This window comes from Elaeis guineensis, chromosome 9 (assembly GCF_000442705.2).
Source record: "Elaeis guineensis isolate ETL-2024a chromosome 9, EG11, whole genome shotgun sequence".
NCBI lineage: Eukaryota > Viridiplantae > Streptophyta > Magnoliopsida > Arecales > Arecaceae > Elaeis > Elaeis guineensis.
Window position 1 is genome coordinate 17,066,229 of NC_026001.2, and position 72,089 is coordinate 17,138,317.

The following is a 72,089-nucleotide window of genomic DNA, read 5'->3' on the forward strand; positions in this document are numbered from 1 at the left end:
TTTGGTCCATAGCCATTTGGATCCTTGCTGTGTATGTTGGCTTCAGTAGGTTCAGGTTCGCTGTTTGAAGTAAGATGCACTTAAAAGAAATCTATCGATCTTGGTAGAAAAAGAGAAGTCCAATGTAATTTATGAGACTAAGTTCAAAAAATCTTTGATCAAAGTAAGTATAAATACTGAAAAAGAGTTTCCACAGGATTCACAGATGAACTCGAGTCGAGCCAATCTTGCATATGACTGACAATAGGATTTGACGAGTTCTCCATGACCTCCGTCAAGTCGGGACTCACGTAGAAGGACTGAATCATATGATAACTGCACTTAGAAATTTATACTTTTATTCTACTGGGTTATCACTATATACTGCTAGGTGCTACTGATGGATTGTAAGACTCATCAGGTGTCGTCTTGATGATCGATGACCCTTGAAGAGTAGAATTGAAAATATTCTAATTCATGAAAAAGAGTTTTAATGATATTGTGATGGAGATCATAATATATCTCACTACCAGATAGAATGGAACCATGGGGTCACACATTAAGAGATTTAATCTTGAATTTGTCAATTGGGCTTATGAAGTTCTAATTGGATTAGGATTTATTGAAATCCTATTCGATTTAATATAACCATGCTAGCACATGGTTAAATCTAATTTTTTTCAAAACTTTGATTGGATCAAGTTCATAGCCTTGAACCTAACCAAAATTTATTTGAATTTAATTGAGATCCTAATTGTGAGCCTAAAAGGATTGGATTAAGTCAATTAGTTGGCTAAATTATCTCTTAATTATCTCTTAGTGATGTGTGGAATAGCTGGAAGGTTGGGTGGTGCCTTCCTCCCTTTTTGGCAGGACCATGAGGTGCCAACACTGGATAATGTTTGAGGGGCTCATCCCCTCCAATGGATGGACATGGAAGGAGAGAGAGAGAGGGGCCCCGTCCCCTCTCATATGCCAAGAAATCCTAAGGGGCGCCAAGTGTTGGTGCCCCATCTACGTGCCCTACATGACATGAAGCGCCTATTCATATTTCCACATTTGACTAGGGCGCCTTATGTTCTTGCCAAAGGAGGATACTTACATACTAATTAAGTCTGATTTTATTGAAAAAAATCAGATTAAAAAGGTAGAGTTTTTTATAAGATAAGGATATACCTTTTTAAGTTAATTGGATTTCTCTTTTGAATCAAGAAAGGGCCTATATAAAGAGAAGATCTCCTAGGATTTCATAAGTTTTGTTTTATTGATTAAAACCAGATCTCTCTCTCTCTCTCTCTCCTTCTCCACTCCACTTCTTCTCTCCATCTTCCCTTTCCACACTCAAAGTTGGGCATCCCACTTTTCTATATGCCAAGTTGAGGTGATCTTCTTTTAGAGTGAAGAACGAGGAGAAGAAGGCTACAGATCAAAGAGTTGATTTCATAGTCTTGATCAAAGGGTTGATCAAGGTTCTGAAAGACTGAGATCCTACTTGGAGAAGAAGGATTTACTATGAGAAGATCGATTTGAGGTTAATCTCGATGGATACCTGTAGAGACTGGATATGGGTGCGGCTCGAGGAACTTCGAACCAATGATCATCAGTAGCAGTGAATTTCTACCCGTGTTAAGGTATTGAGATTTGATCTCATCCTAATTTTAATTTCTAGATTATATGTATGTCTTTTCTTTTGGGCTTGGGTAGGATTGGATATGATCTAATGCATATGGGATTAAAGGATTTAACTTGATTATTTTTTCATTGTGATTGTAAAGATTTTTGAAATCTATACATGCACCCTACCCTAATTTCTAATAGTAGTGCCAGAGCCATAGATTTTTAAAGACACATATGATCTGATTTTTATCTTAGATATGAAGATTTTAGTATTTTAAAATTGATCTTGTGCTGATATAAGGTTGTTCTGATATAGGGTTTATCCCTTATATTGTAAAGGTCGTCCTAGCACAAGATTGATCGATTTTGAAAATTATTGTCAAAGCAATTAAATCAATCTTTTAGATCTAAAAATTTATATATGTGATATGTCTTATTATAAGTTTAGATCTAAAATTAAAATTATTAAAAGTTTACATCAAATTGGTATAAGGTTGTCCTGATATAGGATTTATCCCCTATATTGAAAAGGTTGTCATAGTTCGATGCGAATCAATTTTTGAAAAGATATTTTTAAAATATTTTAATCATCATTTTAGATCTAGTTTTACATATATTTGATATGTGTAATTTTAGTTTTAGATCTGAAATTTGATGTATATAAGAAACATGTTTTAGTTTAGATCTGAAACTACATATATATGATATATAATATTAGATTTAGATCTGAAACAGTTTCAAGATCATAAGCCACTAATGCATGTAATGAAACATAATCTAAAAATTATTTTTGGATCTAAAATTATTTTATTGCATGTGGGTATGGGTTAAACAAATTAGGTTTAATGATCAAACTACAATTAGGATCAAATTGATTAGATCAGATTAGAACCCGTTGTCGATTTTGAGCAGTTGATTGAACCTAATCAATGGCTGATTAGGATTAGGTCAAAAGGACTCAAAATTGAGTTTACTTATAGTTGGTCATATCGATTCATATTTTGATGTAAATTGATTGACTCAAGATTGAATTTGGCTCAGTGGTTCAGATCCGTTTCAATAGGTTAACTTGATTGATTCTAATCGACCAATTTAGTATCTAAGGTAAATATTTATATGATGATTATTTAATTAATTCTGTTGTCTGACCTAACTAATTTTGATTGGTGTCTAAAAAAAGCAATGGGGAGATCCTCTCACATCTTAATTTACCTGGCCATCTTGGGAGATTCAGTTTCATGTTAGGTTACTTGTTGACTCGAGTTCACCCATATCGACTAGACTGGTTAGACATGTTAATGTGCTGATCTAAATTTGATCAGTCAGATGTCAGATATGTTGATTTAGAAGAGATCTAAACTTAAATCTTCTCACTAAATATTAAGTCTAGAGGTCTTCCATCGTTGTAAAGATGTAGGTGCCTTCTTGGCGTTGATCATTCTCAACTGGTTACAGTGGTTCGGTTGCATCGAAAATGTACAATCACTCTATTGACATTTGATATCTCAGGATAGAGATAGGATTGGGCTCAATAACTGTTAGGTGAGGATTTTAATGATGGCTTTACATCCACTGGTGAACGATGGATCTGACTTAACTAAGAAATATGGTAATAACTGTTAGATGAGACCATAGGACTTAGAGACCAAGCCCACTGCATCTTGCTTAGTGAAGCAATGGATAAAGTGTTGTCCACTCATTAGTCTGTGCTTACTAATAACTGTTAGGTGAGGTATGTATAGGTTAATGGGATCGTAGTATCTACTTGAAATTGATTGCATATTGATTTTTGTTTCTCCATCTGAGGAGTATGGGAGATTCGAGAAAATAGTAGGAGCCTTTGTTTGTTTTTAAAGTCTCTAGAACAAATATTCTTATAAGTATAAATATCTAACTAGAAATTATTCTCTTTGCAGATAATCATGTTGAGTTTCAATCTTTTAGCCTGTATCTTCGATACCAATAGGTTGACCGGTACAAATTATAAAGACTGACTCTAAAATCTAAGAATCATTCTCAGCTTCGAGAAACTCACCCATGTCCTTGACTAGGATGCACCTGTGTTACCTACTCGTCCATCCCCTGATCAATGAGCCGCACTTGAAAAGTGGATGGATGAAGATAACAAGGCTAAGTATTATATTTTAGCATCCATGTTCAATGATCTTCAGCAGCAGTATGAAGACATGAAGACTGTTAGAGAGATACTGACTCACTTGCAAGAGTTGTATGATGAGCAGAGTCGCACAGCTTACTTTAAGGTCGCTCGAAGACTTTTCAGAGTGAAGATGCATGATGGGCAATCCGTCAATGATCATTGTTTGACAATGATCAAAGACATCAAGGAGCTTCAGAAGCTCGGTATGAACATGGATAAAACATTATCGGTGGATCTGATCCTCCAGTCTCTTCTTGATTCATATGACAATTCATCATGAACTATCATATGAACAAAATTGATAGCACTATCTGAGTTATTGAATATGCTGATAACAACAGAGGATACTTTGAAGAGTTCAAGGGATACAGTTTTGACTGTAGAGTGAGATTCCTTCAAAAAAAAATCTTCTTTCAAGAAGAAAAAGAAGAAGCCTATAAAGAACCAGAAGAACGAGGCCAAGCCCAAAAAGCAGGTTTCGAAGAAAGCCGACGACAAGGGAAAGTATTTTCATTGTAATATTGAAGGCCACTGGAGGAGGAACCATTCGACCTACCTGGCGACTATCAAGAGCAAGAAGAAGGATGGACCTTCTGAAGGCATGTCTGATATGCTCATTATTGAAACTAATCTAATGATTTCTTCTTCTTCTAATTGGGTTCTAGATTCTGGATCAAGTGCTCATTTGTGCACTTCTATGTAGGGTCTTGAAGAAGTGAGAGGGCTGAGGAAAGGTAAGATCACTCTCTGGATCGGCAATAGAGCAAGAGTTGCTGCTGTGGTCGTCGGGACCTATCCTCTGTGATTATCGTTAGGACTTAGTTTAATTCTTAAAGACTGCTATTATGTACCTGTAGCCAGAAAGAATTTGATTTTCATCTCTATGCTGGCACAGGATAATTATAATTTTTATTTCAATAAAGATATGTATTCAATTTATTTTAAAAATAAAATTATTGCACGTACTTTCTTGATTGACGGCCTTTACTATTTGCATATGGATATGAGTGTAAATATTAACGAGCAAATTGTGAATACCATAGGATCTAAGAGACTTAGAGATAGGATTGGCCAAAAGTATCTGTGGCACCTTAGGCTAGGTCATATTGAAGAAGACAGACTCAACAAACTGGAGAAAGATTGTCTTCTCGGATCATTGATTTTTGAGTTTTATCCAGTTTGTGAATCATATCTTCAAAAAAAATGGCCATGCTGTCCTTTATGGGACAAGAAAAAAGAGTCATTGAGATATTAGTCTTGGTATATACTGACGTGTGTGGTCCATTCGATGTACAAGTTAGGGTTGGCTATGTCTACTTCATAATTTTTATCGATGATTTTTCATGATATAGATTTATATATTTAATGCACCAAAAGTCTGAAGTCTTTGAAAAGTTCATAGAGTTTAGACATGAAGTAGAAAAATAGATCGAAAAATTCATAAAAATTCTTCGATCAGATCAAGGAGGAGAATACCTCAGTGGAGAATTTTGGATTTATCTCAAGGATAATGGCATAGTCTCATAGTGGATACCTTCAGGGACACCTCAACTTAACAAGGCATCCAAAAGGAGGAATCAGATCCTATTAGATATGGTCCGATCCATGATGAGCTTCATAGATCTTTTTATTTTTTTCTGGGGATATGCACTGCTTTTTACGATTTATCTTTTGAATTGGATTCTCTCTAAATCTATTTCTACCACACCATATTAGTTATGGCATGGTAAGAAGTCAACTCTTGGGTATCTCAAGATTTGGAGATGTTCGATCCATATCAAGCGACAGCAGACGGATAAGTTAGAGGCTAAGTTCTTTAGGGCTTGCTTTATAAGGTATCCTAAGAAAATCAAGGGATACTACTTCTATCTTTCTGAAAATCATAATGTGATTGCGAGCCATCATATTGTCTTCTTAGAAAAAGAGTTTATCTAAGATGGAAGCAGTGGGAGGAAGATTGAGCTCGAAGAGAAAGTCTCTGAAGAGCATTGAGTCCAAGAATCTGAACTAGTAATGAGCCAGTAGATATGATACCTCCTCCACTTCGTAGATCAAGTAAGGTCTCCCATCCTCCTGAAAGGTAATTAGGTATTCTTTCAGAGGATTTAGAGAAAGTATTTCTTGTGGGAGATAGGGACATTAGGAATGATCCTAAGACCTACGATGAGGTAATGTTAGATATAGACTTCGAAAAATGGATGAAAGTGATGAAGTCAAAAATTAACTCCATGCATTTCAACTAGGTTTGGTCCTTAGTAGATCTACCTGAAAGTATTGTACCTATTGGGTGTAAATAGATTTACAAAAAAAAAATTAGGTTGGATGGTAAGGTAGAGACCCATAAAGCAAGACTAATCGTGAAAGGTTTAGTCAATCTGAAGGCATTGACTATCATGAAATCTTTTTGCCTGTGGCCATACTGAAATGCATCCATACTCTACTTGTTATAGCAGCCTTTCACGATTATAAAATTTGATAGATGGATGTGAAAACTATCTTCCTAAATGGATATCTGGAAGAAGATATCTATATGGAGTAGTCTTTGGGTTTCACATCCAGTAATAGTGATCACAAGGTCTGCAAGCTGTAAAGGTCCATAATAGACTCCAGCAAGCATCTCAAAGTTAGAACACTCGCTTTAATGATGTAATAAAAATATTTGATTTCATCAAAAATGAGGAGCCATGTGTGTACAAAAAGATCAGTGAGAGCACTGTCATATTTTTCATATTGTACGTGGATGACATCCTCCTGATTGAAAATGATATTCCCATGCTGACATTGGTCAAAGTATAGTTATCAAAAGAGTTTACCATGAAAGACCTAGGAGAAGCCTCCTACATTTTTGGTATAAAGGTCTATAGAGATAGATCTAAGAGAATGATAGGATTCTCACAGTGAATGTACATAGAGGAGATGCTGAAGAAGATCAGCATGAAAAACTCCAAGAGAGATTTTTTGCCCCTTAGACATGGCATTCATCTTTCCAAAAAGATGTATCCTGACACACCTGGGGAGATCCACTGCATGAGAAAGATCCCTTATGCTTCGGCAATAGGGAGCCTCATGTATGTCATATTATGTACACGACCTGATATAGCCCTTTTCATGAGTGTCACGAGCAGATATCAAGCGAATCTAGATGAAGAATACTAGATTGCTGTTAAAAATATCTTTAGATACTTGAGAAGGACTAAAGATTTGTTGTTGATCTTTGATGGAGAATTGAAGCTGAAAGTTGAAAGATACACCAATTCAGACTTCATGATTGATGTCGATGATAGAAAGTCGACATCATGGTGTATTTTTTGTATAATGGTGGTGCGGTTAGCTGAAAAAATTTTAAACAGTCGATCATTGCAAATTCGATCATGGAAGCTAAGTACATCGTCACCTCTGAAGCTGCTAAGGAAGCCTTTTGGTTTAAAAAATTTATTGCGGAGCTGATGTGATGCCATCAAATACAATTGCATTGCACTATGACAATAACGGTGCCATAGCCCTTGCTAAGGAGCTCAAGTCTCACCAAAAGTCCAAGCATATAAAGCGGTGGTTTCACATCATACGCGAATACATCGAGAAGAAGTTCATCGAGGTACAGAGAGTCGACTCCGCACTAAATATGGTGGACTCACTGACCAAGCCTCTCAGCTAGTAGAAGATCGATTGGTTTTAGGTTAAGTGAGAGTTTGTTAGATTTGTTCCTTAGAAGCTAATTATTAACTAACATATTTTATAATTTCAGAGCTTAAACATGTACTTATACCTTTTTATTATCAATAAAGGACTTTTTCATTTCAATCATATTTATGTGTCCATAATTTATCTTAAAAATTAACAAAGATGATTTTTGTATATTCTTAAAGTATTAAAAATTTAAGATATATATTAATTAGTGATTAATTTTTAAATACTTTCAATCAAAAGATCGTCACAGAGGACAGTGATCAATCTATTCGAGATCGATGCACAATTCACCTCCTTTGTGGGTAGATGAATCTCGGATCTACAGTGTAGGGACACTGGGGTGAGGGTGCGGATGGTTATCAAAGAATAACTTGCATTGAGTGTGACCAACACAAAAAATCATATAGATGTCTACTCACTCATCAGTGGTCTTCTCGATGCTACAGTGGTGTGAGTGATCTTTTGATGTACAGTGTCATTGGCTATTCACAGTGAGGCTCCTGAGTTTGACTGCACATTCCCTTGATCCCTAGCTATTTAGGTCCTTGCTGTATATGTTGGCTTCAGTAGGTTCAGGTTCGCCATTTGGAGTAGGATGCACTTAGAAAGAATCTATCGATCTTGATAAAAAAAGAGAAGTCTTATATGATTTGCGAGACTCAGTTTAGAAAGTCTTTGGTCAAAGCAAGTGTGGATACTTGAAAAGAGTTTTCATAAAATTCATAAATGAACTCGAATCGAGCCAATCTTGCATATGATTGATAATGGAATCTGATGAGTTCTCCATGACCTCCATCAAGTTGGGACTTACGATAGAAGGATCAAATCATACGATAACTGCACCTAGAGATTCACACTTTCATTTTACTGGATTGCCACTATATACTGCTAGATGTCATTGGTAGATTGTGAGACTCATCGGGTGTTGTCTTGATGATCGATGACTCTTGAAGAATAGAATTAAAAATATTCTAATCCATTGAAAAGAGTTTAGATGATATTGTGATGGAGATTACAATATATCTCACTACTAGATAGAATGAAATCTATGAGGTCACATATTAAAAGATTTAATTTTGAATTTGTTAGTTGAGCTTATAAAGTTCTAATTGGATTAGGATTTATTGAAATCCTATTGGGTTTAATAGAACTATACTAGCACATGGTTAAACCTAATTCTTCTCAAGAATTTGATTGGATCAAGTCCATTGCCTTGAATCTAATCTAAATCCATTTGGATTTAATTAGGCTCCTAATTGTGAGCCCAAAAAGATTGGATTAAGTCAATTAGTTGGCTAAATTATCTCCTCATTATCTCTACATTATCTCTTAATTATCTCTTAGTGGTGTGTGGAATAGTTGAAAAGTTTGGTGGTGCCTTCCTCCCTTTTTGGTAGGACAATGGGGTGCCAACCCTGGATAATGTTTGAGGGGCCGCCCCCTCCAATAATGAATATGAAAGGAGAGAGAGAGAGGGGCCTCACCCCCTCTCATATGCCAGGAAACCCTAAGGGGCACCAAGTGTTGGCGCCCCATCTACCTGCCCTACATGACATGAGGCGCCCATTTAGATTTCTATATCTGACTAGGGCACCCTATGTTCTTGCCAAAGGAGGATAATTACATACCAATTAAGTCTGATTTTATTAAAAAAATCAGATTAAAAAGATAAAATTTCTTATGAAATAAGGATGTACCTTTTTAAGTTAATTAGATTTTTTTTTTTGAATCAGAGAAGGGCCTATATAAAGAGAAGGTCTCCTAAGGTTTCACAAGTTTTATTTTTTTGATTAAAACTAGATCTCTCTCTCTCTGTCCTTCTCCATACCACTTCCTCTCTCCTTCTTCTCTTTTCATGCCCAAAGATTGGGCATCCCACTTTTTTACATGCCGAGTTGAGGTGATCTTCTTTCAGAATGAAGAATGAGGAGAAGAAGGCTGCAGATTAAAGAGTTGATTTCGTAATCTTGATCAAAGGATTGATCAAAGTTCTGAAGGACTGAGATACCACTTGGAGAAGAAGGATCTACTATGAGAAGATCAATTCGAGGTTGATCCTGGTTGATATCTGTAGAAGTTGGATACGTATGTGACTCAAAAAACTTCGAACCAATGATCATCGATAGTGGTGAATTTCTACCCATGCTAAGGTATTGTGTTTTGATCTCATCCTAATTATAATTTTCAAATTATATGTATGTATTTTCTTCGGGACTTGGATAGGATTAGATATGATTTAATACATATATGGTTAAAGGGTTTAACCCAATTATTTTTCTGCTACGATTGTAATGATTTTTAAATCTACACATACACCCTACCCCAATTTCTAACAGAATCACAAACATCACCATCAACCCATAGTCAACCTAAATAGGCCCGTGCTGTAGGGTTTCTAGTCCATATTAACTATGGGCCAAGTTTGCTTTGATATCATTTGTAATAATTTGTATGGGTATTTAATTATCGATCCTCTGATTGACGTCATTTTAACAAAAACTCTCTGTTGACTAAAACTGTAACTCTCGATCCCTATTTAGTGTAACCCAATAGTTTTGGCATGAGATGGCTTTAAAAATACCAAAAATATCCTTTCACACCATGAAACATTCCTAATTCCATTCTTTTACAAAACATTCCTCTGTTTTTTGGAAGAAACGGCAAAAGCCCATTCTTTGAGGGATTTCCTGTCCGTCCTCACCCTTCCAAATTCATCAAAACTCAAGTCTGAATATTCTGATGTGGACATTCACTTTTTGAGAGATTTTTTATTTATTTTGGCCTTTCTAATTTTCATTGTATTCAGATCAGAATATTCTAATATGGACATTAGGTTTTAAGAAATTTTATTCAGTTTTTTCAGAGATTTTGTTCTTTATTATTGTCGAAGTGATTTAAAGCAGCTTATCTATTATTTTAAATGATCTCATCTAGTTTTCTAATAGTCATGGATTCTAAGAACATCAAAAATTCAATTTTTATGGTTGTGTGCTCTAATGGTATGGAGGGCCGTATTATTTTAATTTCACAAGACTCAACTATCGATTACATTGTCAATGAAATAGTGGAGAGATGGAAGCATCTATCCCCTGCAATGATAGAAATCAAATTCTATATTCTTAACAATTCAAGAATGCTTGTTAAGCTCATCATGGATAAGGATGTTAGGAATATGTATGAAATACATTTGAAGTTAAAAGCTGTGATATATAATTAAGATTGTTGTATCTCATTGTGAATCCTCAACAGAATCTCCTAAAGTGATAATCACTATGAGGTAATGCAGAATTTAATTACAAATTATACATCTTTTTTATTTTTAATTAGTTGTTTTGTGCATTCATATGTAATTACAGCATGAATATAGTACTTATGATATATGTAATAGTTCAAAATTGATTGGTAATATAATGAAAGAATAATCTTTTTATATTGTAGGGTTAGCAGTCCAATCCATGATGCTGAACATACAAGTTATTGCAAAAATGATCAAATGGTTGATTCATCTTGTTTTTCATCATTTGCTAGCTTGAGTAATTTCATTCAAGTTGTCAAAGAAACAAAAGCCGTAATTGAAGATGAACCAAGTCAAAGAAATACATTGGATGCTTGGAAGAGCTACATAGAGGGTGTAGGTCAAGAATTCAAGAATGTTGAAATCTTTCGTGCTACAATTCATAAGTTCTGCATTATAAATTACAGAGATTTTGTGTTTATCAAGAATGATTGTGTGCATGTGACTATGGAGTATGCATATAATGGATGTGGATAGCGCATTCATGCTTCTAGCCTTGGGAATCAAGATGCGTTTGCAATTAAAATCATGAACAACGAACATACATACAGAGTAGGGTTGCAAAATCGATATCATCCTAAGGCTTCGAAACACTAAGTTTCAAATATTGTCCAGGAGAAACTCCAAGATATATATAGGCCTGTTGATGTTGTAAAAGATATTCATCGTGAATATGGTGTGGAATTACCATATCATCGAGTATGGCATGGAAAAAAGGTTGCTATCAAGGAGATCTATGGTGAGAGGTATCTTATGAAAGGATACGATGGTATAATGATGCCATTCTTCAGACCAACCCTGGTAGCATAGCAACGTATGAAATCATTGAAGATCAATTTAGACATCTATTCATTTCATTTAAAGCCTTAATCAATAGTTTCATAAAAGGTTATAGACCTCCAATATTCATGGATGGAACATTTGTTAAGCATAAGGATGGAGGAGTTTTACTTGGTGCTATAGGTAAAGATATGAATGATGATATGTTCTCCATTGCATATGCTATTATTGATATAGAAAATAATGACAATTGAGATTGGTTTTGTCGAATATTGAAAGAAGCCTTAAAGTCTTGCATTGACTATCATGGGTATCATTTTACCATTATGACAGATAGACATTAGATACTTATAAAAGCAGTGCCGAAATACTTTATTGGTAGGTATCACTCATATTGCATCTGCCATATCAAAGATAATTACAAAAATTAGGTATGCATCATATTCTTTTGAATTTTTAAGTTAAATTTTAAAATATCTGGGTTTGTTAAGTCATTGTTATCCTTTCATTGTTGTATATACAGGTGCTGGTCCATTATCGTGCAACTGAAAGGAAGAGATTGCTTAATTTATTAAATGCTGCTGCATAAACTCCAAATCTGAATAATTTTTAAAAACTAATCAGCAAACTTATAGCAGCAACTCCGAGCACAAGTAACTTTATGATGCATGCAAAGCCAGAGCATTGGGTAAATACAGTCTTTTCAGATCCACATTGGGGTATCATGATATTTAATATGGTAAAGTGTTTCAACAGTTGAATTCTGGAGGCTCGGCATCTTCCCATTCCTTAGATGGTTGATCATATAAGACTCTAGATAATATAATTGATGCATGATCGATGGATTTGAGGTTACAATATGCAAACCCATCTTTGCCTCGATCTAGAAAAGATGTTATAGAACAATACAGAAGAAGGTCAAAGGTCATCCATCTTTACATCAAGCATCATGATTTACGATGTACAGGATATGAAGTACTTATGTAAAGTTGACCTACAGGAATGCACTTGCTCTTGTAGTGAATGGTGAATCTTTTGGATGCCATGTAAGCATGCATGTGCATGCATTGAGAAGGCTGGTAGATCTTTGTATCATTTCACTAATAACTATTTCGAAGTTGACATGTATAGAGCAGCATATGCAGAATGTAACAATTCAATTTCTGATATTAAGTTGAGTCAAGTACATCAGATGAGATACATATTTTACCTCCTATTACGAAGACTCATCCTGACAGGCCTAAAAAGAAAAGAAGAGCTTCACAGATGGATTTATCAAGAAATATAAAATGTGAGCGATGTGGGAAAGAAGGATACAATAGAAGAACTTGTAATGAGGCTATTGAATAACATATAAGATTGGATTTTTTTTTCTAAAGAGTAAAATGGTTGAATATTGCAAAAGTGTTATTTATTATGAACTTGTAAAACTAAACAATATGGTATGCAATTAAATGAACATCATATATAGTTAAATTAATATAGTACACAATTATATGAATATCGCACAGTTAAGTTAAGACTGTATATAGTTAAATTTATATGGTACATAGTTAAATGAATATGACACATAGTTAACTAAACATGATGCATAGTTAAACTAACATAGTATATAGTTAAATGAATATCATACATAGTTAAATTAACATCGTACATAATTATATGAATACTGTACAGTTAAATTAACATCATACACAATTAAGCTAATGTGATACATTGTTAATTGAATCCTGCACATAATTAATTGAATATTGCGCACAGTTAATTGAATACTGCACACAGTTAAATTAAAATTATATATAATTAATTAAACACTGCATACAGTTAAATTTATATCATACACAGTTAAATTGAACATTGGATCATCCCCTTTGTAAAAGGGATGTCAGCACCCTATTTTTGGCCCAACACGTCATAGGGGGCAAACCCGTGGAATGATGCCTATGCTAGGGCCAACCCATGGATCGACCCCTATGATGCCATAGGACCGACACGGAGGGCCAATTTTTGATGTATCCACAAGGGATATCATAGCTCCAAAAATATCAACATATACACTCTACAATCTATGGTATCATGATATGTAGTCAACTAAATATGGTACATAGTTAAACTAGCATGATATATATTTAAATTAACATTATATATAGTTAAGTTAATGTGGTATACAGTTAATTGAATTCTACATATATTTAATTGAATCCTATACACAGTTAATTGAACACTGCACACAATTAAATGAACTCTGTGCACAATTAAATAAATCCTCACACAGTTAATTGAATGCTACACAGTTAATTGAACCCTACACACATTAAATTAAAATTATATATAATTAATTGAATACTGTACGTAGTTAAATTTATATAGGGCACAGTTAAATTCAACACTGAATTATCTCTTTTGAAAAAGAAATGTTGGCACGCTATTTTTGGCTTGGCACACCATAGGGTGCAAACCCATGGATCGACCCCTATGCCAGGGGCGACCCATGGATCGACCCTAACGGTGCCATAGACCCGACATAGAGGGTAAATTTTTTATGTGTCTACAAGGGGTATATACATACACTCCATAATCTATGGTATCATGATATGTAGCTAACTAAATATGGTACATAATTAAACTAGCATGGTATATATTTAAATTAACATCATACATAGTTAAGTTAATGTGGTACACAGTTAATTGAATTCTACACATAGTTAATTGAATGTTGTACATAGTTAAATAAACTCTGTGCATAATTAAATAAATTTTATATATAGTTAATTAAATACTACACACAGTTAAATTAAAATCATATATAGTTAATTGAACACTGCACACAGTTAATTAAATACTGCACACAGTTAAATTAAAATCATACACAGTTAATTGAATACTATAAATAGTTAATTGAACACTGCACATAGTTAGTTAAAATCATACACAGTTAATTAAACACTACACATAGTTAATTAAATCCTGCATACAGTTAATTAAATACTGCACACCGTTAAATAAATCCTGCACACAGTTAATTGAATATTGTATATAGTTAATTGAATACTGTATACAGTTAATTTAATACTATACATAGTTAATTGAAGTATCATGGCATGCAGTTGATGCATTGCGGTATGTGGATGAAGCATCATGGCACACACTTGAAGAATTACAACACACATATACACATACACACATAATTGAATACATCTAAACCAGAACACATCCATTTGAAAATGATACACATCTGAAACTATATCTGAATCAGCTTATCCAACATCTTAAACTGATATACATCCATTTGGCAATGAGGAGCCCGAAATTGCTGAACCTGAATATGATATCAATATTGCCACACATATACATTGAAAACAAAATGAACCTGATGCATCTTTGAACACACCATATTGTAGTTAAATTTTTTGGATGATATTAAATAAAAAATATTCAACAAATTAGTGCAAGGATGGAATTTACAATTGACATAAATACAATAGAATGTTTATACAACCATCATGTCCTAATCTTTAGTCCTTGGCATCTTCTTCTCATACCATGACAAAAATTCTTTATATGTAATACAATACCCATGGAATAAGATATTTCCCGCAACCCAACTCCTATATAAAGATGCATCCTTAAAATCATCATGCAGTGGTCTTGAGCTATCTCTTATAAGGATCTCTGCAAATATCAGCATATGTACTCCGCAATTAATAGTATTATAGTTCTACTGCAGACAGACATGAACATATCGAACTTAAGCTTCCGAAATATTGAAGCCTAATCATTCTAACAACCAAAAATGCATGAATCTTGCCTACATACATATGGTAAGAAATACAATTAATTACTTATAGATGTTGTTAGAAATAAAAATAACAACTAAATATCGAATAATGTTACACACATATTTATTGGCATCATCTGATACATTATAGCTCCACATCGAGTTATAGCAGTCAAAGCGTCGCTCCTTCAAATCCAACACTAGGAGGTACCAATATCAAGATGTGTTCATCGGGATGAATAAATATCTATAGTGCTCGAGATCTGATAATCGGTATTAGCCAACCATTTCTGTATACTTGGCTATGCTGAATGAATGATCTGATTGGTGACTTTAGGGGTCACTAAGATGACTCCTGAAAAGCATTAAAGTATAACAGCCTACACCAAAAAAGAGAAGAAGAAGAAGAGTATGTTTACACATCCATTAGTTGAAAACAAAATACATACTTCTAATAAATTTTATACCTATATCTCGCAGCATAAAAATAAAGCTGCATTCTCCATGGGCTCCTTATACTCTATGTGGAATAGCTCTATTATACAGAAGTATACATTAACAAGCTGTACATAATGCAAATAAAATCGTTAAGATCAACAAAGAAAATATTGGAGCAAGAAACACATGTGAGTACTTAATTTTCATACATCACTCTGTAGTGGCCCATCATTAAGGAGCTGATCCAATGTATAACATGTGCAAGAAGGTTTAGAAGTATCTTGATCCTCCCAGATAATCTCATTACATAAAAAATACAGGTATTAACAAAAGAACTCATTATGAACAATGAGATAGAGAAAAAATATAATTCTATTAACTTACTCAGAATGATCACCATCAATATAGAAATCAATTGACGCTTCAAGCTTCAATAAATGATGAGAGTATACCTCTCCCCTTCCCATGATAGATGTGCCTGCATGCTAATTGTATTGGATTATCCTGCAACACCGATGACTCAACATCTATAACTATAGTAGAATCTCAGATATGCTAAAAGTGATGAAATATAAGAAAGATTTTTAGTAAGTGTTTTGAATGTTTAACATATATCATACAAGCACATGATACAAAGACAATAACCGACACAATGATTAATAATTAATACATCAAAAAATTTCTAAATCTCTCTAGGGGGAGGATCTCCTTGATCTTTAACTGCTTGACTTAGCTCCATCAGTACAGTAGTGATAGGCTCCAAAATTGAACACTGATGAGCATATGCATCACTCTCACTAGTGGATAAGGTTATGCTTCCTTCATCCATGTTCTCCTACTGGTGTTTCTTTCTTGCATGTTTGTAGGTCTTAAGAAGGTATGATATGGCCTTTCTCTTCTCCATGGGCTTTCTCTCGTAAGCTTCCATTTTAACCTACCTGCATAATGAGGACACATGTTTCGAGGCAGCATCTTCTTTCTCACACTCCACTTCAGCCATGAAACTGACCTAAAAAAAAATGTCAGTACAAAGTTAATAAACATTCATATTATAATAAAAGAACATATCTTTAACTGCAAATTAATAAAAATTATTTCCACCACTTCACTACTATAAGGTATAGCAAGATCCACTTCAGTCGGATGGGGTTCTTCACGTACAAAAGAATGCTCTGTCCTCACCTAATAATAAAGATCAATTAGGTTAGGAATAACATCATTTCTAAATTTTCATATTACAATTACAGCATCATACTCACCTCCGCAGGATCTGCATTGATGGCTGTAATGTCTTCTATCGGCATCAAGCTTTTATCATGGAGCATCTTCTCGATGCACGAAAGCCTTCTATCGAAGGCAAGAATCTGTGCATCCTTCACTGTGACATCCTCGATGGGTTAAGACTCCTCTAAGTGAAAGCCGTGAGTAATCAAGGATCTCTTAATTGTTGCGATACGTGTCTCTAAATCATTAATTGGATGTCGTCTGGGCTGGCTAAATGATAGAACTTGAAAAAAAAAATCTTAAAGATTATATGCAATAAGTAATGTGCAATGAGGAGCTATACATATTCTTACATAGTAAAATTTTATGTATGCCATTTAAATATAGTGTGCCAAACAATATGCCAGCACATAATAGCTATGTGTCAAACGGAAATAAGTGTATTCCAGATGAAAACAATGATATACTACAAAGAATTAAAAAGAATGTAGTAAAATCTTAATTGTCTACAAATGCATTATAAATGGTGTGCAAGGTGGACTTTACTGTATGCTGGCACATAGCATGTGTGTGCCAAATAGAAAATAATATATAAATCATGTAACTAATATGAAGTACAAAAAATAAAAAAAAAAATCAAATTTTATATATGCCTGCCCCTCTATCGAAATTGCCCTCTATGGCCTTTCTTGTGACAGGAGATGCACCTCATCCTCCATGGGCTATATCCTCTAGATCACCTATCATGAAACAAAAAAAAAATTCTCAGAAAAAATAGTTATGCTTCAATTGAAATGTGTATGATGTTAGATACAAAAGCTGATATTTCAAATCTTTTTAATTTCTTTATTACTTTGGTGATCGCCTCCACCTTGCGAGGGAACGGGACATTGCTCCAATGCAAGAGATAGGGATAAACGAATGGTGGTCTGTGCTTTCCAAGTAGACTATTGGCACACTCAACAGCCCATGCCTATCATACCAAAATAATATTAGATTAATTATGTACCATAATAAATTAATTGTATACTATATCAAAATAATATTAGATTAACTATATACTATAATAGATTAACTATACACTATGATAGATTAACTGTGTAAGAATATGATTAACTGCGTATCATAACAGATTAATTATGTACCAATATAGATTAACTGTGTATCATAATAGATTAATTATGTATCTATATATATAAACTATGTACTATAATAAATTAACTATGTCTCCATATAGATTAACTGTGTACTAATATAGATTAACTGTGTACCATAATAGATTAATTATATACCAATATAGATTAACTGTGTACCAATATATATTAACTATGTATCATAATAAATTAGCTATGTGCCATTCTATATTAATTATGTACCATGCTAGACTAATTATGTACCATATTAAAGTAATTGATTCGATATTAGATTGACTATCAAATAATTGAATTGAAAGTAAACACAGACAAGCTTAGTACCAGAGCCATCGTGCATCTATCCATATAGCTAGCAGAGCCTCTTCCAGTTGTATTTCTTATGCACACACTCTCTGCTACGCTAGGGATCTACTGTCAAAGGAAAAAAAAATTGTAAAATCCCAACTATATGATCCTAGATGATCCAAATCATCAAGATATGGGCATAATGCCTTTGGAATATGGCAGTGTATAGTTGGAAAAAGATTAGTTACAAAAGATAAAGAATTCAATACTTGGTAAAGTCCTTTACATCCTGCAACCCGGATGTAAAGGACTTCCCATCCTAAATTTCTAGTTGTTTTTTTATAGTCACCATCAAAAAATCGGATGATGAGGTCCGACTGAACACTCCCCTCCTTATATAATTCAACCTCATCAACTCTAGCCCTCAAACCAAGGACGAGAGTAATGTCAGTCCCCACAAAAGGAACCATAGTCTTATCCAGTCTAAAGCCCTCCTTCTTATCATTCCCAAAGGAAAGCAATGCATCCAATAATGATCTGATTTGCTTGATATATGGAGATCAGAGTAAATGGGCAAATGGAGTCGCAGCCACCTTTGTCTTCTGCTCTTCAGATATGGACTCCATAAGTATGTCCATGACCTCAATATAATAACTGAAATAGCATCTTCTATTCACCATATTCATTGGGCTAATACAAAACTCTTTGGCCCTCCTTGAACTAGCCATTGTAACATTGCATCACAAAGCAAATTCAAATAATATATATTAGATTACATTATCATAGAAGATAATTTTGACTAACAAAATTAGATTACATATGAATAAGGTTGAAATTCAAATTGTGTGTCATTGATGTATCATTAAAATAAGATTTATAAGATTTTAGAAGTTCCAATTTTTTAGGAAAGAGGGCAAATAATTGGTGGGACTTGATTTTTTTTTCCCTTTTTTTGGATAGATTTTCAGTAGCATTACTCTTTCCAACTGTATTTTCTTTTAAATGATCATTTGATAGTTTTCATATACAAGGAATTTGACTTTTAATGATGAAATTTTAGCGACGAAATTTATTTCATCGTAAATAATTAAACTTTTGCAATGAAATTTAAATTTCATCCCCAAAAATCAGGTATTTGCGATGAAAAAAATTTTGTTGCAAAAAGTTATATCTTTTACAATAAAAATTTTATTTTTGTTGCTAAAAGTTGATCTTTAGCGACGAAATTATTTTTCATTGCAAAAAATAATATTTTTTGTGATGAAATATTTTTTTCATAGCAAAAAATATTTTTTTTGTGATGAAAAAAAAATTTATCACAAAAAAATTACATTATTTGCGATGAAATTGATATTTCATTGCAAAAAATAAGGACTTTTCTGATCAATTTTATTTATATTTAACGACAAAACTATTTCATCGCTAAAATTTATTTTATTAAAAAAAATTAAATATTTTATGATAAAATTTTAATTTTCATTGCTAGAAATTGATCTTTAGCGACGAAAATTTTTTTCATCGCAAAAAATCATTTTTTTTGGCGACGAAAAAATTTTTCGTTGCTCAATTTTTTTTTTTATGAAAATAATTGCATCGTAAAAAATTTAATTTTTTGCGATGAAATATTTTTTTCATTATAGAAAACTTGATTTTTATGATAATTTTTTTATATTTGCGATGAAATTAAATTTTCGTTGTAAAAAATTAATCATTTGCGACAAAATAATATTTGTTACAAAAAAATATATTTTTTTGCGACAAAATGTTTACTTTTCGTAACGAATTTATTTCGTTGCTAAATATTTTTTAATTAAAAAAAAAGCACTTTGAAATAGGGAAAAAATTTATCCTAATCAAAAATTTGCCAACACTGCCGCGGTCGCCAAAGCTCTTTCTCCCTCTTCGATCTCCGACGACAGTCCTCCCTCCCCGATCGTCGGTCATCCTTCCCGGTAAGTGCTCTCCCTCCCTGCCACCATCCTCTCTCTCTCTCCCTCTCGGCCACCATCCTCTCTCTCTCTCCCTCCCCGCCGTCGTTAAGCCCTCCCTCCTCGCCACCGTCGTCGCTTGAGCCCGCCCCCCGTCGTCGATCGAGCCCACCCCCCAGTGCGCCGTCTCCCTCCCGCCTCACCACCCTCTCCTCCATGCACCGTCCTGTTTCTTTCTCTCCCTTTTGGTCTCCACTGTGTACTACCGGTCGAGTCCGCCCTCCCCGCCACCATCATCGGTCGAGGCCTCTCCTCCGCCACCTCCACCTCTAGGAAGAAGAGTAGGCCCTCTCTTAGTCCCCCTTCACTGCAGAGGACCTCCCGCCTGTCCTCTCCCTCCTCACCTCTGCCATCTCCCTCTCCCTCTGCTTCCTCTCTGACTCCGACCTCCTCCTCCTCCCCTCCCAAACCCTGTCCCTCGAATCCTCCCTCTTCTCTGCCTCCTTCTCCCTCTCTCACCTACTCTCCCTCTCTCGACCTCCTCCTAGAACCCTCGACCCCTCCCTCTCCTGTCTCCCTCCCTCATTTTCTTTCTCAGTCTCCCTCCCTTACTTTCTCTATCATTCTCCCTGTCTCCCTCTCTTACACCTGGCTTGTCTAGTTTCGTAGGGCCGCAGCCGCCACCGCCGCCGGGCCGCCACCACCATCGTCGGTTGCCGTCACCATCATTGCATAGCTGTCGGATTCACGGAAGAGTTGAAGGTGAGAATAATTTTTTTAATTTATATATTTTTTATTTTTTATTTTTTTTCTCAATTAATTTTAGCCATTAGAGGTAATTATTTGTTATTTTAGTAATTAGATATAATGTTAGATATAATTATTTGTTTGATATAATTAATTTTAGTCATGATTTAAAAATATTTTAAAAATAATAATAATAATAATAATAATAATAATAATAATAATAATAATAATAATATATTGATTGTAGCATAACAAATTTATAAGCCTTAGAATTTTCGTTCGAAGATAGCGTACATAAACTAATATTTTTTTTATGAAAAAAATATTGATGCTTTACACACTATTCTCAAATTATCCTCGTGGACAGTTTGGGCACGTGAATGAATTTAATATTACAACATATGTGCTTCTACATCACAGAGTTTTGTCAGTATTTTTGATCATGTTCTTGGGATACATAGCACAACTTTAATGCTTGTATATCTGGAGAACTGCATCGAAATGCTGTCGAAATTTTTTTGGTATAGAAGATATGTATTGCAATATTAAATTCTTACGTTCTTGAATGGGATAGGACCATCACCCTATAGGTAGGAGATATAAGGCGTTAGTCAACTATTATTACATAAAATTGATTATATAGTTTGCATCATAAATATGTAGGTATGGATCATGGTTGGATGTCATTGCATGATAAGTTCTGTCCCGAGTATATTACGGGTGTGGCGTCTTTTATGAATGTGGCATCCAATCATACTAGAGAAGATGGAAAAGCTCATTATCCATGTCGTCGATGTAAGAATTTATTGGATGTCTTGCATATCATTACATGATCCATATTATTTTTGATTATATAAATAAATTTTTTATTATATGAATAATTTCATGTATTTGCTTTTTGGTATGATGACTGTGTAGGATAATATTGACTTCGAAAATTGCACCGACGAAGAAGTGACGGCATGTATTCTCAAAATGACTGCAAATAGATACAGAGATCGACGATGTAGGCTTCATAAATACTGCAATGAGCTGTAGGCGAAGGAGATTGATCCTATGACCCAGCCATACAGAAATTGGGCTGGGTCTAGTGATGATTGGCGGTGGTTATGTGAGCATTTTGGAAGTGAGGCATTTCAGGTATGTCTAGTGTTTCAAATTATTTTAATTTTGTTATGTTCTTTATTGATTATAATTGTATTTATTTTGTAGCGACGATCGGAGGTGAATAAGGTGAATAGGAGTAAGATTGATTCTATTCACACGCAAAGAAGTGCCTCTTTTGCACAAAGAATGAAGAGGATGGTACGTAACTACATTTACAATCATACTTTGTAACTTCTTATTAAATATTTATATTATTTTGATATCTTTTTTTCTTTTTTTTTGTTTGAATAGGAACTATCCAAAGTCGACGCCTATGCTAAATTCTATCAAAACAAGAGTGGCGAGTTCGTGACCGAGGAGGTGAGGCAGCGTCATGTAAGTATCATTACTCTACATTTTGAACTTTTAAAGAGTTTGAAAAAAAATTATGATTTTATTTGGTTTATTGTGAAGGAAAAAATATTACAATTGAGAGAGTAGGCAACGAGGGAGGTTGGATCTGACGGTGATACTGGATTGTAGCAGGTTTGTTTGATGACAGATGATACGATTTTGGATACCATCCTCGGGCAGCAGCTAGGATCTGATCATAGCATGCGGTCCAAAAAATCACGCAGTTCGTCATCCGATCGGTCTGATGATGCATCGGTGCCAGAGACAGTTAGGACATCCATGAGCATGATGCAAGATTAGATTAATTACTGGATGAATCATAGTCAGACGCTCGAGAGGATAGTGGCTGCGATGGCAGGATGGCTCGGTATTGATGCTTCTGAGTTAGCACCTCTACAGTCACATGACGCCACCTCTGCACCACCATCGTGACATATATCGGGTCAGAGATCGACGCCTGAAGAAGGGAACGAGGCCAACGAGTCAGATCATACCTAGTTTGTAATTTTTTTAAATTTAAAATGGTGTATGGACTTATATTTTTATATATGACAATGATGGTTATAAAACTTTTTATTACTTAGAATTGATATTTTGAATTAAAATATTTCTATTATGTTAATATATTGTTATGTAAAATATATTTTATCTGAGAATTTATATTTGAGTAGATTTTTTTGATAAAAAAAATAAAAATTAAATTTTTTATCCAAAATTTAATTTAGCGAAGAAATATTAATTTCGTCGAAAAAAACTTTGTGAACCCAAAAAAATAAAATTTTTATTATACATTACAATGAAATTTTTTATTTCGTTGCTAATTTTGCGACGAAAAAATAATTTCATCGCTAAAAGTATCAATTTTTTGCGATGAAATTTTTATTTCGTCACCATTATCGCGATGAAATTTTTATTTCATCACCATTATCATGATAAAAATTTTATTTCATCACCATTATCGCGATGAAATTTTTATTTCATCGTAATTATAGCGATAAAATTTTTATTTCGTCACAATTATCACGATGAAATTTTTGCGATGAATTTTTTTGCGACGAATTTCATCACCATCTTTTATGATGAATTTTTCTTTCGTCGCAAAATATTACGATGAAAGAAAAGTTTCATCGCAAAAAATAAGAGAATATTTTTTTAATCACTATATTTAAAAAATAAAAAAAATTATTTTTTACGATGAAATTATTTTTCGTTGCAATTTTAGCGACGAAAATTTAAGCTCTTGCGATAAAATTTTTTCGTCGCTAATACAGCGAATACTTCGTCATCTAGGTTGACTATTTTTTGTGACGAAATAAAATCTTTTCGTCGCTAAAATCTTTTGCTACGAGGCTTTCTCTACAAACTTTTAGGGATGATATATTTCGTCACAAATACTTTTAGCGACGAAAATATGATTTTTAGCGATGAAAAAATTTCATCGCAAAAAATTAATTTTCTTGTAATGATATTACCAACTGTATTTTCATTTGGTTACTTAAAATAAACAATTAGCATTTATGTGATTAAACCAATTGGTTATATTTACAAAACCAATTCATAAGTAATAAAACCCCTACTCTAAGTAAGAGAACCATTCATAAGTAAGAGCATTCATGCAGTCCTAATCATAAAGAAGAGAACCTCTGCTCCAATAATGCGTCGACTGAAATTACTAAAATCCATGGAGAGAGAAGATAGGGGGAAAGAGAGAAGATAGAACCTCTGCTCCAATAATGCATCAACTGAAATTGATAAGATCCATGGAGAGAGAAGAGAGAGGGAAAAGAGAGAAAATAGAAGAGAGGGAGAGAGAGAACATCATCGACAGGTTTTGCCTCCACATGTGTCCACTCTCTCAGTCGTCGTTCCTATCGAAGAGAAGTCACGAAATAGCGTTGTAGCCCTCACCACCGGTAGCGTGAGTAAAATCATACAGTAACAGGTCACCAGAGGTATTTGTCGGGAATAAAGAAACTAAAGAGATGAAAATTTGGAGAGATAGGAGGATTCAATTTGAGGGTATTTTGGTCTTATTGAGGGACTTAAAGTTAAAACGTCATTTGTAATAGATCGAAAGTTATAAGTTGGGTCGAAAAAGACCAATCACAAGATATTATTTGAATTCCTTGACTAGTTGACTTTATGCAAGTATTCAAGATCTATTCAATACATAGTTGATGTGAGACTGTACACACCTGCATGGATCCTCATAATTAATATTCTGTATCTAAAATTCTTATGGATAAGAGAACATCAATCATCCAATTAGTGAATTCATCGCTTGTTTTTAACCTAACCATATCTGACTACAATACGCCAAAGCATTAGATTCCAACCGAACGGTGCACCATGGCCCAAATATATCAGCTTACAGATTATGATTCTTTTCTAGAATTAAACTGTTCATAGATCCACGAGTATTGGACTTGATCATCTTTTATACCTCATGGCAATTGAATCTGACCCTATTGTTAAAGAATTAAAAGAGCATTTCCTCTGCCCACATTCTCCCGTTATTCTTGCTTCCAAGGCGAGATGTGATTCATGTGATGGGAAGTCTGATGTTACCTTTATATGGTTCTTAAGAATCTCATTCCCAGGTGGCAGCCGGCCATAATGCAATTTACTTTAGCCATTTCCTTTATGCTTAATGGCATCTATTCGAAATGGAAGATGGTCCTCATAAACCTTAATCATGGTGATCAAATATATATATATATATATATATATATATATATATATATATATATATATATATATATATTGCTCAAATCTACTTTTATTTTTATTTTTCTGATGTTAACATAAATGTAGAAATGAACTACAGCAAACTAAATACTAGCAAAACAAGATGTTTTGGGGGAAAAGAAAACTCTTTTGACCTATTTTCCTAAATGTACAGTTTATATGAGGTAGAGCATGGCATGAAAAGCAAGGGAAAGAGATAAAAGATAAAGATTTTGTTTGTTTTTTTAATCTCACATATTGCGATTCCTTCCTCTGTTTGATCTCCTTGGATAGTTGACAAAGACTAAGACAATATAATGGACAGGCTAGAGAAAACATTTGGTTCCACTAGGTACTATAGGGTGATAAATTATCTATTCTTGCTTCATTCATATCCAAGATTATAGTTGGTGAATGTTATTGGGATCAATTTGGTTTGATGGAGAGCATCCGAACAACTTCATGGAAAGTCTCCTTCCCACTAACCACCAAAAAGGCAAGTTAGGCGAGGAATCTTTCTTATGTTCTTGTGTCACCCAACCAAATATGAAACCGCCGGTTCTCAGTAAAGATTCCATCCAATCTAACAGAAATCCAGTAAGAGCTTTTTGCATGCCAAACTTGCATCATTTTGAGCGTAATAAAAAAATAAAGAGAAAGTTTTATGATCTAACAAATATTTTGCGATACCATATAGTGAAGAAAGCACCCATGTGTCAGCACTTTATTTTGATATTTTGTGGTCAAGGGCTTGTGGCTTGGATGGATCAATCTTCACTCCTGCATACGCAGAGTATTGTCTGTAGAATGTATGGTGTGGTGAAGTGGTATCAAAGAATAGAAAAAGAAAAGAGAGGGTTCGTGAGAAAAAGTTGTACTGCTCCATTGTTTTATATAGTTTCTCATACTATTGTTGTATGTTTCACCACCATTACATATTCTATCAAAATGGTATCAGAGCTCCAAGGCATGCAAACTTTATGATCCAAAGGCGAAGAAGATCCTCATAAGCTGTGATGTGAAGTTCAATGAAGAAAGAATCTGGAATTGGAGCACCAACATGATAGAGGTGCAAGAAGAAGAAGAACAAGTGAAGGGTCAAGTTGAAGATCCCACACCACCTTCGTCACCTAGCACGAGATCTCCATCTTCAAATGAAGAATCCAGAAAGACAAGAAGCATTCAAGATCTCTATGAGGTGACGAGTCTCCTTAATCTCATTTGTTTATATGATAATGAGGATGTAATCTCTTTTGAAGAAGCAGTGAAGAATGAAAACTGGAGGATGACCATGAATGAAGAGATGAAGGCAATCCAGAAGAATAACATATGGAAGCTTATTACTCTTTCAGAAGGTCATGAACCCATCGGAGTGAAATGGGTATATAAGGTAAAGAAGAATACAGAAAGAAATGTGGAGAAATATAAGGCTCGATTAGTAGCTAAAGGCTACAAGTAGCAAGCTGAAATTGACTATGAGGAGGTATTTGCTCCTGTAGCACACATGGAGACAATTCGCCTGATGATTTCTTTGGCTGCACAGAATAATTGGAACATCTACCAGTTAGATGTGAAGTCGGTATTTCTAAATGGCTTTCTAGAAGAAGAACTATATGTTGAACAACCCAAAGGGTACGTGAAGAAGGGATATGAAGACAAGGTTTTAAAGCTAAGGAAGGCACTTTATGGTTTAAAACAAACTCCAAGAGCATGGAACTCAAGAATTAATGGCTACTTCAAAGAAAATAGCTTCAAGCAATGTCTCTATGAGCATGCTGTGTATGTAAAGGAGAAAAATTTTAACATTCTACTTGTGTGTTTGTATGTGGATGATCTTATTTTTACAGGTAATAATCTATAAATATTTGAGGAGTTCAAGCATACCATGATGAAGGAGTTTGAGATGACAGACATGGGGTTAATGACATTTTTCTGAGTTTGGAGGTCAAACAATATCAAAAAAAAAATTTCTTATCTTAAGAAGGTTATGCCAAAGAAATCTTGAAGAAATTCAAGATGAAAGATTGTAACCCTATAAGCACCCCCGTTAATTGTGGAACAAAGCTGTCAAAAGAAGATGAAGGAGAGATTGTGGACCCTACTCTCTATAGAAGCTTGGTAGGATGTCTGAGGTATATGACATGTACTAGGTCGGATATTCTATATACAGTCGGCCTAGTCAGCAGATTCATGGAGAAGCCCAAATTAATGCACTGGAAGGCAGCGAAGAGAATTCTTCGTTACATCCGAGGTACTATTACTGATGGACTATTTTATTCTCATCATAGTAACTTTGAACTTGTGGGCTATTCGGATAGTGATTGGACTGGAGACATGGATGATCGGAAGAGTACTTCCGGATTTGTATTTTCTATGGGAGATGCAGCTTTTTCATGGATGTCAAAGAAGCAACCTATTGTTACTCTTTCTACATGTGAAGCCGAATATGTTGCTGCATCCACATGTGTATCACATGCTATATGGCTAAGAAGTTTGCTGAAGGAAGTTCATTTGAGCAAAAGAAACCTACCAAGATAAGCATTGATAGCAAGTCGGCTATTGCACTAGGAAAGAATCCGGTGTATTATCAAAGAAGCAAGCATATTGATGTGCGTTTTCATTCAATCCGAGAACATGTAAAGAACAAAGAAGTAGAGCTACTGTATGTGAAGACACAAGATCAAGTTGCCGACATATTCACTAAACCATTAGGAGCAAAGCTCTTCACCAAGTTTAAAAGTTCTCTCGGCATGATGAAGAAACAACAATTAAGTTTAAGAGGGGGGTGTTGGAAAAAGCAAATATTAAAGGTATTGAAGAAGTCGAAAGGTCATTTTGTAAACTTAATTGAAGTGGCAAAAAACCAAGAGTCACATAGAAAATCCAAGAGTTACATGAGAAGTCTAAATGATAAATTTATTAGGAGAGTCAAAAGGTCATTTCTTATACCTATAAATAGGTGGTTGTTGTAGAATGTATGATGTGGTAAAGTGGTATCAAAGAATAGAAAAAGAAAAGAGAGGGTTCGTGAGAAAAAATTATACTGCTCCATTATTTTATATAGTTTCTCATACTATTGTTGTATGTTCCACCACCATTACATATTCTATCATTGTCCATTTCGGCCTTTAGCCACTATAGCATGGAGTCTCACTATTTTTTTGCTCTTTAAAAAATATCTTACGGGATAGAAAAGATTTCATCCCATATAAGCTAAAATTTTTATTAACTCATAATTAATATGAAACTAATGATACCCTCCTTCACATACCATATATTAGCCAACCTCCAATATAACGATAAGCCAAAATCAAACAGAACCTTGCCTGGCTTTCCATTAATTCCTCGTTGGCTCCACAACCCCAAAACGCACTCATCCAATTTCCCGGCCAAGTTGCCAAAAACACACGACTACCCTAGACTTTTTATGCATCTCCCAAGTGCCTCCAATGGGATCCTCAGCACCTTAATTTTGTCCCCACCTCCACACTATAAATACCCCATAAATTCCTCATTTCCCTGCCAGGTCTGCAAGGTATCAGAAGATGTCTAACGTGGAGGCAAGAAGGGCAAAGAGATGGTGTTCATGCCGTGAGTTCGACGAGCCAACCCACGGGAATCAAGTAGCCAGCGAGACGGTGCATGGTGCCCATCTTGCAATGACTGAATTGTCGAATTGTGCCACTTGCGTGGAGGAGAACAATGTGTGCAAGTGTAGGGAGGAAAGTGAAGTTTTGAGTTTTAGGAGTGAATTGCATACCAAGGCTGATAGTTCCTTTGCTCATTCAGTGATCAACATGGTGGGAATGCTAATAGGTACATATACAAGTGTTTTGAGCTCTTAACATCATTGCATGTTACCAACTAGCTCCTACATACAGTGGCTTTTCTGTGGCCTTTACATGTTTCTTTTTACCTACTGTTCTCTCTCTCTCTCTTCAGGTCTTGGGCAACTTTCAACTCCCTATGCTTTGGAGAATGGAGGATGGACCTCAGCATTTCTACTAGTGGGACTTGGAATCTTGTGCGCATACACCTCACATATTATAGGCAAGTGCCTTGAGGAGGATGCTAGCACAAAAAGTTACCAAGACATTGGAGAGCAAGCATTTGGGACCAAAGGAAGGATCATAACCTCCACCTTCATATACTTGGAAATATTCCTAGCCCTTGTGTCATACACAATCTCTCTCAGCGACAACTTACCGTTGGCACTTCGCGGTGTTCATCTTTCATGGCTTCACTTATCCACAGCTCAGCTGCTAACAATTATAGCAGTGTTGGTGGCACTTCCTAGTCTTTGGCTAAGGGATCTTTCCTCCATATCCTTCCTCTCCTTTGCAGGGATCCTTATGTCGCTTCTCATCTTCACGACCGTAGGGTGGACAGCAGCCTTTGGAGGAGTCGAGGGTAACCAAAGGATACCTATACTACAGCTTCGCAAGATCCCAGGGATATCTGGCCTATATGTATTTAGTTATTCTGGCCATATTGTCTTTCCCAACATACACACCGCCATGAAGGATCCCTCCAAGTTCACCAAGGTATATCTCTGACACTAAATTGACCAAAGTCTTGAGTTATATGCTTGTGGTAAAATTAAGTACAAGCATGGATCCTTGACAATCCCTGGAGTCAAAAGTCCATGCATACAGGTGGGTGCATGACGGATTTTTTAAAGGAAACTCGACCCCATGCCTTCATCCAACAAATGAGGGTGTTTTTAAATGGAACCCGAATCTCAGCCACCTTTTTGCTTTCCCCTCCACAAGTTGCTAAATATTCCTGCAATAAGCCTGTAGTGGATCTAGTGTGTTCCATTCTCTTTCTTCACATAAAAACAAAAGAGTACAAAATGAAGCATCCAAAGTTGCTTTCAAATAATTAAAAGAAATTCATTTGATCTATCAAGTTAGTTATACATACAGCATCTAGTGAGGTCTGGTGTCTTTCTTCACATATACAAAAATAAGACTCCAAAGTTGCTTTCAAGTAATTAATAAAAATTCATTTGATCTATCAAGTTAGTTATATACATATATACATGCATGTATGTATGATAAGCTGAAGCATAAATCTAGGCCCATAAGCACTTGGTTGGGTCAACTAACGGAGGCAGGCGTGGATGATGACGGTAAATCTCTTCCAAAACTCACCTTATAGTTCAAATCCAAAGAAGCTAGATTTCATGTCTTATTTGATGGGGTTTGGAACCAAGAAGGATCCAGTTTCTTTTAGAGGATCAATTATCCAAACTCACTTGTATAATATAAGATAGCTTTAAAAAAATCTAAGCTTTTTTACAATTTATTTTGAAAAAAGAAGTAGGATAATACTGAATCCAAGCTCAAAGCTGATTCTGAATTAAATTACAAAGCTCAGGAATGCATGTAATTACACAAGGATCCACTAGCACCTAGTTTCAACAAAATCATACATATACCTTGTATTGTCAAGTAATTTATATTCTCCAATTGTATGTATTCCTCATGCTGCCTATTCCATATTCTTCAAGTACAGGTCACTGTCACAAGTTTTACAGTGGTCACTGGCATCTACACAGCTCTAGCTTTCATGGGGGCGAAGTTATTCGGACCGACCGTTAACTCGCAGATCACCCTTAGCATGCCTCATCATCTCGTCGTCACCAAGATCGCTCTATGGGCGACTGTGCTCACACCGATGACAAAATATGCCCTTGAATTCGCTCCTTTTGCTATCCAACTTGAGCACCATCTACCTTCTTCTGTGAGCTCCAGGGTTCGAATGCTCATCAGAGGCAGCATAGGGTCCATACTGCTATTGGTGATCCTGGCACTAGCCCTCTCCGTCCCATACTTTGAGCACGTCCTCAGCCTAACTGGTTCCCTTGTAAGCACAACCATCTCAGTGGTCTTTCCCTGTGCCTTCTATCTCAAGATATGCTGGCCTAAAGTCTCCAAGCCGACTCTCCTTCTTAATGGTGTGCTTATAGTCATTGGGACTCTATTTGGGGTAGTAGGAACCATCTCATCTTTTATGTCACTTCTACAAAGTATTCAGAAAGACCATTGATCACCTTCATCTATGGAACAAAAAGTAGTTTTTAAGGCTCTTTTTATTACCCAATAATAAGCAGAAGGGCTGAACAACATGAAGGAGAATGAAGTTTGCAGTCCATGATGAAGTATAGAGAGAGATGGCGAGAGGTTGAGAGGGTGTGAGGAATCTTATCAATGATGTTGGTTGTGAATCAAAGTCTCTTAAATATATATGGAATGGTGCATTTGATTATACTCCTCGTCATTTATCTGACGTTGCCTCTCAACATCATGTGCCACTAGCCATTCTTGCATTGAGTTGCTTCATGAAAACAGGCCACGAAAGCCCATTGAACACCTGACTGTACCCTATCTTGTTTGGGCTTGTAATAAAAAGACCATGAAACTAAATGGATCATAACCTAATAACCTCTAATAACCTAAACATCAATTCAAACCCAAATTTTAACGGATGTTTATTCCAAAGTTTTGAACTAGCATGTTGGAATGTTTCCGTTCGTACCCAAACATCAGAAATTCGCAAGCAAAAATACTGATAGTGGCCAACTGCACAGTATTTTGTGGTACAAACCGCGCGCTATAGATGGTTCGTGCGTGCTATGTTCCTCTTAGTAGTAATTTTTGGAAATAGGTGAATCAAATAATCGGAGATTCTCTTCTGGCACTGTAATGAGTGGGCCATTAAATATAATCTTTACTAATAATATATCCTTGTTGCCATCTTAGTGAGACCCAATAGTGTGGTTCGAGTCACCAAGAAGATTCACTCCACCTTTGTGCTTGTCCTATGGAGACGTATATTCTCTCTAGCGATTTTCTTAGATGGCTTTCTTAGCGTTGTGGAATAACTAGTGGCGCCTAACTAGAATATAAGATGCTAGATTGAGAGCAAGACTTCAGGCGGCTGAGCACGATCTGATAGATATATTGACCAATTCTTATTTAGACATAACTAGTCTAAATTTGGGACAAAAGGGCGACATGCTTTGTTGGCAGTTTCTTCTAAGGATAGGATTCTACAAACGACAAAATGATGTTTCAAAATATTTGCCATTTTTTTGGTTTGTATCCAAGATTTTAATAATGATATTATTCTATTATATTTTAATTAAGACAAATCTCAATCCAAACCTTACATTAATGACCATTGTATATATGCTTTAAAATCATTTAATATTAAAATAATGATTGTTGTAATGCTTACTAACCTCATCATGTCATATGGTGTGCATACAGCACCACAAAGTATGGTGCAGTTGTGGATGGCCGCCATCATCCATCCATTAAACAACGCACGCCATGTATGGCAGGGGTCATGCTCATAGGCTCCTCATCTGAGTCCATCTACTGCTGGCGGCCATTCATGGCTGCACCGTACTTTTTGGTATTGATCCGTAACCCAGAAAATAATGTTCAAATTATTGTGCACTCAATAAATTTTTTTTTTTTTTAATGTACAAACTAGTTTGTAGAGAATTGATAGATGATTTGAAGCTTAAAATTGCTATTTTATTCATTAAAGCAATAAAATGTCAAATAGTAAGTCTTTATCATATATAATGATCAACAAATAGCCATTACCTAAGATCCATTATTCATAGTTCTTAATAGATTGTAGCACCAAATATATCATTTTAGTGCCTATGATTTTAAATCATGCTTGCAACATATGACTACCATGAGAGGTGAATCTATTAAACTTTATGGGATAATAGAATTTACTTGAAGAAGAAGCCCCCCAAGCTGGATGTGCTCCTCACTATCTACGAGCAGTATGTACCTTAATTTTTCAATTCCAACTTCAAGTATTCTCAATGAGAAAGACCTCACGAGCTCTCACACAAGTTAAAGATCAAATCCGTAGGATGCATCCTTTTATAACATACCTCTCATTCATCAAAGACAGTATCTAAATCAGTCACAAAGACTGAAAGATAAATATTATCCATAATAATTGTGTACAGTTCAACTTTATCAAATCATCAAATATATCTCTATCATTTTATCGGAGATTTATCTTTAGTTAGAGTCTATATCAATCTAAAATATATTAAATAAATTTTAATACATATTAGTATGAGCCGTATCTAGATAGGGTGAGTCGGATAAATTTCAACGTTCTCTCACTTGGCCTAACCCAACACAAACATTTTTATTTTAATTATTTAAAGTATTTCAAACATCTTTAATGAAATTTTATCTGGATCTGATAATTGAAAACTAATATTGCCACATTTAAAACTTAATTATTCTATAAGGTATATATTATATATTTGATTATAAATAATCATTAGTACAAATCATGACGGTAAATATGTTATTAATTAATACACGATCTTCTATGCATCATAATACTAATGACATCTCATAACTAACTTATTTATGTGGAAGTTTACTTTGTTAATAGACAAAATTTTTGGCCTATTCCTTGATCATCTTTATATCATATGATAAATAGCTAATCAGCATAAAATAAACTGAACTTTATTATAAAATCTAATAAGATGACTTTATATATAGTATCCAATATATATCAATCATAAAATGAGCTAATAAATCCCATATGATCCACATAATCTTTGAAAATCCTAGAAGTGATCCTTTCATCAATGGATCTATAATTATTAGCTTCATACTAGTATATTCCAAAGACACTATGTTCTCTTTTATTCTTTCATGAAAAGCAAAATATTTAATGCTAATATACTTGCAAGCACTTGTACTCTTTATATTATGGGAGAATTATACTGCAGAATTATCATAATATATATTTATCAATTAACTAATATAGTCAATAACTATAAGTCCTATGATAAAATTCTATAATCATATAGCTTATGAGGAAGTTTCATAACAGACTACGTACCTTACTTACATAATGGATGTAGTAAACAAGACCTTATTTTATATTCATTCATGATATAGCACCTCTTATAAGTAGAAAGATATATCCGATCGATAATAGTTTTCCTACAATCGATGTATTCAACAAAGCCCAAAAATTTGAATACCTAATAACTTCAAGATGATCAGATTGTCCGTATGTTAGCATATATCTTTTGTATCCTGTAGGTAATGCATGACTTTCTTTGCAACTTTCTGATACTCCATTCCTAGATCATATTGATAACGCCCTAGCATCGATACAACAAAAGCAATGTTGGGACACATACAAACTTAGGTATCATTCAAACTCCTAACAATAAATGCATAGATTATGAACATTATTACCTCTCTCTCAATCTATTTTTTGGATATTGAAGTTTATTAATTTTATCATCTTTTATAATAGAGGCACATCCGAGGTAATATTTATTCATCAAAATTTCTCTAATACTCTAGAGATGTGAGTTCTTGGAGATAATCCAAGCAACTCTAAGGATTTATGATAAGTAGTATATTTTTATATTTATTGAAGGTATCTTTAATAATTTATGGTGCTAAGATCTTCTTAAAAATCTAATTTCATGAATAAATTAGATTTTCTTACAAAAATAAATAATTTTAAAAAATATGAAATTAGAGCATATTTATGAAAAATAAATATTGATTTAATTGAGAATCTAAGTACCAAAATATTAAAAAATTAATAAAAAAAATCAATATATATATATTTTTTTATTTTTTAGATAAAAATTAGAGCAAAAATCGAGCCATAATATCCTAAAAAATAATTTTTATTACCTTCGGTGCACGGTGGACCGATCGATTGGTCCACAGAAACTAAGGCACGGTCCACAAAAATAGTTCGCGGTCCACAAACGCGGTTCACAGGTGGGCGAAAGCTATTTTACATGATCAGATGGCTGAGATTCAATCCGATAGTTCACATTCGTTGTCGGTTGAAAGAAAGACTCCTGGGCATGATCCGACGGTCAAAACTCAATCCATCAAGAGATCCAACGGCTGAGGATGCTCCCGACTTTGAATAGGAGATCAGAAGCACTGATCGACAGTCTAGATCTCATCTGAAGTATGATCAGATGGTCAGAATCAAATCTGACGTTGATAAGAAGAAAAGAACTGATTTTGGGGCTGATCTGGGCGATCCAAAGATGATCCGACGGTCAGAAATATTCTTATAGGTTTAATATGTTTTTTAAGAGTTTTAAGATTCTTTTCCTATCAAAAAATTATGAAAAATTTATTTAATAAATAGAAAGTCCGGGAATAAGAGTAGGAAGGAGAAAAAATCAAAGAAAAAATAAGAAAAAAATAAAGAAAAAAATCAAAAAATTTTAGGGATCAAATATTAGGAGATTATGGAGCAAGAGAGCTTGATGTGTGGCTAAATCTCTTCAAATCCAGGAATACGATGAAGTCTAAAAATAGATTTTTATCTTTTTTTGTATTTAATTTTTATGTAATAAAATTATACTTCTATTTCATATAATTTTATTTTTTTTGAGATATTGATCTAGTCTACACGACCTATACCCTCTATTGACGTGCCGTGATCTCTGGATACGGTATGTGCTTTGGAGAGATAGATCGTAGTATGTGAGATTAAATCTTAGATCTTATAATTAAATTTAGAGAGTTTATACTCCAACAGGACGAGCTGTGATCTACTGATACAGTCCGTATCCCTTAGAGATAAGCTATGCTAATATCTTATCACAAGAATTAATATTACAACATAAAAAAAAAAATCTAATTTGCATGGTGGATTCAAAATTCTTGGGTTATTTCTCTAAATTATTTTTTTCATAAATTAATTTATACTTTTAATTTAATTCTTGCTATTCTATTGCTTTTTAATCCTTCTACAATCAATTCTTTTTTATTTCTTCTTAAAAAAAAATTAATTATCCTAAATCTTCGTGGAAACGATCCTTACTTATCCTAGCTATATAGTTTGAGTTGATTTTTATTCTTGACCGCCTATGACAGCGATCAAATTTTGACACCATTGTCGAAAATCTAGGCACGATTATTTTTTTAAATTTTTTTTTTAGTTTCTTTCTAACTTGCTTAGTTTCTTAATCAAACTTACTTTCTTAAAAAAAAAAATCTCTACATTGATACCTCATAATCTACTTAGAGAATTAGATACTTAATCACAAAATCTAAAAAATAAAATAAATCAATTTACTCTTAACGAACTATCAAATCTGGTCACCTTTTTTTTTTGCATTGCATAATTCCATAAAACATCTTAAGGGCACAAATCCTAAACAAGATAAGATGAGAATTTTATCATCTTTTCTTGGCCCACAAACCATCATCCTGCATATTGCATTGATCTAAACCTTAACTTAAAATCAATTAGACGTTGGTCCCTAAGGACTTTCGAGCTCAATAGGACAAGGGATCCTAAGAGTAAGATCATGTTAGGGTTAGTCAATTTGACTGGTATCTAAAAAAGTGGTTCAGAGACTACGTCCTGAAGAAAGGTGGTTATTTAATTGGTTCTGTTCGCTTACTTGACCAACTCAATTGGTGTCTAAGAAAAGCAACAGGGGGACCTCCACCAACCTTACACTTACCTGGTCAGTTGAGTGGCTAGTCTTTTACCTGAAGTGCTCAAAGATAACCTTGACAGTTAGGAGCTGTCTAGATCTAGGATTATCCTTAGCTAGGATTGACTGTATAACTTGATTACTAACCTACAACCATTAACCCTAATTAAAATACTCTTCTCTAACGTCCTAGATTTAGGACTCCTTAGGACTCTCATCTCTAGAACTCTTCTTCTTCTCTTCTTTTTCTCTCATATATTAAAATTAAAAAATTTAAAAATTTTAAAAAAAAATTCTACTGGGACAAAACAAAAATTGTCAAATACAATCTAAAACCTACAAGCCTATAAGGTTACTGAAGAAGAAATGGATTCCAATAGACAACCTAGAACTCTGCTGGACCTGTGTTATTCGATTAGCTCTGTCCAACCGTCTAGAATTAGATCATCGACTAACAAATTTACAATTGGTTCTCAAATGATTAACATGCATCCTACATTCACTGAAATTGAAAATGCATACATTTATTCAAGGGAGTTTGAAGATACTAGAGTTGCAATTTTAATCAATAGAATTGAAGCCTTAGAATTCAAAAGACATATCCAATTTAATCAAGTGCTAGCACCCATATGCATTGGATGTGATGTACCAGATCATGTTATGGAGGAGTGTCCTTATTTGATGAACCCAATCCAAACTAAGCTCATACAGAAGAGTGCATTCAATGAAAGCTACATAAATGAACCTTATGCACCATTTTATAACCCAGGGTCCAAAAGTCATCCCAATTTTATATGGTCACAAGATACAACATTAGGCTATCTATGGCCCAACCAAACACTAAATGATCAACCAGGTTTAGATCCTGAGGAAGGAGTCAACACATTAGAAAAGAGTCTAGATATCTTAGCGCAATCAACCTCAAACATTAAAAATACCCTCAATAATTTCATGCAAACTACTGACCAATTAATTAAACAATTGGGCCAATCAACTATAGTGGTTAGTAAACTAGAAGAGGGTAAATTATCAAGCCAACTAGAGGACGACCTTAGAGCTCAGAATGGTCTAAAACTTAAAGACCAGTTCAATCAGTTGAGAACATTCAGGTCTGAAGAACTGGAGGAGATACCCAAAGTTGATAATAATGAGATATCCATACCTAGTGACATTACACTCAGCTAAATTCAAAATTAATTATTGAACCCCTCATAACACTGATAGAACCTCTGCTTAAAAAGAAAGAGGCAACAATAGGAGATCCAGAAACACTTCCTCAGCACATCGAGTATATAGATCTAGATTTCCTAAAATCCTGACTAGTACTTAAGTTATACCTAGATCTAATTATAAAGGAAGAATTGTTAGTTATCAAGAGAATGAGTCATATAATGGTCCCAAATAGAAAATACCTTGAGGAAGAGCTTGAATCACATAGAGAACTACATACTCATATTAAGATTTGGACAGGAATAGGATAGATACTTTTTTAGTGTCTGGCTGAAAACGTTAAACTTAGCACTTTTTGGAAGGCAACCCTTTTTTTTTTCCTAAATGATCTTCATTTTTTTTAAAGAATAAAGGACCGCTCTGTATGGAAGAGCCTATCAATAATCTGGTTTGGCTGAAGACTTAAAATTTAGTGCTTTATGGGAGGTAATCCAGTTCCAATTTTTGCTTTTACTTTCTTTTGTATTATGTTTAGGTTAATCAAGGCTTGCTTCGTATCTTTTGTAGGGATTTAAAGGCAATATTGGTTAAGATGGGAGAAGCACCAATTTTAAAAAAAACTTCTAGATCTGGTGACATCTCTCCTTTTTCTTTCTCCTTTTATGCATCCTTCATTTTTCCTACTCCATTGAGGACAATGTCGATTAAGTTGGGGGGAGAATAATAAAATTTTTTGAATTTTTTAAGTCCTTAAGTAAGTTAATATTTAGTATTTAAGCACCTAATTACACTTAAGAATCTAGTTAAATCAAGTATTTTTAAAAGAAAATTGATGCACAAATTAGAGAGTTTGTATGATATTGAGAAATCAAGTATTAAAAAAACTTAATAAGGAGTTAAGTTTAGAACTAAAACAGTTTTCTTTGAGTATTTCTAAATTTTTCTACCAGCCTCAAAGAAGAGTTTACTTCTTATAGACTTGTATAGGGTAACTATATATTTCTTCATATATTTAATATTAAAAAAAAAATTTAAGTACTTCATGCTGAGTAATCGAGTCTCTTTGCCTAAGCAAGCATTGAGTTTCACGTCAAAAGGTATGAAGGGCAAAGAAGTTTTGTTGTAAAGCTAGTTTTAACTCGTAACCTGTTTGATTCGAGCAAATAGGTTCGAGGAGTATTCTATATCTAGTACCCTAAAGCCATCTGGTTTGGAAGTCATTGGCTGAAAACTCGCTACATGGGTCAAACAGAAAGCTTAAGAGGTTAAGACACTCAATAGCAGTACAATGTTAAAAAAAAATTAATAAATGAAGGGCGGAAGTAATAATATACTTGTCTATATGAGGTTAATGATTTGGAGATAAAGGTAAGAATAATTTAAAAAAAAATCAAAAAATATTTAGTATTCTTAGCTTAACTCCCACATTGATTAGTATTAATACTCCAATGACATATCTCATTCATGCTCTACTGAACATCAGTGGCTCTTTTAAAAATTATTTGGTAAAATTTAAAATTTTAAGTTAAAAGGCACTTAATTCTAAATTCTTTCTTTACTCGAAGATGAGCAAAGTTTAAGTTGGGGGATGTGATAAGTGGTATATTTTTATATTTATTGAAGGTATTTTTGGTAATTTATGATGCTAACATCTTCTTAAAAATCTAATTTTATAAATAAATTAAATTTTCTTATAAAAATAAATAATTTAAAAAAATATAAAATTAGAGCATATTTATGAAAAATAGATGTTGATTTAATTGAGAATCTAAGTATCAAAATATTGAGAAATTAAAAAAAATTAATACATATATTTTTTTTTCAGGCAAAAATCAAAGCAAAAATTGAGCCAAAATACCTTAAAAAATAATTTTGATTACTTTCGGTGCACGATGAACCGGTTGGTCGATCTATAGAAATCAGGGTGCGGTCTATAAAAATAGTTCGCAATCCACAAGCGTGGTTCACAGGCGGGCGGAAGCTATTTTACATGATCGGATGGCTGAGATTCAATCTGATCCAGATCTGATGGTCCACATTCATTGCCAATTGAAAGGACTCCTGGGCCAGATCCGATAGTCAAAACTCAATCCATCAAGAGATCCAATGGCTAAGGACGCTCCCAATTTTGAATAGGAGATTAGAAACACTGATCGACGGTCCAGATCTCATCTGAAGTGCGATCGGATGGTCAAAATCGAATTCGATGTTGATAAGGAGAAAAGAGTTGATTTTTGGGCTAATTTGGGCGATCCAAAGGTGATCTGACGGCTAGAAATATTCTTATGAGTTTAATATGTTTTCTAAAGATTTTAGGACTCCTTTTCCTATCAAAAAATATGAAAAATTCACCTATAAATAGGAAGTCTAGGAATAAGAGTAGGAAGGAGAAAAAATCAGAGAAAAAGCAAAAAAAAAATCAAGAAAAAAATCAAGAAGCTTTAGGGATCAAATATTGGGAGATTATTGAGCAAGAGAGCTTGATGCATGGCTAAATCCCTTTAAATCCAGGAATACGATGAAGTCTGTAAATAAATTTTTATTTTTTTTCTTATATTTAATTTTTATGTAATAAAATTATATTTTTATTTCATATTTTTTTATTTTTTTGAGGTATTGATCCAGTCTACACGACCTATACCCTTTATTGACGTGTCGCGATCTCTGGATATGGTACGTACTTTGGAGAGATAGATCGTAGTATGTGAGATTAAATCTTAGATCTTATAATTAAATTTAGATAATTTATACTCCAATAAGATGAGCTGTAATTTACTGATATAGTCCGTATCCCTTAGAGATAAGCTATGCTAATATCTTAATCACAAGAATTAATATTGAAACATAAGAAAAAAAAATAAATCTAATTTGCATGGTGAATTCAAAATTTTTGAATTATTTTTTCTGAATTATTTTTTTTCATAAATTAATTCATACTTTTAATTTGATTCTTGCTATTCTATTTCTTTTTAATCCTTCTACAATCAATTTTCTTTTATTTCTTCTTTAAAAAAAAGATAATCATCTTAATTTTTTATGGAAATGATCTCTACTCACCCTATCTATATACTTTGAGTTGATTTTTATCCTTGACCGTCTACGACAGTGATCAATTTATATCTATGAATCGCAATGCCAATAATAAAAGTAATTTCATCCATATTTTTTAGCTCAAAATTTTAGGATAGAAATTATTTTATTTTCTTAAGTAAATCCAGATGACTACTGGTAAGCAAAATATTATCCACATATAATACGAAAATTATAAACTTACTCCCACTGATCTTCAAGTATATACATCGATCGACAGTACTTTCTTCAAATCCAAAGAAAGTGATTATCACATTAAATTTGAGATATCACTATCTAGAAGTCTATTTATTTTCATAAATAGATTTGTTTAATCTGCAAACTATATTCTCTTATGCACTAACAATAAAACTCACAGACTATTCTATAAAGACCTCTTTCTCTAGATAACCATTGATGAAGACCATTCTCATATCCATTTGATGTAGCTCTAAGTCAAAATGAATGGATATAGCTCTAAGTCAAAATGTGCTACTAAAGCCATGACAATCCTAAAAAAGTTTTTTTTAAAAAAATAGAAGAATATGTCCCTTTAAAATCAATGCTCTCCTTTTATATAAACAGATCTCTTTAAAGTCAATGCCCTCCTTTTGTTAAACCCAATGCCCTCCTTTTGTTAAATCCAATTATCGTAAGTTTAGCTTTATATCATTCGATCTTACCATTAAGATTTCTTTGGTCTTATGGACTCACTTGCAATCTATTGGTTGCACCCCTTCAGATAGGTCAACTAATTTTTAAACATCATTTTTATCTATAGAGCTCGCTCTTCTTACATGGCATCCAATACTTATAAAGAGTTCTCACCATTCATGGCTCATAAGAATATCTCAAGATCATTATCCATTTTACTGGTCATATCAGTCAAACATACCACATAATTAGAGATATAGCATATTTTTTTTATTCTAATAGATTTCAAGAGAGCCGTTTCTTGATCTGCTTATAGCGGTAGTTGGGTAGTTGCTTTTTCGGCACTAGGAACCTTATAGGATGAAACTTGATGAAGTAGTCCCTCATGAATATTATCTTAAGGAATAATTATAGAAATTATCACTTTAGTTCACTTTTCAGATATAGAATTTATTTTCTATATTTTTTAAAAGATAATGTCTCCAGATTTTCTAATTTCACTAAATATACTATTCTCTAGAAATCTAGCTTTATTAGTTTCTACTATCTATGATGTACGAGATGGATAATAGAAACTATATCTTTTTGACCTCTGTAGGTAACTAATGAAAAAATTACTGATCTTTCTGAAATCAAATGCATTTTTTATGGATTATAAATTTTGGCTTCAACTGGACAACCCCATATATACATATATCTCAAACTAGGTTTTCTATCAATTTATAACTTATGAGAAGCCCTTTGAATTGTCTTAGTGGAGATACTTATTTAAGATATATGTAGCTATCTTTATAGCCTCATCTTATAAGCAAATAAATAGGTAGAGTAGAATAACTTATCATAGCTCGAATCATTTCTATAAGCATTTAATTTCTTCTTTCAGCTACACCATTTTAATCTGATATATTAGATATTTTATATTGAGGTACAATCCATTATTCTTTTAGAAATTTCATTAATGGTTCTGGCCTTTGTCCCATCTTAGTATATTTATCGTAGTACTTACCATCTTTATCAAATATGAATATTTTAATTATTTTTTCTAATTACTTCTCTATCTTTATTTTAAATTTTTTAAAGGTCTCAAAAACATTAGTCTTATTAAATAGAAGATATATATATATATATATATATATATATATATATATCATGAATAGTCATTAATGAAGGTGATGAAATAATTTTTATCTGTTAGACATGGAGAAAAAGATCACATACATCAGTGTGAATGATTTTTAAAGTTCATTCACTCCTTCTAGTACTCCTTTTAGATGTATATGTTTGTTTTTTCTTGATGCAGACAATATATATCTTAAAATCAGTAAACTTCAATGATTCTAAGATCTCATCATTCACTAGCTTTTTGACCCTCTCTTCAGAGACATACCCTAATCTCCAATGCCATAACATAGAGGAGTTTTCATTAATTCTACTTCTTTTGTTATAAGAAAAATTTATAAAGAATGATTGCTCAAATGAATAATACAAAAATAATTTATAAAAGCCATCACAAAATAAATCTGAACCAACAACTATAGAGTGTTTTATTAGATCAAATTTAGAGTTTCTAAATGAAACATAAAAACCAACTTTATTCAAGTGGGAACAAAAAGAAACTCAATTTCTCAAAAATAAGAAATATAAAATGTTCTATCCAAAGCTAAAATGAATGCAGAATTCAAAACTATTTTGTAGCATCTAACTACCTTGACAAGTGAACATGCTTAATTTTTAATGATAATTGATTGTTCCTTTTCTATTAGAGACCTTCCAGATAGGAAGCCCTAATAATGTATATAATGCACCAGAGTCAATCCATCAGGTAGAATTAGAAATATTTACTAAATTAGATTCAAAACATACAAGGAGTAAAGGGTATCTTTCTTTTGCAACTATTTTTCATACTTTATGCAATTTTCCTTTAGATGTCCCTTTTTTTGCAGAAGAAGCATTTAACAACTTTATTAATGACTTTATCTAATCCTACGACTAATGTTTGCTTCTCTTTTGCGTTGGGTGCACATTTTTCTTTACCTCTTTTTTTACTAACCTAATATGAAGTAAAGTTCGTGCTCTCAATCTTCTTCTCTCTCAATCTCTTCTCCTCTCAAAAATATTTGGTCAGTAATTCATTAACTATCCAATCCTCATAATGTATATTATAGGAGACTTAAAGAGATCATACTCTAACAAAAGAAAAGTGAGAATAAAGTGGACTAAAAAAGTATATGATATAGAAATATTCATATGATTTTAACTGCATTGCAATATCCCTTATCTCCATAATGTGCTCATGTATATCAAATTTGCTTGTATATTTTATAGAGACTAATCTTATCATCAGGGTATTAGCTTTTGTTTTATTAGAGCTTACAAGTTGCTGCCCCATAGTACTTAAAAAATCATGTATCTTATCACATGAAAGGATAGATCTCCTAATGTGTCTGGCCATGTTGGATTATATTAGGAGTAAACTGAGACGATTGGAATGCTCTCATTTTTCAAAAAAACTCTTCTATTCTAATCTACTTTCATCTATAAGTGGTGAGGGCTTGGATTGCCAAATCTAGATCAGCGCATTCTAATGTGAGTATTATTTTTCTTTCTATTCCAAGATATTTGATCCATTAAGAAAAAAAATCAATAATTGTAGGAATTAATACTGTAAATAATACGCGCTCACGTTATCATCAAATAATGAGACTAATTAAACTTTATCCAAAATAAATAAATTTCTTGATATTTAACTTTAGCTACCAACCAAGTATATTATTATATCTCTCCTTTGGATGAGTGCCATAACGTGCTAGTGGCTATACCTATTTAGTGATATATCGTATGGCTAATGAACCTAATAAAATATGCACATTGAGCACAAGCAAACACTATACCTTTGGAGATGAAAATATTACTCAATCTAACATACAATCTTACCAATCTTTCCTTTGAGAGCGAATCAATACTTCAGTAGCTTAGATGCAATTATGATACTATTAAAATTTTATTGGATCAATTATATTTATCCAAAATTATATTTTATAAAAAAAAATTGATTTTAAGAGTTTGTGGTTAATTTGATAATCACACTAAAACAATCAAACCAAAATTTTTTAATTTTCTATAAATAGTATCAATAAACTTTACATATAAAATATGATAAAATACATCATCAAAAATGTGATAATAGGCATACAATACTTTATTTGCATATAAACAAAATAAATAGCATATAAAAATTATGTAATGTGCAAATTTATGCATTTTTATGCAATAAAAATATATAACAAGGAACCTTATTATAATTATTATAGGATCTTTATGTAATAAACTTTATTATGAGGGCTAAATAATAATCCAAGGATCATTATATGATAAACTCTATTATAGGGATTAAAATATAATTTTATGAGAATCTTTATATAATAAGTCCTTTTCAAGGGTTAATTATAAAATTTTTTTTTTAACTAATCAGGTCCAATCGAGTTTTGAATTTTAGATCGAAACCCAAAATCGGAATCGTTATCCTTTTCTTCATCTTCCTTCATTTTTTTTTTGATCACAATTGAGTGGGGGTGAAATGCCATAGTTGGTGACCCCCTCCTCGGCAAGTCTCTACTGATGGCCCACCATCCACTCCAGAATCGATGGCCATCCACTTGGAATCTTCCCCCGTTAACCATTCGTCGGTAATTGATCAATTTTGATGGGAGATCGATGGAGGGGCCAAAAGCATGGCTCCTCAGCGAATCTTGATCAGTGGCTGTCAAAGGACTTCAATTAGCAGATCGCTAGCTTCCTTTCCATAGCCCAATGGTCACCTTCCAAGTGATTGTGAGGACAACCACTAGAGAACTTCCTCCCGATCGGCATCCATGGAAGGTTAAGATCCGATTTCTCGACGAAGCCTCAACCACTGCCACTAGAGAGTGAGAGTCTTGAGGAATAGAACTAGAAGGAGGCCAACCAGAGTCCTGATTGGTGGCCCTCCCTCTCCTCCTTCGGTGGATCACGATCGATTATCACGAAATCACCATGAATCCGATGGCGTGGTCGGGCCCGACAGAGATGCACGCATGCAGGCACACAAGGCCTAGCGTGCAGGCACATGCGCGGGCGCTCAGACCCAGTGCCCTGCACGGTCCATCGTGGATCGTAGGGTGCTGGGTGGTCCATGGAGGCCGTGTGGATTGATCACGTGGTCCATGCATGGTCTATGCTTGTTTTTGCACAATCCAATGGCTCTAGAGTGAGCCATTCATGATCGAATGGTTTAGGATGATTCTGGGCATGATCAGACATGATCAGAGGCTGTATTGCACGATCAAACAATTTTGATGCGAGCCGATCATGATCGGACAGCCACGGATTGCTTTAGGATTGATTGAGACTCTGTATTCCTAGTATAACAGTATTTTTGAGATTTTAGAGCCTATATAGCTCTGATTGATGAGCTGTTTATTATGTTGGATAATTGGTGACATCCTGAAGGTACAAAAAGGCTTCAAAAAAAATTTCAGAGAGCTTTTGTAAGAGTTTTAGGGATTCTTATTGAGAGACTCTTGTACAAGAGTTGAGTGGTGAGTTTCTCTTATATTGGTTGTATTTTTTTCTCTCATAGTGAAGCTTGTACACCCCATATAGGGCGGTTTGAGGCCAATCCACATATTTGTATTATATTTCTTATTTTATTTCTTTTTTTTTCTGCTGTATCGTGTGGTATCGGATCCTGCACAACAATTGATATCAGAGCAAGATGGTACCAAAGTATAGATTACGATGGTGGTGATCGAGATAGAAGATGAAAAAGACAAGCACAATCAAGATAGAGATCAACAGGTTTGATGGAAAGAATAATTTCTCCTTGTGGTAGGTGAGGGTGAAAGACGTGCTCATCCAGTAAGGATTGATCGATGCTCTTTTATGCGAGGAGAAGCCGACTATAATGGAGGTACAGAATTGGAGACAGCTCCAGATGCAGACGGTGAGTATGATCTCCTTGTACCTAGTAGATGAGGTGATGATCCATGTGCTTGACAAGACTTCTCTGACGGTGCTGTGGTCGAAGCTCGAGGAGTTGTACATAGCGAGGTCTCTCACCAACACCCTCTTCCTCTGGAGGTAGTTCTATCAGCTGCAGATGACTGAGGGACAAAGCGTACAGGAGCTTCTCAGTCACTTTCAGAAGATCCTCAACAACCTCCTCAGCATTAGCAAAAAAGTTGAGAAAAAAATCAGAGTGCTGGTCTTGCTAGCATCGCTTCCTCGTTCGTATGAGTCCTTGATGACTGCTCTTTTAGTGGGAAAGAGGACCATCAGGATGGATGAGGTTACCATGGTGATTCTTCAGAATAAAATTTTTAGGAGGGAGAACCTAGCTTCGAGCTCAGGCAACAGCTTAGCTTTGGTGGTTTCTGAAGGAGCAAGAGGCGGCAGACAGAGCGACAGGAGATCGTGACGAGGATGGTCCAAGTCCAGGATGAAGGACTTGAGCAAGACCAGATGTTATCGATATAATGAATTAGGACATCTAGCCAGAGATTTCCCTCAACTCAGAGATCGGATAAGGGCTACTGCAGCGACGGTCAGTAGCGAGTCAGAGGATGATGCACTAGAGATATCTGACAATATATCTACTTCTTTCCAACTGTAGATTTTAGATTCTACATGTACCTATCATGTATGTTGTAGAGAGGAGCAGTTTGACTCCCTAGAGAGCAGTGAGGGCACTATTTATCTGTCAGATGGATCGAGCTGTGTGATTAGAGATATCGAGATGGTCAGCTGGAGGATACATGATGGTACAGTGAGGAGATTGAGAGAAGTTCGATACATACCTGATTTCAAGCGAAATCTTATCTCACTGAGCAGACTAGATTCGAGAGACTATATGATGGTAACTGATGGAGAAATTCTGAAGGTGTTGCATGGCGATAGAGTTATTCTGGAGGAGAAAAGAGGACAAGAGGATATTACTACCTGATGGAGAGCCCAGTGCGAGGTGGAGCTCCAGGTGAAAGTGGATTGGACGCTAAATGGGAGACTTGAAAGGACGAGAGGCGACATCACAGCGTGAGATTTCTATTACTGTAGGATGATATATAGCCTAAGCAAGTCTTTGGTCAGAGTGGACACAGCCCATGACAAAGGTGGGATCGAGCGGTCTGCCTCGACTCTCACATTTGCCCATCTATTAGATAGCAGGCATGCCCCAAAGCGTGGGGGTGAGACGGATCATAGACTCTCAAAGATAGATGGAGGTTGAATATCGAGTCAAGATAGAGATTGTTGAGATTTGATGCCTCAAGATTGATCCATATTGAGCTCACAGTGAGGTCCAGGATGACGAATGAAGTTCAATGAGCCCAAGAACAACCAAAACGGAGTCCAGACAGTAAAGATACGTGTGAAAGAAGATCGGAGCAGATAGCACGATGCGCAAGGCGGCGGGCTGGCGGTGGCGCAGCCGAGCTCGACGGAGACGTGCGCACGCGTAGGCGCACGCGGCCCAGCACGATGGCAAGCCCAGTGCGAGTGCGCGCGGGATGGTCCAGCATGCATGAGTGCCCAAGCCCAGTGCCCTGCACGATCCACCATGGACCGCAGGGTGCTGGGCAATCCATGGAGGCCGCGTGGACCAATCACGTGGTCCATGTTTTTATGCGATCCGATGGCTCTGGAGTGAGCTGTTCATGATCGAATAGTTGAGGATGATTTCGGACGTGATCAGACATGATCAGAGGCTGTATTGCACGATCAAACGGCTCTGGTATGAGCCGATCATGATCGGACGGCCACGGATTGTTCTAGGGTTGATTGAGACTCTGTATTCCTAGTATAATAGTATTTTTGAGATTTTGGAGCCTATATAGCTCCGATTAACGAGCCGTTTATTGCGTTGGGTAGCTGGTGATGTTTTGGAGGTACAGAAAGGCTTCAAGAAAGATTTTAGAGAATTTTTGTAAGAATTTTGAGACTTCTTATTAAGAGATTTTTGTACAAGGGTTGAGTAGTGAGTTTCTCTTGTATTGATTATATTTTATTCTCTCATAGTGAAGCTTGTACATCCGTGGAGGTAGGCTTGAGACCGATCTATATATTATATTGTATTTCTTATTTTATTTCTTCTTTCTTCCACTGCATCGTGTGGTACCGGATCTTGCACAACACTCCTTGCTGTCCATGAGCAGCATCTTGATTTTTCGATCCCAACTTCAAGTAATCCCAATGGGTAAGACCTCACAAGCTCTCGACTAAGTTGGAAAATAATTCTGTAGGGGTATCCTTTTATAACATGTCTTATCCATTAGAGGTAGTATCTGAATCAGTGGAAACAATTAGAAGATGGACATTATCCATGATGATTGTATAGAGTTCAACTTTATCAAACCATCAAATATATCACTTTATCAGATGTTTATCTTTAGTAAGAGTCCAGATTGATATAAAATATATAAAATAAATTTAGTGTGAGCATCACATCTAGATAGCGTTAATCGGATAAATTCCAACAGATTTTTTTTTTTCAAGGAAAGACACTATGAGCAACATTGTGCAAGCACAATGGCCAGGTTTATTGTGGCAAGACACCTCCCACATCAATGTAGATTCTGTAGTTTCTATTCATGGAATGGCCTCCGATCCCAGCATGTGGTGCTTAACGTGAACTTAGGTAATAAATGTTGTTTTGGTCAAACGATTCATAATTTTGTTATTCTGGATCATGGACCGGCATGTTCGACCTATACCAAGTAGAATATTGTTATACAGATTTGCATATTTTAAAAGCCTCTACGAGCAACGTTGTACAAAGCACAATGGCCAGATAAATTGCAGCAAGACACCTCTTCAATCAATGTAAAATTTTGCCCATGGAATGGCCTACAATACTATCATGTAGCCATTATCCTTAATTACATGGATATTACTTAGGTAATATATGTGGATCCTACATACCTATGGATTCATAATTTTGTTGTTCTGCCATGTAATAGGTGAGGAATACTAGATTTTGGTACGTGTCAGTGGATTATTGGATGGGTGATAGCATGTCTTCTTTGACGCATCGGTACAAAATTGTGGCATTGTTGACTCTTGCTGGTCTCATGGTTCAAAGGGTCATGCACTTTGAGTGGGAGCTGCACCACGTAGAGAAGAGAGGGAACGTTTCCGAATGCATCGTGCATCTTCTTCAACTGGATCATTCTACCAAAAAAAAAAAGGCCTGCAGCCCGTGATGAGAACCTTGAGCAGGAAAAATGTACATTTTCTCATAAATTTTAAAAGCTTAATTCATCTTATTGTTAAAAAATATATGGAATTTCAAACTTAAAAAGCTCAAACAAATAAAAATAAAGATGTTTCATTGCATCCAAAAAATTCATAGGTTAACTGTAATTCTTGAGCTTTCTATCAATCACAGAAAACTTGTCAATTTTTTTGACCATGGCTATGCACATTTCAAATTCAGATTGAATCCATATTGAAACTCGATGAAAAAAAATTAAATTTAGAATCAAACTTGAATTTAACCTTCAAATTTGCATCCAAACATGATTGATAGTCGCATCCAAGGTTTTTTTTAAAGTTTATTTTATCATATGATTTTAGTGCAAACTACCTCAAGATATGTATTGATATGGATCTTATTGTAAAGTGGAATAATTTTCTTAAAATTGATTATTGAGTGGATTTTTTTTACAAAATTTGCATTAAAAAAAGTTTACAACCTTGTTAAAAAAATTGGAAAAATATAGGTGTAAGTTTAGGGAAAAGCATCCATTGCGGTATGTCATGACTCTGGGAATTGATGACTCACACCTTGATCACAGCCCATCTAATGCGTGTTGTTACAAATAACTACCATCAAATAAAATGACTTCATTTAACATTTTTACAGAATAATAGTTTAGTATTGCAAAAATCAACATTTAAAAATACTTTTACATAATTTATGTTACAAATTCAAAAGTAGGTGTGGACACAGCTTGCTTAGGACCGTTGAACCATCAAGGATGGATGTGGACAACAGCCTTTTATCTAACCACCTCAAGCTCATCCTTGTCAAGTTTGGAACGACCTCTAACTGATGATTAAATGCTACACGCCTTGTCCAAACACACTTACGAACAAAATCTCCATCCGGCATCACCCTTGTAACATGGGAGGCTGAGGTGTCGTCAGGTCATACACTTGTTAGACTGACGTAAATCGTGATAGTGAACAGAGAAACGAGTAAAAAAGAAAAAAGTTCACGGATCACGTCAAAAATTAAAAAGTAGGATTAAAGATTTTTTTTTAATAATACTACTGCTAGTCACGGGCACTGGGTCGTGTCTGATACGGCCTGGCTCAGATCCACCGGATTAGGATCCCAATAGGCTGTGCCAAGCACGACCCATTTAGCCCAAACCTAGGCATGGCACGGCCTTAGGCCCGAGATTTGGTGGGCTGTACTAGGCATGGTATGTGGCCCATCAAGCCCGCAGGCCTGATGGACGGCATGCAGGCCTGATAGGTGGTCTTTTTTTTTCTTTTTTCTTAAAAAAAGCAGTCCAAACGAGCTATGCCTGGCACACTAAATCAATTTCATCACACCAAATCAATTCTCCTCTCCTTCTCTGCTACTACTCCTCTTCTAGCAATATTTAGCAAGTGTTCAATATTTAGCAATTAACAAATATTCAAGTGCTATATAAAAGGAAGATTAGTCCATCTATTGGAGTCTTAGAGGTTCCTGTTGAGGTCCTGAGGAGCACAAGAAGAAGCTCACAAATCTCTGCCTACCTCTACTCAATTTCTCCATTTGGTTAATTTTTATTATTTGCATTACTTATATTTAAATATGGCATTTTTTGATGAGAGTCATTTTGACATTCTCTCGATTTTTTAGAGAGAAAAAACTACTGTTCCTGCTTCCTCTGAAACCAATACTGAAGGTCAAGGCTCTACCTCTTTTTCTTGTAAGAGGACTAGTGGTGTATAGAATGATTTTGAAAGAGTCATGGTAGATGGAGTTTTAAAAGCAAAATATAAAAAATGTATCAAATTACATAGTTATGCTAGTAGTGGAGGAATTGGCTATTTGAAGAAACATCAAGAGAGCTATATGATAAGTGATGCTCATCTTCAAATCATCCTTAATACAGAAGGAGGTAATCTTATAGATAACTTTGTATATAATCATAAAAATCAAAGAAAATCACCGATAAAATGTATAGTTAAGGATGAATTATCTTTTAGCTTATGTGAATTTTTTAATTTTGAAGAGTATGTTCAATTAGTCCTACAACCTACTTACAAAAGAACTAGTAGACGTACATTTATACTACTAGCTATAACTAATTTTTTAGCAATAAAATAAAATTTAATTGAAACTCTATCTACCCTACATTCAAAAGTATTATTAATTTCTGATATTTGAATGACATCTGTTGGTAGTTATTATTTTATTGCTGTTACTGCTCATTATATTGATAATGATTGGCTATTAAATAAATGTATTCTTAATTTTTGTGCTTTTGATTTTTCATATTTTGAAAAATAAATTTCTAACGCTATTTACCAAACTACATGTTCATATGATATTAATGATAAAATTATATCTATTACTTTTGATATTATATCTAATAATAATTCTACTATCAGATTATTGAAAGACTAATTGCATCTTATTTTAAATAAAAATTTATTGCATATTAGATGTGTATGTCATATTTTAAATCTTTCTATTCAATTTGGTATGGATATAGTTCAAGATGTTATTAAAAAAATTAGAAATACAGTTTCTTTTATTCATGCTTCAAGAGCAAGACTTCAAAAATTTAAGCAAATGTATATAGATCATGATAGATGCTTTAAAAAATTTAAACCTGATGTAGTCACTTGTTGGAACTCAATATATACCATGATACATGATGCATATCCATATAAAAATTTATTAAGGGTATATATTAATGATCATAGATTAGGTTTTATATTGACTAAAAATAATTAGAACAAAGATAAAATTTTGAAAAAAATTTTGGTTAGTTTTTATAATGCCACTAATATTTTTTTTTATGCTTATTATTCAACCTCTTGTTTATTTTTACAACAAATATATCTTAGTAGCCAAAAATTTATACAATATAGATATGATGATACTTTAGAGGCTATTATTTATGAAATGAAATCTAAATGAAATGAGTATTAGGACAGGATATGTCCTATGCATAATTTAGCTACTGTATCTAATCCACACGTTAAATTAAGTGGTATGCTAATTTTACTTAATACATATTATAGAAACATGAATCAAGATCCTGAACTCGCTAAAACTGAGGTAAACTAACTTCTTTATAATATTTATACTTTATTTGATAAAAAGGTTAATGGATCTAGTGCTTCTCATTCACAAACCTCCATCTTTTTTTTAATACTTTTCATTCATCTGTTTTCTTATTCATTGCATATAGGAGACATATACATGCTTCTTCAAGTTTATCTACATCTTCATCTTTAAGTAGTGAATTTAAATTTTATTTACGAAATGATCTTCAATCTGCATATGATGAAAATTAAATAGAGAATCTTGATATATTAGCCTGATAGAAAAGTGTTAAAAATCAATATCCTATAATGTCTGCCATTGTACATGATATCTTAGCTGTGTCAATATCCACAGTAGTATCGAAGTCTGATTTTAGTATAGGTCGATGTATTGTGGATGAAAAAAATAGTAGGATGATTGATGAAATAATTGAGATGCTACTTTGCTTCAAAAATTGGTTGGATACCGAGGTGAGATTTCAAGATAAAAGTGGACATGATACAACATCCGATGACGACGATAACACAAACACTATCGATGTATGATGATCCATAAAATTTTTAATTATTAATTTTTTATATTTATAATTTTTTAATTTTTATCTTTTAATTATTGAGGTGAGTTACTTCTATTTCTTCTCTCTTCCTTATTATATTCTGGAGGTCAGGCCTAACCCCCCTCCCTCCTTCTCTTGTACCATTTTGATTGTTATTAATAAATCAATAAGGATCCACGCCAAACTCTCCACCATTATAAGATAATTTTTTATTTTTATAAAAAAAATCTAACACCTATATTTAATTTTGCTCCTTAACCATTTTTAATTTTGCTCCTTAATCCTTTTTAATTTATAAAGAAAATTATATTTTTTAAATTTAAAAAAAAAGGTCAGGCCAGCATGCGGGTCATGCCATGCCTAGATCTAGCCTAGACCGTGTCAGGCCGTGCCTAGCCGGTGGGCCGGGTCGTGCCTGGCCCACAAGCCATCCAGCCCAGGCCCTCATGAGCTGTGCCAGGCCTGGGCTGTAGGCTGCAAACCCTCAACCCAGTCCGATCCTTTTTAACAGACCATGCTTGGTATGGTCCGTTATTGTAGTAGTCAGGTCATGCTTGGCATAGCCTGATTCATGTCGGGCTGAGCCATGTAATGGGCGGCCTGACCCGTTGCCTATGTTTAACTACTACCCGTCCTTGGATCGATAAAGCAGACTTTTTTCTATGCATCTAAAATACAACAAATAACGGTGGAGAGCTTACAAAATTGGCTCTGATTAGATCCTTCAATTCTTAAGAAGATTTCTAGTAGAAGCTAAAAGAAAAAGAAGATAGAAAGAATAAAGAGCTTTGTGGCAACAATGATTATAGTAATGCCAGTATTAGGGATGCTTCCGTTATTATTTTTTATGAAAGATTTCAGGTTTTATTTATAGTCATAAGTACCTAAGTCTTCTATGAATCATATCTTAATAGCATGGAATTATGCTATTACTATCTAAGATTGCACTATAACTGTCTGAAGATTCGACATGACTATCGGAGGTTATTAAGATAATTTTTATTATTGACTTTGTTGGAATTTGATCTACTTTGAACATGATCCATACCCATTGTTCATCCACATAGGTTGTTAGTATGATGTGAGAGTTGGTTCCCATTAGAAATCTAATTTATTATGATAAAAGTTCCTAATAATGATTAGAATGATCCAAGTAAGTATTTAAAATAAGCAGGACTCTTAATGAGTCTTATCAATAAGTACATGGGTCTCTTCAGAAAACGAACGTATGTTTAGTCTGTTATCAACCCCATTCTCAAAATACCTACGTCCTCTTTCTCTAAGGCATATCTCTCTAGAGTCACTATCTTAAAACTCTAGGATTTGGTGTATTGACATAAAAGAGGGCTCTAGTAGCCCCTACAAAATCAAGGAGGTTCGAAAATGCTGGGTTCATGCACGCACTTGAAGGAGATGTTAGAAGATCAATGGAGGTTCATAAAGCAAGCATATTATATTTGGGTTGTGGGTTTTTGATATACAAACCCATATAGATAGTATTTCCACAATGTTTCTACACTGGTATCAAAGTTAATTTGCTTACTTGCGCCTATGATAAGTTATGTATGATTTTAATATATTATGCATATTTTTACATTATATATGATTGCCCGGTAGATCCATTTTTGTTAAAATAAATATAGATCTGATTTTTTTTATTTTTTCAAGATCAAGATCCAATTTTTTTATGGATTTGTTCCTTATTATTCAATTACTATATGCATGTAATCTAGATATTTTTTTAGGTATGCCATGGGAGAGAAAAAGGAAGCCTTAATTTTATTCTGTATATTTTTTTGGACCATGATAAATTTATTTTTGGGTCAATTTTTGAACTATAAAAGGTCTGTTTTTGCAAATAAAATTTATATGTTATGAAAGTATATTAACAAGGCATTCCAACAATATATTATTTGCAAAAAATGGACATATATTGTCGAGGCTAGTTCAAACCATATCTTTTTCATTTAATTCTTGATTTTATCGAATTATTTTAAATTACAGAATGATGAAATTGATAAATTATGTCCATAAAACTCATACCATCAATCATAAAAATCTTTTCATAACATGCTCATATTTTAAAAAAATTCATATAAGCCATGTATCAGTGTCTCAAGCATAGAAAACTCATCGATTATAAATTCAGTATTGCAAATTCAACATTATAAGACTAACGAACAAATAACATATATATAGTGATGATCATATACAAGATTCTTATCTCAATCAATGAGAAATCAAATTCACAGTCTTATAGTCTGAAAATCAAAACCCTACTCGTTGTTCCCCTAGTCATTGGACTGTTCTCCTATCAAACAAATCAATTTAACCAAATTAATTTTTCTAAAAAAAATAATTGTATATTGAGATTTATTGAAACTCTTACCTATGTCCTCCTTTTTTTATTTATTTTTATTTATTTTATATATATATATATAATTAATTTTTATTTAGAGAAGAGAGAAGAAATTTTTTCTCCTCTTCTCTACGATCAAAACAGGGGACCCGAGCCTTTTTCGAGCACCTCCCCCTCATCCGGCCAGGTAGGCCATCTCCGACCACCCTCCCCGGCAACTCCAACGACGGTGAGGCTACTGTCCCGGTGGCAGCCCCACCCCTCCTTGCTGTCGGCGATGGAAGGAGAGAACAACGCAAACAGGGGTGTCCCTGTTTGAGCCCGAACTGGCATCTTGCCGGCTTTCAAGCACACCGATAGCTGGAGGATTAATTCGAAAAGAAGGAAAAAGGAGCGTACCTTGTTCCGATGGCCAAAAACAGCTCCGGCGGTCCTTCCCTCTTCCGATTAACCACCCACGGTGCTTCCTTTGAGAAAATCCCTCAAATTTCTTCAAAATTTTATTGTAAGATCCTAAGGGAGGAAGGGGGGTCTTTATAGTGAAGGTTTTCTACTCTAGCTGGACTCTTCGAGTCCGATGAAATGGGAAGGAAAAAGACTCCGATTAGGAGTCTTCCTCCTTCTATAAATTTTTTTTTTTTTTTTTTGGGCCGTCAAAGGTTTACAGGCCCAAAACCTAGGCCGTTACATATATATTGAAGGATATGATTTTTCAAAGGTTTATTCACCATTGCTCTGCCCAGAACTGGCCGGAACCAAGATCCACATGCGTAGGCAGTGCATGTAGGCACGTGAGGCATCTCTTGGTATCCGTTTTTGACACCTCTAATGAGTGAACTCTTTTGAGACTGATTAGGATCCGGCTACGTGATTTTATCATAAAATTTCAGCCTCTGGATATTTTATTTTGATTTACCCAAATGGAAAACTTGAAAAAATATTTTTTGATAAAAATAGAAGCTACACTGGCACATGGGGTTGCGTTCCATATAATCCAAGGCTGAAATTTTTATATAAAATATAATTGTTAATATCCTACCTCTATGTGTGGTTGAAATTCAGATTTGAGATTATACAAAATCTATTTCTGAATAACTCAGTTTAAGAATAAAATCAATAATTAAATAATCTATTTATTTATTTATTTATTTTTATCGAGGCAATTATATATACTATTTTGTGTTATTTATGAATTATTTAATTGGTGCTAAGGCACATATGATGACCCTAGTAATTTGACCTATTGAGCTTGCTCCCCTTAGTAAGTAAGTAGAGCACCGCATTAATTTAAGATCATTGCTTATTTGTGTTTTATGATAAAAATTAATGAGGACTGATATTGGTGTTAGTATCCACATGTTATTTGTTTATTTTTCTGCTAATGGATGTTTTATCAAGGTAGTCTTTAAATTGTATTGGCAAAGGCGGCATTCCCAAAGTTTGTTATAATTTTCTAGATCAATTGTAGTAGGGTTATTATGAAGGCCTTATAAGGAAATGTTGTTTCGCCTATCGTCAATACTCTTTAAGATTGTCTTGGCATAATATATGTATAATTAACACCAATAGGACTCCACAGAGTTCATATGAATGTATAATGAAATTTTATACAAGGATTGGTTCCTCACATTATGGATAAAATTAAAAAAGGATTGGTTCCTTGTGGGTTAATAACAATAAGTTAGAATTTAATATTCTAACTCATATGATGGCAAATGATTATTACCTTAGGGATATTTTCAATCTTGTGATGTGCAAAAGGATATAAAAATCTAAATTATTATTTTTGGGAACAATATTTACCTAATGTCCCTCCTTATTTAATGAATGTAGTGAACCATGGCCTCTAAAAATATTGTTGCTGACTTGACCAAAGGGGATGAAAAAAATTATGATACCTGGCAAAGAAAAATTCAATACTTGCTTAATGAACAAGATGTCCTGGAGACATTATTCACTATCATGGTCCTACCTAAGGAAGGCAATATTGCCCAACATTGCCATGATAAAGAGGCCTATGAGAATTGGGCCAACAAAGATCGATGTGCATGCTTTATTATATATGTTAAGCAGCATGCATAATGATCTTATTGGCGAATTTGAGAATTGCCTCAACCAAAGAAATGTGGAATGAGCTTAAGATCAGTTTTGGGCAAACTTTAGCTACAAGGCTTTGTGCTTTGAATATAAAGTTTTAGCAATGCACTAAAGATCCAAAACACTCCATGGCTAAGCATCGTCGTGCTATGAGTGCCATGATTCGAGATCTTAGAGCTACTAAGAATGAGCTTAATGATGAGCAACAGGTGCTTGCTATTAGAGTGGGTCCAAATGATGAAGCTCTTCATGACGTATAGTGAAAATACAAGAACTTTTAACAAACACATCACATTATCTGGAGCTAGAAGTAGAATGCTTGGAAGTGAACCATGCTATTATTCTTGCCATCCAATCTGGGAGACATAGGCCTTCGAGGTCTCATCGAAAAAATAAAGGCAAGAACAAAGAAGTGAAGAACCAAGCTAATGGAGGCAAGAATACATGATCCAAAGAAGGCAGAATTGCTAAAGGCAAGGGCAATCATGGAAAGAAAGATATATCTAAGTTGAAATGCTATAATTATAGGAAGAAGGGTTACTTCACTTGTGATTACACTGAGCTAAAGAAGGTACTCTCTTCACCCAACTCTTTTCAGTCATTTGTTTGCTCATATGCATTAATTGCTCATACTCTCCCTGATTGAATTATAGAGTCAAGAGCAACCAAACATCTAGTTAGAGATAGAGTTGGATTCATAGATTATCATCAGGTTTCAGTAGGATCATAGTATGTCACTCTTGGAAATGGCACAAAAGAAAAAGTTCTTGGAGTTGATTCATATATATCAGCTTCAGATGCACAGTGGGTGCACACTTCTTCTATATAACATTCTATATGCACTTGGAGTTCGATGTAATCTATATTTAGTTTTAACTTTGCTAGGATTTGGTTTTTCTTTTCATTTTAACCAGACTTAGATATTTTTCTTGGTGGAAAATTGTTTGGACATAGATATTTGGTAGATGGATTTTTTAGATTAGAGTTGGATTGCTATTATTCTTCATTTGCTTTAACTATTGTTCATATTGATGATTCTAATACAATGATCTAGCATGCAAGACTTGACCATATAGATCAAGAAAAGATGACTCGATTAGCTAGAGAAGGCCTGTTGGGGTCTATTGCTAAAGTTACTCTTCTGATTTGTGAACCTTGTTTGATTGGGAAGGCTAGTAGAAAGTCTTTTAGGTAATGCTACAAGGGCTACTCATCCCTTAGAGCTAGTTCATTCAGACATTTATGGACCTATGAATGCAGGGAACGTCATGGTGCCTCCTATTTCCTTACATTCATAGATGATTATTCATGCAATTCAGTTATGTGTATTTAATTGCTCAACAATATGAAGTATTAGATTGCTTCAAATGCTTTACTATGGAAGTTGAGAATCAAAAGAAGATGAAATTGAAAACTCTCTGAATTGATAGAGGTCACGAATATTTATCTGAGCAATTTAAAGAGCTCTGTGAAGAAAAAGAGATTCGAAGACAACTTATGATTTCAAGAATACCGTAGTAAAATAGTGTTGCGAAAAAGAGAAATCATACTTTATTGGATATGGTTAGGTTAGTGATGGCACGGCCAAACTCTCGATAAGTTTTTAGGGGGGATGCTCTTTTAACTGCCATCCACATATTTAACTAAGTTCTAAATAAATCAGTACCTTTGACCCCTCATGAATTGTGGAATGGCATAAAATCCAACTTAGAAAATTTATACCCATGGGGATTGGCTAGATATATTCACAACCTATCCCACAAACATGGCAAGCTTGGTCCTTAGACTAGCAAGTATGTGTTCATCAGGTATCTTGAGAGATCAAAGGGATACATGATATATGGTGAACATCTCGATGGGAGTATGATTGAGATTGAGTCCCATGATGTAGAATTCATAGAAAAAAAGTTCTTGAGTATAGATGAAGTTGAAAAAATTCTTGAGCTTTATGAGCTTCAAGAAGAGGTTACATCAAATGATAGCAAAAATATGGGATCTGATTTCCATCCAAAAATCACTATAGTTAGTGGGAGTGATGTGCAACCTAGTAGAAGCACACCATCAAATAGTAACTCTCAAGATGTCTAATTACATAGACATAGAAATATTTCCCAACATCATTTTGGGATAGAAGGGGAAAGCTTCATGTGCGCTCCATTGGACATTGATGAGTCAGCTTCTTATCAAGAAGTATTATCTTCACCTAACTCCAAAGAATAGATAGCAGCTATGCAGGATGAGATGGATTCCATAATGAAAAATCAAGTGCGGGAGTAAGTTGATCTTCTATCTAGCCACAAAACTATTGGAAACAAATGAATTTTGAAGGTTAAGCTCAAGGTAAATGGACCAATTGACAAATTTAAGGCCCGTCTTGTGGCAAAAAAATATACCCAAAAGAGGGGTATAAACTATGATGAGACATTCTCTCTAGTGGTGAGATTTGTCTTCATTCACCTAATCCTAGCCGTAGTAGCCCATGTTGACTTGAAATTGTTCCAAATGGATGTCAAGACTGCATTCCTCAATGGAGAATTAGATGAAGAGATCTACATAGATCAATCTTTTGGATTTGTTTTTAGAGGAAAAGAACATAAGGTTTGTTGCCTTGAATGATCTATTCATGGTCTCAAGCAATCATCTAGGCAGTGGTACTTGAGATTCGATAAGCCTATAACCTCATTTGGCCTATCCATGATAGAAGAGGACCACTGTGTGTATGTCAAGAAAATAGAAAAAAAAAATTGATTCTATCTTTGTATGATGATGACATCCTCTAGCAGGGAATAACATGGAGATGGTTAACATCACAAGAGAGTGGTTGTCCTCTACTTTTGAGATGAAGGATATGGATGAAGCAAATTATGTACTTGGAGTGAAAATCCTTAGGGATCATTCCAAGAAGGTTTTAGGTTTGTCCTAAAAGACTTTTATTGAGAGAATTTTAAAATGATTCCATATGCATAATTTCAAATCCATTGATACTCCTATTGAAAAGGATCATGCTTCGAGCATTGATCATTGCCCTAAGACTGATAAGTAAAAGAAGTAGGTGGAAAGGATTCCTTATGTAAGTGTAGTCGGAAGTTTGATGTATGCTATGCTGTGCACATGTCCCGACATCTGCTTTGCAGTAAGACTGGTAAGTTATTACCAGAGTAATTCAGGTCCATTTTATTGGCAAGCAGTCAAAAAGATTTTTCGATACCTTCGTGGTGCCCATGATCTCGTCCTATGTTTTTTATGGATGGGATTTGATTTTGAAAGGATTTTGTGATGCAGATTGGGGCAGAGATAGAGATGAATACAAGTCAACCTCAGGATATGTATTTATCTTTGAAAGTGGAGTTATTCCTTGGTGTAGCAAAAAACAGACTTGCATTGTCCTATCCATCATGGAGGCTAAGTATGTTGTCTGTTCAGCAACGGTTCAAGAGGTAGTATAGTTGAAGAGGTTTATGCAATACTTTGGTATCATGGCATGAGCCAGCAATCCTATAGAGATCCACACTGATAGCATAGTTGCTTTAGCATATGCAAAGGATCCTAAGTACCATGAAAGGACTAAGCACATAGACATACAACTTGACTACATTTATGACGTGGTCAAACAAGGAGACATAGACCTAAAGCATATTTTCACTAATAGAATGATGGCTAATCTATTAACCAAGCTAATTGCTAGGGATATTTATCAGTCCCATGTTAGAGGATTGGGACTTCGTAGGATTTGAGTTGTTTGGATTATATAATTGGACATTTGTATACATTTATGCTTTAAGTAATATAAGATATTTGTTATTCTTTACTTATAATGGCATAAATTGATATTTGATTAAAGGCACATGATCGTTGAAATGTCACAAGGCTAAGATCGGTCCACTCACATGGATGATCATCTTGGCGTTTAGTGGTGAGCAGGATGAGACGAATGGGATGGATTCTTGCCTTCATAGCAAGTTTGTAAAATCTTTTGCCATCTAATATGGTAGACAAAAATATAAATATCATCTTGGTTAGTCCAAGATGAGACTCATAAGAGTCAAATATGGAAAGATTCCATATTTTCATATAAAGTCTTGTTGAGAGTCGAAAGTGAGTACTTTGGCTAACTCTTAATGAGTGGTTGATCTAGAATTAACTCAGATTAGAAATCTTTGGGGTAGTTAGATCAAAATTCGTACGATGTTTTTGAGCATGATGTGTCTCAATTTGAGTGGGAGCTCTATCATAGCATACATATCATACTGTATGTGCTAAGAGTCGACCATTTAGGAAGTAACATGATCTAATTCACTCTCTATCACTGTATGAGCCCTGTACTTTATGCCCTTCTGACCAAGAACTATATCATGACATTGAGGTTCAACATTACTACTTTATCATGTATCTCAGAATCATGAAATGATGCGGTTTAGCGGAGCATGACTAGGAAAGTGGCTGAATTAAAGTAGAGTGGTGAGGAGTTCTAGGGAAGATAATTTGGAATCACACCTTAATTTTATGGCTCATACTCTGGGCAATTATCTCGATTAGTTGCATGTGATAATCATGAGCACAAATACTTAGATTAGGAGTCAAGTGATGTTTTGAAATAAATCTCAATAGGGATAAGAGGTACTTGATTCGATGTAGTTAAATTATCTAGGACAATGATGTTTTCTTGCACGTATCATGCTATGTTAGTTTGGTGGTGACTTAATATAGCACACCCACTTCAAGGTTTCTTTGTCAAAGTCGCAAATGTCATTTCCTGTATGAAGAGAGTAGTGTGAGAGATTAAGAGAGATATAACACCCAATGTGAATGAGTGGGAGATGTTGAAATTTGATCGATTTTTGAATACGATCCATACCCCTTGTTCATCCACATGGGTTGTTGGGATGATGTGAGAGTTGGTTTTCATTAGGAATCCAATTTATCATAATAAGAGTCCTTAATAAGGATTGGGATGATCCAACTAAGTGTTAAAAATGAGCAGGACTCTGATTCAACTAATTGTTCAAAATGAGCAAGACTCTTAGTGAATCTCATCAATAAGTATATGAGTCTCCTCAGAAAATGACTCAGTCTGTCATCAACCCTATTTTCAAAATACTTATACTCTATTTTTCTAAAGCATATCTCTCTAGAGTCACCATCTTAGAACTCTAGGATTTGATGTGTTGACATAAAAGAAAACTCCAATAGCCCTTACAAGATTAAGGAGGTTCGAGATTGCTACGCACTTAACGGAGGTGTTAGAAGATCAACGGAGGTTCGTAAAGTAAATATATCACATCTGAATTGTGGGTTTTTGATATACAAATCTATGTAGATACTATTTCCGTTGCGTTTCTACAGGCTTGATGGAGGAAATGCTCTTTCATATGGAGCAGAAAAATCGACTACTAAAGTGAGAGGGCCCGAGTTAGCTTGGAGCAGACGTTGAGTTGAAAAATATATATCTATCCAAGCTATAGTACTTCTCATCAGATGATATATGACCTCGTAGATCTTTTGATCTGTGCATTCTACTTGTAGGCTTAATTGAGATGAACTTGATATGGCCACATGGGATGCTATATTAGTTCTGAATCAGACTCAGCATATCACCCTCTATCGTCAAACTCTTTTTTCAGCGTACCAAACTCTATTCAACTGTCATTTGCTTCTTCCTCCGAAAAAAACGGAATGTGATTACGCTGGTGGCCAACTGTCTGTTGTCCATTCCAATGCGGTACCAGGTACTGAGAACTACAGTGCTAACCTAACGTAAACAATTACATGTGACTCTTTTGTTCCGTAACTCTTTTATTGCACTGGTCTAAAACTCTGTTATTGCGCACTCTAAAGGGCTGTTCAATCATCTCCACCAAGTTTCATACTTTTACCATATAAGTTTTATGTGAGATTCGTATGCTAATATAGCATTGCCCTGTGGATGGATCATGCTTGAGCGAATAAATTGGGGTCCACTTTCTCACTGATTGAGACGATTATTAAAGTGCTAGAATTCGGTCCATGACCATGGCCACGATTACCTAATATTTTAGAACACATCATGATGGAGATCCTTTTACCAAAAGACTTTAGTAGTGCTAGGAGAAGCACCAACAATAAATGATAGAAAAATTGATGCAGGAAAGCCTGGAAGTGCTGTGATGCATGCCAAACTTCGAATCTTTGACACGTAAGTAAATTGATATATAGCATCCCACTTTCATGGACCATTTTCGGAGATAGTACAAGACCATAATCCTAATTGATTCAACATATATAGTAACAAAAAAAATAATAATAATAACCAACTTCAATTAAAGGTTGCAAAACAAGAAAATTATTTATTTAATCCAAACTATAGTTAAATTTTCACAACCTTGACCAAAGAATCAGCTCGGAAATCAATTGGAAACAAAAAATAAGGCAGCATCTTTAAGCAGTCAACTGTTTGCTTGTTGTCATTCATGAATGTGCCAAATATCATAAAAACATTATAGAATTGCAAGCATTGCATATGTGAAATATACTTTCAAATAATCTAACCATAATGAAAATTCCATGCATGCACAAAAAATCAAATCTACCTTCAAGATCTTGCAACACCTCTTGAATTGGAATTTGGTCGTTAAGTTTGTAATAAACATTTTTTTTTTCAAAGGAAGGAAAAAAAGCTCCACACCAATTTAATTATCCAAGTCTACGTGATAGAACGCACGTACAACTAGGAAGCCAACTAGCAAATATAATAATATTGCTAAGGAAGACCTATCATGACTTTTAAGAGGATTGTTTTTGTCACGCCCGAATCTAATATCCAAATCGGATACGTGATGGCCGCAATCCCTAAAAAATATGCAAGGCCAAAAATATTTCATTACAACCTCAACATCCATAATATCTAATTTCGATAATAACTAGTAAAACTTACATAATTGCAATTGAAATTCTTTAAATCCTCTGATCAGATATCATGACACTCTATCTATGCATCTGCTCACTCGTAAATTCATACCATAGCCAACCATGAGCATCCTGTCACTCTGAGAAGAAAAAGAGAAATGGAGGGGTGTGAACTTTACAGTCCAGTAAGAATTCTCATATCACACTAATATAATAATATAATATGAAAATAAGAATAAGCAATAAAACATAAAATCTCATGTTCAATATCCGAAATAATACAAACATCTATAAATTATCTGTCTTGTCAAAAGAGATGCATCATCATATATTAATGGGTGAAATATTTTTGTTCAATGATTCTTTCATGTCTTGTCTTTCATTTCTCTTTTCATTATCACATGATCTTTAATCTTTTTCTTTTTGACTTTAGACTAACCAAATCTACACCTCAGTCACCATCCGAACAAATTTTCACTCAAAAGCCTTTCAAGGCTGTCCCAAGATGACCTCCTGGCTGGCTGTCCTATGTACGAAAGCCCATGGGGGGCTGTCCCAGGCATAAGCTCCTGGTGGGCTGTCCCAGATATGAGCTCCTGGCTGGCTGATCCACATATAAGCCAATGGGGGCTGTCCCAAGCATAAGCTCCTGACGGGCTGTCTCAGACATAAGCTCTTGACGGACTGTTCCATATGACAAGGCTAATCCAAACCATATCTCTTTTTTATTTAATTATTATATGTTAATTTTACCAAATCAATTTTGATTTACACTATGATTAAATTAAATACGTCATATCCATATAATCATGCCATCAACTATTGATACATATATATATTGACATAATATACTCATGCTCAAAAATTATATAAGCAAATAATGGTGTCTTGGATATAGCAAATTCATCGATCTCAAATCCAACAATGCAAAACCAATGATGCAAGACCAACAGTAAAATAGCATATATAATGATGATCATATACAAAGATTCTTACCTTTATCTGATCGAAGCATAGAAATCAATGTTCTTCTTTGATTTATGAATTTCGAAAATAAGATATTCCACTCGACATCTTATGTAAACAATCGTATCTCTTCATCATCCTGATCAAATATAAAAATTATATATGGAGAAATTATCGATAATCGATCCTAATAACATAAATCCAGGACTTCACCTAGGATTACCCACAATCGAGATTTATCTGAGTATCTGGACCCTCCATTGGTCCATAAGACTTTTAAAGAGAGAAAATCCATGAAGAGAGAGAAAATTCTAGAGATAAAATTTTAGAGAGAGAGTGGTGAGAGAAAGTGGAGAGAGAATCTTCATATCTTTCAGATGAAGAAATTATAATTGAGATCATCAGAGGTTATATCAGGGTGACTCAATATGAATTAACCATAATCGATATTATAAATTTTGAATAAGAATCAGATTGAAATCCAATCTACTGCATGAATTTCGGAGTAATCTTAGATCATCATATTTTCATCTCAAGTTTATCTTAGGATCCGTGATGCAAACAAAGAGAGAGAATGATCCTAGAGAGATAAAATCTATAAAGAGAGAGAAAAGGTCTACAGAGAGAAATTGAGAGAGAATCTAGAGGAAGAAATTGGAGAGAGAAAGGTAGATAGAGGAGAGAGGAAAGAGAGAGAAATGAGGGAGAGGAGAGAGAAAAAATTCTCTCATTCTTTTCTTTTTTCTTTTCTTCTTTTTTTTCTATTTTTCTATTTTTCTTTTTCTTTTTCTCTTTTTCTTTTCTTCTTCTTCTTTCTTTTCTTCTTTCTCTTCCCGACCGAATAGAGGACGGACCGAGGGGGGCTCAGTGGCTCGGCTCGTACGAGGGGCGACGGCGTTTGGTCGATGGCGACAGAGCAAGGAAGATTGATGGTGAGGTTTGACCGGCAAGAAATCAAGAAACAATTGAAAAAATAGGATACTACCCCTTTCTCTCTAGTTTTTCGATCATTGGCTGATTGCCGACGGTCAAAACCTCTCGGAGAAAAGGGATAGAGAGATGAAGATCCTATCTTAAGGATGAGACACCGCAAACGACAGTGCTGGTGGCCGAAAAAGAGGAGGAAAGGGTCCGGTCGAACAGAGCAAAACAGAGGTTCAGCTTTTCATGGATTTTTCGATGACCCCGATGGCTGTTAAGGGTCTAAAGCCATGGAGAGAAAGGAAAGAGAGAGAGGACGAAAGGTCGGAGCCTTATCTGAGCTCCAATGGCGTCTTCGACCTTCAATTTCCGACGAACACAATAATGGGAGGCCGCAGCTTCAATAGAGAAAAAAGGAGAGATCAAGCTCGAAGATTGCTGGTGGAGAGTCTTAAGGGAGGGGTGAGACTTATTTATAGAGAGCCCTGGGGCTCTGGTGGTCCTAGAACTTCCATTCCATTTGAAATTTATCAGAGAAGAAGACTCCTATCAGGAGTCTTCTTCCCATTCTCTCTTTTTTTTTTATATGGGCTTTGATGGTTTAGGCTTGGTCCAGGACCCAAATGGGCCAGGTATTACATTTTCTCCCTCTTCAAATAATTTCGTCCTCAAAATTAAGTTACATTGTTTGAGATATATTTTAAAAAAAATATACATTCATCATGTCATTCTCATGCTTCCGATAATATCTTATATATTATTTATTTCTCATGATCTTGTTATAACAAAATTATTTGAAATCTCAAATTCATCCCCCCTTTTTTTTTGATTTCTCAACTTTTCGAAGAACAGTAATATTTTAGACTTATATTAACATACCACAATTATTTATCCAATACATTTCACTCAAAATTCATAATTATCTCAGACTGCCTATGATAGAAAAATAAACAAAGGCTGAACATCGGGCACTCTTCACAATCATCGATTTCTTTCTTCTTTTGACCTTCCAACAAATTTTATATATAGACTTTCATCTCAAGAAAATCTCAACCTTCTATGTCAGTTCGAGTAACAATATTAAATTTAAAAAAAATATGAGATCTGTGTCAAGACATTCTAGGTTTGAACTAATAACAGAACTATCAAGCTGTTAATAATAAACTCAATATATCTAAGATTTTTTGGCATTATCTGCAATGAAATAACCTGCTGACAAAAATTATCCGGCTATGATCAAATTAGGTCAAAATCTATAGCATCCTTTTATTATCAATAAAATCCTTTCTTATTTACAGCTAATATATTTTATAATATCTTTTGATTTAAAAGATTAATATTTTTAATTAATTTAAACCACCATGCTTTTGCTGCACACTCTGATCTCAAATTATATGGATTTATCAAAAGATATCCTTGTATGTTAGATCAATCAAAGATAAATCTAACCTTTAAATTTTTATATAGATCTTAGAGTAAAATTTTTAAGTTTCTTTGTCTTTACTATCCCTTGGGCATAGCACATCAAAATTAAATCTTAATCCATTTTTCATATTTGAATTCATTGCATAATCTTCATCACTTTTCAAGAATCCAACATGTCTAGAATTAATTAGAGTTAACCTTAGATTTACCTTACAATTATTTAGACAACTTTTAAACCAATCTTTCTTTGTAAAAGAATTAACTCCAACTTGAACAAACTAGAAGAACTCAAGTCAACATCTTTGTAAGTAGAATCAACTTAGTTATTTCTTGTAAAGCTTCCTTCATCACAATCCTTAGCATCAATAGATAAATCCATACAAATTCTTGTCCCTTATATAAGTTATTCAAAATTTAACAATAACAAAATATCTTAGTTTAACTCAAAAATTTGAATTCTGACTTGAATTACAGTTCACAATCTTCAATAATCATAAGAAAAAAAAATCTAATCCAAAGATGAAAATATAAATTATTACAGATTTCATCATAACCTATATATCATACTCTAATAAAATCAATTTCTTATTCAAATCATCAAAATTTTTTAGATCTACTTAGAAAAATAAACTGTTGACTTGAAATTTAATGCAATTTAAAAGATCAAAACAATCACATCCAAATATGATATTTTCAATAACCAAAGATTTCACCAAGATGTATATCTCATATTCTCATAATAAAATTTAAATATATTTTTCATCTAAATTGAGTCTCATATATTATAGGTTCAATGCTCAAAAATATTTCTCTCTCATATGATGAAATTTCTTCTTAGACCACATCCCAACTAACTTCCTTATGATAAGTCCAAAAATTTTATAATACTAAAAAAATTAACATCGAAATCAGAAAAATTATCATGACATTCATCCATATAAGTTTCACATTCAAAAATCATCGAGTATGCTCAATACAACACATCAATATCTCCCTCTTCATTCCAAGATCAACACTTCTCATACTTAGGTTAATTTTACTAATTAAAATTCAAGATGTAACTCATCAATTCCATTATAGACATCATATACCACTTATATAAAAATTTCATCATAGTATCAATTGATTCGAAATTTAAATATTGAATCCTTTCTTTTATGTCTATCATGTTCCTTATGATCATAACCTAAACTCTAACATCATTCTATCACATCCTTAATGATCATAACCTTAAACTCTGATATTATCTATCATACTCTATTGATTATAATCTCAAAATTTTGATATCACTTATGTCACAATCCCTAGTGACCTTAAAATTTTGATACCACATAAGTCATATTCTCGGATATCACTCTATCACATCCTATTGATCATACATAAAGTTTTGATATCACTTCATAATTCTTAGTGATCTTAAATCTAAGCTCTGATACCATTCTGTCACGCTCCAAACCCAACATCTGGATCAGATACGTGATAGCTGCACACTCCTTAGAGCAAGCCCTAAAGAATATGCAAGGCCAAAAATATTTCATTATAACCTCAACATCTATAATATCTAATTTCAATAATAACTAGTAAAACTTGCATAATTACAATTAAAATTTTTTCAATCCTCTGATCAGATATTATGACACTCTATCTATGCATTCGCTCACTCGCAAATCTATACCATAGCCAACCATGAGCATTCTGTAACTCTGAGAAGAAAAAGAGAAACGGAGGAGTGTGAGCTTTATAGCCCAGTAAGAATTTTCATATCACACTGGTATAATAATATAATTTAAAAATAAAAAATAAATAATAAAATATAAAATCTCATGTTCAATATCTGGAATGATGCAAATATCTATAAATAATCTATCTTATCAAAAGAGATGTATCATCATGTGTTAATAGGTGAAATACTTTTGTTCAATGATTGTTTCATTTCTCTTTTCATTATCACATGATCTTTAATCTTTTTCTTTTTGACTTTAGACTAACCAAGTCTACACCTCAGTCACCATCCGAATAAATTTCTACTCAAAAGCCTTTCAAAACTATCCCAAGATGAGCTCCTGGCTGGCTGTCCCACGTACGAAAGCCCGTGGGGGGCTATCCTAGGCATAAGCTCCTAGTGGGCTATCCCAGACATGAGCTTCTGATCAGTTGATCCACGTATAAGCCAGTGAGGGCTATCCCAGGCATAAGCTCCTGATGGGCTGTCTCAGACATAAGCTCCTGATGGGCTGATCCATATGACAAAGCTAGTCCAAACCATATCTCTTTTTCATTTAATTATTATATGTTGATTTCATCAAATCAATTTTGATTTACACTGTGATCAAATTAGATATGTCATATCCATATAATCATGCCATCAACCATTTATACATATATATATTGACATAACATACTCATGCTCAAAAATTATATAAGCAAATAACGGTGTCTCGGATATAGCAAATTCATCGATCTCAAATCCAACGATGCAAAACCAATGATGCAAGACCAACGATAAAATAGTATATATAATGGTGATCATGTACAGAGATTCTTACCTTTATCGGTGACTAATCCAAGTATAGAAATCAATGTTCTTCTTTGATTTATGAATTTTGAAAATAAGATATTTCACTCGATATCTTATGCAAACAATCGTATCTCTTCATGATCCTGATCAAATATAAAAATCATATATGAAAAAATTATCGATAATCGATCCTAATAACACAAATTCAGGATTTCTTCTAGGATTATCCACAATCGGGATTTGTCTGAGTATTTGGACTCTCCATTGGTCCACAAGACTTCTAGAGAATGAAAATCTATGAAGAGAGAAAATTTTAGAGATAAAATTTAAGAGAGAGAGTGGAGAGAGAAAGTGGAGAGAGAATTTTTGTATCTTTCAGATGAAGAAATTATGATTAAGATCATCAGAGATTATATCAGGATGACTCAATATGAATTAATCATGATCGATGTTATAAATTTTGAATAAGGATCAAGCTGAAATCCAATCTACTGCAAAAATTTTGGAGCAATTTCAGATCATCATATTTTCATCTCAAGTTTATCCTAGGATCCGTGATATAATCAAAGAGAAAGAATGAGTCTAGAGAGATAAAATTCATAAAGAGAGAGAAAAAGTCTAGAGAGAGAAATTAAGAGAGAATTTAGAGAGAGAAATTGGAGAGAAAAGGTAGAGAGAGGAGAGAGGAAAGAGAGAGAAAGGAGAGAGAGAGAAAATTCTCTCATTCTTTTCTTTTCTTTTATTCTTTTTTTTTAATTTTCTCTTTTTCTTTTTTTTTCTATTTTTCTTTTTCTTTTTCTCTTTTTCTTTTTCTTCTTTCTTTTCTTCTTTCTCTTTCCGATCGAACAGAGGACAGATCGGGGGGGGGCTCGATGTCTCAACTCCTACGAGGGGCGGTGGCATCTGGTCAATGGCGACAGAGCAAAGAAGGCCAGCGGTAACGTTCAGCAGGCGAGAAATCAAGAAACAATCAAAAAAATTAGGTACCGCCCCTTTCTCTCTAGTTTTTCAAATATTGGCCGGTCGTCGGTGGCCAAAATCTCTCGGAGAAGAGGGATAGAGAGATGAGGATCCTATCCTAGGGGTGAGACACTGCAAATGGTGGCACTGGTGGCCAAAAAAGAGGAGGAAAGAGCCCAACCGAACAAAGCAAAACAGAGGTTCAACTTTTCATAGATTTTCCGATGAGCCCGACGGCCGTTGAGGGTCTAAAGCCATAGAGAGAAAGGAAAGAGGGAGAGAAAGAAAAGTCGGAGCCTTACTTGAGCTTTGGTGGCGTCTTCGACCTCCGATTTTCGATGAACACAATAATGGGAGGTTGCGGCTTCAACAGAGAAAAGAGGAGAGATCAAGCTCGAAGATCG

General features: G+C 34.3%; 1 protein-coding gene and 2 pseudogenes across 1 annotated transcript; 2 read left to right on the top strand and 1 right to left on the bottom strand.

Moving 5' to 3' along the window:
• The first annotated feature begins 10,442 nt into the window (after nt 1–10,442).
• On the top strand, nt 10,443–12,342 carry LOC140851470 (uncharacterized; annotated as a pseudogene).
• Nucleotides 12,343–17,633: 5,291 nt separating this feature from the next.
• Nucleotides 17,634–19,075, bottom strand: LOC114914499 (uncharacterized; annotated as a pseudogene).
• A 9,633-nt stretch (nt 19,076–28,708) lies between these two features.
• On the top strand, nt 28,709–31,570 carry LOC105051412 (amino acid transporter AVT1H-like). The gene is made up of 3 exons (XM_010931854.3): nt 28,709–29,113; nt 29,240–29,841; nt 30,818–31,570. Exons 1-3 carry the CDS (start codon nt 28,843–28,845, stop codon nt 31,349–31,351), a joined length of 1,407 nt encoding a protein of 468 aa, XP_010930156.1. The 5' UTR covers nt 28,709–28,842; the 3' UTR covers nt 31,352–31,570.
• The last annotated feature ends 40,519 nt before the right edge of the window (nt 31,571–72,089 follow it).

Coding starts and splice junctions, on each gene's coding strand:
- LOC105051412 (XM_010931854.3), top strand. CDS start 28,843: ATGTCTAACGTGGAGGCAAGAAGGGCAAAGAGATGGTGTTCATGCCGT. Junction 29,114..29,239: donor CATGGTGGGAATGCTAATAG/GTACATATACAA, acceptor CTCTCTCTTCAG/GTCTTGGGCAACTTTCAACT. Junction 29,842..30,817: donor ATCCCTCCAAGTTCACCAAG/GTATATCTCTGA, acceptor CTTCAAGTACAG/GTCACTGTCACAAGTTTTAC.